The following is a 71,516-nucleotide window of genomic DNA, read 5'->3' as shown; positions in this document are numbered from 1 at the left end:
CTGGTTTTGTGTGTACGTGCCTACCAAAGTAGTATGAGACAAAAAATGATCATAATCCATTTATGGTGGCGAAAAAACAGATATGGTGTGGGGGAGACTTGCCCGTTGTCCTGCTTTGGGCATTTTATTTCTTGGAGTTCCCAATCTTGGATTTGCACGCTTGAGCTTGCATAGTACCTCTCCTAGTTTGCTTTTATCCCCTCAATGATTTCGTTTGCAGTAGAAAGGAAAAACTTGTCTTTCAGCGTCCTTGATGAGTCTAAAACCTTGAATCGCTTGTCCCTGATGTTTAGCACCAACAGCTAGTAGTGCCCCGACTCCTTTGGATTTGCCTTGTCAAGAATCTCGAGTGTTGGGAACGAAATTTGGTCATGCATGAGAGAGTTTCATGAGATGTACATAAAAAGAAATGACAGAGAGCAACCCACCAGGAAAAAATCGTAGCAAAAAAAGGAATTTGGGAATAAAAACCAAAAAAATGGTGTTTTGAACTTACCAATTCACAGCGACTCAGCCTCCATGTCGTGTTGTCGAAGTGTTTGTCTATCTCAATCCTGGTGAAATTGTTGTTATGGAAGAATGTCTGAGTCCGCATGGTGAAAAAAAAGGAAGATAAGTACTTATATATATTTTTTAGTTGTGTTTTTTTGTGTCTATAATAAAAACAAGAAAAAGGGGATTAGTAAGAAAAGAATTGCTTACAGTTATTTGCAGTAGCATTATTCTGTTCTTTAGCCTGAGCCCTGGTTTCCTCAGTGCAATTATTGCAAGCTCAGCCACTATGCTATCCATCTTCCGTCCAGGCACCATAGAGTTTGCAAGTTCGGTGCAGCTGATGAAGAACTCGTTGTAGTGTATGATGGGTTTGCTGCTTTTCAGATAGGCTGGAGGGACAAAAGGTGAAAATGTTAGTTCGATGATGAGAAAAGAGGCAAGAACGAAGAGCTTGATTTGTGTTAGTTCTTGCCTGGTGTCAGTTTTTTACTGCCTTCCTCCTAGTTGTTGGGGCACCAGCATTACCGATCTGACACACAGTTGTTGGAAATATGCCCTAGAGGCAATAATAAAGTGGTTATTATTATATTTCCTAGTTCATGATAATTGTCTATTATTCGTGCTATAATTGTATTAATTGGAAACCGTAATACATGTGTGAATATATAGATCATAATGTGTCCCTAGTGAGCCTCTAGTTGGCTAGCTCGTTGATCAATAGATGATCATGGTTTCTTGATCATGGACATTCGATGTCATTGATAACGGGATCACATAATTGGGGAATGATGTGATGGACAAGACCTAATCCTAAGCATAGCACTAGATCATGTTGTTCGTCTTCTAAAGTTTTTATAATGTCAAGTATCATTTCCTTAGACCATGAGATTGTGCAACTCCCAGATACCGTAGGAGTGCTTTGGGTGTATCAAACGTCACAACGTAACTGGGTGATTATAAAGGTGCACTACAGGTATCTCCGAAAGTGTCTGTTGGGTTGTATGAATCGAGACTGAGATTTGTCACTCCGTGTGACGGAGAGCTATCTATGGGCCCACTCGATAATTCATCATCATATTGAGCTAGTGTGACAAAGGAGTTAGCCACGGGATGATGTGTTGTGGAACGAGTAACGAGATTGAATAAGGTATGGGAATACCGACGATCGAATCTCGGGCAAGTATCATATCGGCAGTCAAAGGGAATTGTATACGAGATTGATTGAATTCTTGACATCGTGGTTCATCCAATGAGATCACCGTGGAACATGTGGGAACCAACATGGATATCCAACCCCATTGCTGGTTATTGACCGAAGAGATGTCTCGGTCATGTCTGCATGTCTCTCGAACCCGTAGGGTCTACACAGTTAAGGTTCAATGACGCTAGGGTTATCGGGAAATAGTGTATGTGGTTATCGAAGGTTGTTCGGATACCCGGATGAGATCCCGAAAGTCACGAGGAGTTCCGGAATGGTCCGGAGGGAATGATTGATATATATGAAGTGAAGATTTGGTCACCTTAAGTGTTTCGGGCGACACCAGTAATGTACCGGGACCACCGAAAGGGTTCCGGGGGTCCACCGGCAAGGGCCACCAGCCCCAAGTTGCTACATGGGCTAAGAGTGGGTGGGAACCAGCCCATATGTGGGTTGGTGCGCCTCCACAACCAGCCCAAGGCGCAGCAAGGGGTGGAGGGGGCAAACCCTATGCGTGGGAGGCCACTTTGGGCCTCAAGGCCTAACCCTAGGGCGCCTCCACCACCTTGGCTGCCCACCCCAAGGGCCTCTAGGGCTGTCGTACCCTTTAGGGTGGGAAATCCTAAAGGTGGGCACCCTCCTCCCTCTCCTCCTATATATAGTGGTGGTTTGGGGCAGATTTGAGACAACAATTGCCTCTCTCTTGGCGCAGCCCTACACCTCCTCCTCGTCGTCCTCTGTACTGCTTAGCGAAGCCCTGTCGGAGTTACCATGCATCTCCACCGTCACCACGCCGTCGTGCTGCCAGAGCTCTCCATCAACCTCTCCTCCCTCCTTGCTGGATCAAGGTGTTGGAGACGTCATCGAGCTAGACGTGTGTTGAACGCGGAGGCACCGTCGTTCGATGCATAGCCAGAATCCACCACGATCTAAATCGCTGCGAGTATGACTCCATCAACCGTGTTCTAGAAACGCTTCTGCTTAGCGATCTTCTAAGGTATGAAGATGCTCTACCCCTTTGCTCGTTGTTGGTTTCTTCATAGATAGATCCTTGCATGACGTAGGAATTTTTTTGAAATTACTACGGTCCCGAACAACAACGTCTTATATATCGCACACTTCCTTGGGGCAGTAGAACGGATTTGCGTTTTCAGGATCTACTATATCTATACCTAATAATAAAGCGGCTATTGTTCCCGTCGGAAAACCCACCACGTCATTTTTATAAAAAAGCCCCTATAATTTTTGTTATTCAACCCGCAATTCAAAACCATTTTGTTCATAAACGACACAAGCGCACCCGACCCAAGTGCACCTAATAATCTTATCTTATCTTTTACCCTAATAATAAAGCGCGGAGCGCTTCTGTCGTCCGTCGCAGGCGTTTTTGCAAAAACACCCCTCCGTTTCTTTGAAATCAACCCGCGGTCCCTGTGTAAGTGCATCTGAAAAAACGTTTTCAGCGACCGCATCTTCAGCTCGCGATGCGGACGGCCGGGCCGACACTGGGCGGCGCGGGAGGCTGGGCCGACACTGGGAGGCGCGGGAGGCTAGCGGGCAGGGGCGGCGCGGCGACGGGGATGGCCGGGCCGGAGCACGGCGAGGCCGGGGTCCCACTTGCGACCAATCCTTTTTGCCCCTGTCTCTCCCCGCCTCGCCGTCCCGTATCTTTTCTTAGGAAGGCGGCGAGATCTGGCCGCGTCCTCGCGCAGGTGAGACGTCGGACCGCCGGTGGCCACGCCGAGTCCTCCTGCAAGAAAACTCAACCACTCAGTCGGCCTCTTGGATCTAATCAAAGCAGAGGAAGCAACATGAAGCAGAGCAAAGCCAGCAATCCGTCGGAATCGATCCACCGCCACCGGAGAAAAAGACGAAAAAGAGCACGTAGAAGAAGATGAAAATAGCATACTACATACATGAGGTCTTTGCGCCGACATGTCCGAGGAAGGCACACAACTCCATCATCTGCATGTCGATGCCGCCGGGGGTGCAGAAGCCCTGGTTCTTGAAGAGAGAGGCGGCGGTGATGAAGGCCTAGTAGTCCCAGAAGTCGACGGCCTTGGCGACGGGGAAGTTGCGCTTGGCGAAGAGGTTCTCGAACTGGTACACCTTAAAGAAGTCGGTGATGGTCTGGTTGCGGCAGTACTTGGTCCCGGAGCACTCCCACCCCTGCTACATGCCTCGATGGTGGTGTTTCTCTCGAAGTTTGACGTCATGGATCTCCACATCTCCAATTTGAGCAAGCAGATTGAGTCGACGCAGAAGGATGACATCCACCACAGGCACCGGCTGGTTCCACTGACAAGAACAACATCACCAGCTCGTCAAGATCCGCGATTTGCCAACAAGTTTCCTCCCATACTGAAGACACCGGAGGTGGTGCCAACAAGTTTCCTCCCATGCTGAAGACACCGAAGGATCACCCAGTGGCGCACACATACGTCATGGAGCCCATCTCATCGGTGGAGCCACGGGACCGTGACCAGGAACCCGAGCAGGAACAAGTTCAGGAGCAAACCCGAGCAGGAACAACAGGCTGCAATTCAGTGCAGGTTAGTGGATGATTTTGGTCTTGATCGACAGTTAAGAGATTTTGTCATGGCAATGGCTGTGTTTTCATTGCAGAGATAAGTATAGCAAGGAGCATCAATGTAAGAAGTTGATGCAGTCATTCACAATCCAGGTGTGCGGATATTGTGAAGTGTTAACTGAAGATTCCGTGCAGGCTCTTGAATTATTAACCGAAACTGTTGCAGCAGAGTGCTTTCCGTCGTCCTTGTATGCAGTGTCTTGTGCTGAATCTGGTGAAACAATCATACTGAAACATTAGTGGGGGGTCAGATCATGCTCACACTAATCGACTCCGGTAGTAGTCAATTCGAGACGATGTTCCAGTAACTTTGAAGGGCATTTGTGTGGCTGAACAAGTGGCACTTCTGGTCATGGAACAGCTGAACCAGGTATTAAAGGGCAATACATGGGGCCAATGGCCATTGTCAATTTCATTACATCGCCAACAACGTCTCCAATTACCATTCTAGAACTGACTCAACGTCTGACATAGTTCCGTGACATAATTCCAGAGCTTGAAGTGGCAGCACCACCAGTCTCCTCTCCCACCGGTGACGAACACGAAAAGACAGACTTACGAGAGGGAGGTCAATAGAGCATTACCTATGAAACCAGGGCCCTATGTCCAAAAAACAAGGCCGACCGGGGGCCTCATGTGCGCGGTGCGTGACAATTTTCACGCCAACCACTGTCACGGGTGTGGCGTGTGACGGCAAAACATAGAAAACCAAGCGGCTGGCCGGTTCTTATGGCCTATGTGACCTAACTGCAGCCGCGACGCAAGTTTTGTAATGGGTTATTTGAAAAACATATTTTAAGATTTATCTACTTTTTTAATGGCACATATTTTTAAAAAGTGTGAATAATATTTTTGCATTTTCATGATTTTTTAAAATTGGTAAACTTGTTAAGCATGGGAACACTTTTAATATTTAATGCACATTTATCTCAATGGTCTGAATATTTTTCTAAATTGTGCGAACAAAGTTTTGTTACTCCATGCCCCCATCACAGTAGTTCGTTGCACACCTTCTCCTGCGACTCCTTGAGCTTCACCTTCCACGTCCCCGCCGTCAGGATCAGCGCCAGCGTGCCACCTATCAGCACCGCCGCCGCCCCCAGCAGCAGCACCGTCACCACGATCTTGTTCCCCGTCTACCGCTTCATCTTCTTTCCCTTCTTCTTCTTCCTCTTCTTCTCCTCCGGTAGTCAGAGCAGCTCAGCTCAGCTCAGCTCCGGCGGTCAGAGAGGCTCAGCTCAGCTCAGCTCGATCTGGATCTTGCTTCTTCTCGGGAGCTCGGGTGCTCGATCTAGATTGCTTCGGTGGTTCGGCGTGATCTGGATCTTTGGGGAATGCGGTAGCTCGTGGCGGGGATCTGGTGAGGAGATAAAAACTGAGAGTGGGGATGAAAGCGAAGTTGCAACCACGCGGCGCCGACCGGGGGAGGGAGGAGTGGTGTCGGACTGTCGGTGGCGGGAGGGCCGTCAAGCAAGAGGGAGGGAGGAAGACGGGAAGAGCTGCAATACAGCTGGTCCGGTAGGTAAGACATCCGGAAGCATATTTGAGCCTGAGGTCAGCCTATACTTATAATTTATGTACATGCACCTTTTCGTCCAGGAATCTGGACATGTTCTTCTTCCTTTCTCATGTTATGTTTCAGCTGTGTGTGCCTACTGACTTTTGTTTGATGTCACAGGGTGGTCAAGCTCCAGAGGTTACTGGATCACCAACTGAAAAGGCTATACTCTCTTGGGGGTTGCAGGTATGGCTTCTCGTAGTAGCGTCAGCCTATATTCTTTGTGTCTCCTGCTTGGTAACCATGATCTGTATATTCAACAGCTTGGTATGAAATTCAGTGAAACAATATCGAAATCCTCCATTCTTCAAGTCTTCCCATTCAATTCAGAGAAAAAGCGAGGCGGAGTTGTTGTGCAAGTGGTAATTCATTTTTATCTGCAGTAGTGACAATTAAGTCCTTCTATTCCTTCGAAATCAACCCGCAGTCCTATAATAAGTGGCAAAAAATGTTTCGTCATCTGGGTCGTGGCGTCCTTCCTCGCTCCTCCACCTCCCCCGCCAGAGTCCGCGTCCCCGCTCGCCGCGCCCGCAGAGGTGGACGGAGAGGTGGCCTATGTGGACGGGGAGGGGATCGCGGGGTCCGGATCTAATCCTAACTCAGGTCCATGCGCCCGCACTTCTTGGCTTCTTCCTCCTCTCTCCCTCACCTCTCTTCCTTCTTTCTCGCAGGTGGTTGCCATGGTCGACCTCAGCCCGGAGCTCTCCGTGGATGGAACCGCCGGCCCCGTCTTCGACCAGATCCGGGCAGGGTGAAATAAGGTAAAACTATATCAAATTTGTCACCGGAGTAAAGTTTGAAAGAAAACAAGCTAGATATATGCTAGAACACTTTGGGCATGATTACCAATCTATTCCTTCTTGTGCAATATAAAGTCAGAAATATTGTTCGAACAAACTAAAGGCTGAAGGTTTAGCTTTTTGTTGTAATTGCACAAAATGGATGACAATGCTCAATTAGTCATCGTAGAGGACTTTGATAACCGACCTTTAAATAAAAACTCTTACAAAGAAAGCAACCAACTATCTACAAAAAAAAAGTTTTAAAATGTTCATAGTTTTACATATGTATGTTCAAACTATTTTTGTTTCAAAAATGTCTGTTTGTAATTTCTAAAATAAAATAAAATTCCCAAAAGTATTTTTTTAAGAAACATCTGTTCAAAAAATGTTCTTTTACGAAGAAATGTTTCAATTTTCATAAAAACGTGACATGTTTAAAAAGTGTTCCAGTTCTTATCAAAATGTAGATTTTTATTAAAAATAATGAAATATCCATGTTTTCGCCCGGTGCAACCCACGGGCATTTGTATTAGTAGACATGAATAGGACAGATGTCATGAAAACTTTGCTAAAAAAACCCAAAAAGAATATTAACAATAAGTTCTTAAGAGTTCTTATAGATAACCAAAACAGAAACCATCAACCACCGACCCCGTCGTGACGCTCGTCAGAAGAAGCGGATCTCCAACATCTCATGATCCAAGCCAACACCATAGCCAGAAAGGCGTTGCGAGTCGATGACCGGACCTGCAAAACAGGCGCTTGTCGATGTAGCATGTCAACTGAGGAAGTTCCCCACGTCGTACTGGATCCGAATCCGTTGCTTCCCTCCGTCCATGACGGAGGAGAACACCAGAGCCATTGCCAACGGTCCTCCAACCGTGCTTCATGAATACCATCTTCCTGGTTTGTTTGTGACACAAATACAAACATCTAGCAAACACAAGGGATCTAAATAGGCTCCTCCAACGCTCTTCGACGTCGTCATGGAGAACGTCGCCCTGGTGAGAGAGATGTCGAAGCCATCTTATTCGAAGCAGCGCTATTCTTACCAAATTGGCGCTCCTAGACGAAGGCGGACCTCTACTTATATAATCCAGAAGAATAGTAGGAGCCCATCCCTTCCACCCGCTGCCGGAGCAGCAGACAGAGAGGGATAGGAGCCGTTCAGAAAACCGCCGCTGCGTCGCCTGGCAAGAGCGGAACCGCTCAGCGACTTCGTGACAAAGTACAGAAGCGGGGCGGGGTCCCAATGGTCACCAGTGTCCTCGCAAGTTTCAGTTCGACCACGAGTCCATATAACTCGCTTCAATCCCGGTCAGGATCCAACTATTCTATCCTATTTATTCGCTGTACCCCTGTACCCAATCAACTTTTGTAGATCCTAATCAAGCAGCAGCATACATAGATGGCATCGCCGTCACCGTGGCCTGAAAACCTCCTCGCTCCCATCGTCGCCGGCCTCCGCGCGACGTGCAGTTCATGGCGCGCCGTCCCCTCGCTGCCGCCGCCGTGGTCTGACCTCCCACAGGACCTCCTAGGCCTCATCATCGGCGGACTCCCAGACCCGGCCGACCGCGCTCGCTTCAGCTCCGTGTGCCGTTCCTGGCGCTCGGCCCCCCACCCCTACGCACGGCAGCTACCGTGGGTCGACGCTGTCTGCCGTTCCTGGTACACCGTTTCGTCTCTTGGAACGCAGCTAGCTTTCGTCAGCACCAGGCGCCGTTTCTCGAAACCGTGTCCCCCGACCTCCCAACGCCTGCCACCATGGCGCCGTATCTTTCGCTCGGCCATCTTTCCATGGCGGCAGCAGCCGTGGATCGTGCTCCCGGGCGGCTTCTTCCTCGACGACATCCCTTCGGAGCTATCCGATCACGGGCCGGAAGCACCCACGTCCTTCCCCGAGAACCTGCAATGCGTCGGCTCCACCGACAGCTGGCTCGCCCTCGACTGCACGGACGGCGAGGTGAGGCATGCCTACTTCTTGCACAATCCTTTCTCACGGGCAACCGTGCCGCTCCCGGAGCTGGACGCCGTCATCGGCGATGTCTCCAAGCTATTCACCATCCACAAGGTGCTCATGCGATCGACCCCCGATGACCTCATCGTCGTTATGACCAACAACTGTGATCTTCCTGTGTTTTCAATCCAGCGAGGGAAGGGTGCGCTTTTACCACAACCGCAAATAACAAACTTTCGCACCATCATTGATATTGCATTTTTTGGAGACAAACTCTGGGGAATCACCAAGGCCAAGGAACTTTTCATCCTCCCCATCACCTTTGAAGATGTTCCCGGCATACCCATGGCTACTAGTATTGAGCAGGTTATTTGGAGGAACATTGATGACGCGGATGCAACACACGATGATGAGGACGGAAACAACAAAGGCTATGTGGGTGACGAGCAAAACAACGGTGAAGCTGAGAAAGATAATGATGAGCTTCTTTTCAGCGAAGAGTACAAAGCCAAACGTCGTAATCACAGCAAACTGATGTTAAAAGCCAGGGATGGCATGATAGGCACCGGCATACAATTTGAACCTGAATTTATGATCTTTCGGTACTTGGTCGAGTCATGTGGAAAGCTTCTCATGGTGATTCGAGAAGCAGATAGCAGTAGATTCACGTACAAAGTGGAAGTTTTCGTTCTCGATGTCAATGCACCTGCATGGGTTCCGATCTCCAGCTGTGGGCTAGGTGGCCAGACTCTTTTCATTAGCAAACCATTCAGCAAGTCTATTTTAGCTCGTGGGGAGGTAGAACCAGATGCTATTTATTTTATCGATTTTGGGGAAGTCTTCAGTATGAAATCCTCCAAGGCAATATTCATCGGTCATTTTCGGGAGGAGAAATTTCTTGACTACAGTACCACAACGTGGGTATTTCCTCCGCAATACAATTAGTTGTCCATTTCATCAGGGTTTTTTTCTTCTCTTGAAATATATATTTGCCTTGCTATGTGTACATGTAGATGACATGGATTTTCTTTTGGGTTCACCGCCAATTCAACTGTGTGTCTTCTGTCTAGGAGTACATTTCCGCTTCGGTACAACCCCCCTAAACATATCAATGGATGAGATCTATCCATACCCCTTTATATAAAAGGGTAGGATGATCATTTTAAAAAATACGTCAAACACACCGTCCATGTACGTCATGATGGGCCGGCCCATTGACGAATGCATGTACGACCTTGTCTAGTACTAAAATAAAAAATAAAAATATATATTGCTAGGCAAGGATTCGAACACAAGACCTCCTACTATAGGAGAAATTGATAGCCACTAGGCCTAAAAAACACTTATGATTAATTACGCAGCACAACATATTAGAGAGGCTCGTAGCAGCGCGAGATCCTGAAAACAAAAGTGAATCATTATTTTTGAAAAAGTGAATATTCTTTAAAATGAGGATATTTTGCAAAAGTTGTGAATTTTCGAAATTTCAAACTTCTTTTCGAATTTTAAACATTTTTGGAACATGAACATCTTTGAAAAACAAACAATTTTTCAAGAATAGGAGGCAACGTAGAAAACATTTATGTAAAACATCAAATATTTTTTAAACATTTAACAAAAACGCAAACATTTTTAAAAAAATATGAACGAATATTTAAAACCAGCGGATACTCTATCTAACAATTTTTTTTGAACGAACATTTTTATTTTACTATCAGTTTTAGGAAATATGAATGATTTATAAAACACAAATATTTTTCGAATAAGAAACCAAAACCAGCGAAAATATATTCATAACAAACTGGATACTGTAGCATATGCGTTTATCATATAATTGGGCTGGCCCATCGTGTTTCTTAGATCGCTCGCCTTTGTGCTAATGAGCCACATTTTGTCGCAAAGAGTAATAAAATTAGATTTTCGTCGTATTTTGTGTTTTCATCCTTCTATAAAAAAATTAAATCCTTTTTGGCTAGAAACTTGTTTTTGCAAAAAAATTTAACTTTTTAAAATCCGTGATTTTTTCCAATTTGTTTGCAACATTTGCAATTGTTTACATAGGTAGAATTTTGTTCCAAAATGATTCACAAATTTGAGAAAAAAATGACTACTAGGTAGATTAATTTGTACAAAATTTTACAAAAACAAAGATGAATTTTTCAAAATCCGCAAATGCTTGGGTCGGCCTAATATGCACATGTTCAAATTTTTTGAAATATTTTTTTAAATACCATAAAATATTCTGATCTTTAAATAATATTAAAAAACTAAAAAAATCTGTTTTCGAATTTAAGAAATGTTTGAACTTCAGAAAACATTGATATCGTTTTTACGAATGTACACGGTTTGAAATTTGTCTTCAACATAAATTGTTGGGAACTTCTTAACAACTTTGGAAAATGTGTTGAAGTTTTTGTAAAAATTCTTACATAATTGAAATTCTAAAATTGTGAATAAACTAGAATTGGGACCGTTTTATGAATCGGAGTAACATGATCGCATTATAACACTCCTCCGTCCTTACCCACACCCGTAGGTTTCACATGATGTACATGCAAACATTCATCAAATCTACCCAACTTTTGCTAGCAAGTTAGAATAAACATACAAATTAAACATGCAAAATTTAACGGAATTGAACACCAAACACACGTTACGTCACATCCGATAACTGTTTTTCCGTGTTGTTGCGTGAAAAATCAAAGAAAATGCACGGAACGCCAGAAAATAAAAAAAAATTGGCATGTCTACTTGTGATGATCATTACGGTGTCTGAAAAAAAATTAGGTCCGTTTCATGAGTCGAAGAAACATCATCACATTATAAAATCCCTTCCGTTCTTACCGACACCCGTAGATTGCACATGATGTAAATGCATACATTCATTGAATCTACCCGATTTTGCCAGCAAATGAGCATGAACATACAAATGACACACGCAAAATTTGAACAAAATTGGACACCAGACACACATTGCATCACGTCCGACAATTGTTTTTCCGTATTTTCGCATAAAAAATCATAGAAAATGAACGAAATGTCATAAATTTAAAAAAATTGGCGTGCCGCCTTGTGATGATCACTAGGGCGTTTGTAAAAATATTGGGTCCGTTTCATGAGTTGGAGTAACATTATCGCATTATAATACCCCTTTCATCCTAACCAACACCCGTGTGTTCCACGCGATGTACAAGGATACGTTCATTAGATCTATCTAACTTTTGCCCATAAGTGAGAATGGACATACATTTACCCACGCAACATTTGAACGAAATGGGACACCTAAAGCACGTTGTGTCACGTCCGACAACAGTTTTTTCATGTTTTCGCATGAAAAATCATAAAAAATGCAAGGATTGTCAGAAACTAAATAAATTTGCATGTGTCCTTGTGATGATAATTAGGGCACGTCAAAAAATTGGGTTCATTTCATGAGTTGAATAAACATCATCACATTATAACACCTTTCCTCGCTTACCAACACCCGTGGGTTTCACATGATGTACATACATACGTTCATTAAATCTATTTAAATTTTGTGAGCAGGTGAGAATGAACATACAAATGACTCATGCAAAAATTTAACGAAATCGGACATTAAACACACATTGCGTGACGTCAGGCAAAAAAATCTATGTTTTCGCATGAAAAAACATAAAAAATACACTGAATGTCAGAAATAAAACCATTTGGCGTGCCTCCTTGTGATGATCATTAGGTCGTGTGAAAAAAATGGATCCGTTTAATGAGTCAAAAAACATCATCGCATTATAAACCCCTTCCGCCCTTATTCACACTGTGGGTTTCAAATGATGTACGTCATGCGTTCATCAAATCAATCCAAATTTTGTCGGCATATGAGAATGAACATATAAATGATCGACACAAAGAACGAAGTTGGACACCAAACGCACGTTGCGTCACGTCCATCAATTGTTTTTTCATGTTTTTGCATAGAATCAGAAACTAAAAAATATTGGTGTGCCTTCTTGTGATAATCATTAGGGCGTGTGAAAGCAAATTGAGTCCGTTTCATGAGGCGAAGAAACATCATCACATTATAATAGCCCTTCCACCCTTGCCGGCATCCGTGGATTGCAGATGATGTACAATCATACGTTCATTAAATCTACCCAAATTATGTCAGCAAAAGAGAATGAACATACGAATGATCCATACAAAATTTAAATGAAATCGGATACCAAACGCACGTTGCATCACGTGAGGCAACTGTTTTTTCGTGTTTTCGCATGAAAAAACATATCAAATGCACAGAATATCAGAAATTAAAAACATTTGGTGTGCCTCCTTGTGGTGATCATTACGGCGTGTGAAAAAATGGATTTGTTTCATGAGTCGAAGAAACATCATCACATTATAAGCTCCTTCTGCTCTTACCGACATCCGTGAGTTTCACATGATGTACATGCATACGTTCATCAGTAGATCCAATTTTTGCTTGCAAGTGATAATGAACATATTAAAACGCGGATATTATGCAAAAGTTGTGGATTTTAAAACGCGAATATTTTGCAAAAGTGATAATGAACATATTAAAACGCGAATATTTTTCACATGATGTACACGCGAATTTTAAACATCTTTTAAACACAGGTGTTTTCTGAAACACAAAGAAGTTTTCAAGAATAGGGGGCACCGTACACATCTTTAAAAAACTATTTAGGAATTAAAAAATATATTCAGCACATAAATTTGAAAAGATGTTCAAGTTTTCAAAAAATTGATCTAAATAGCTAAAATAAATTGTTTTCATATTTTTACAGAAATTGCAAAAAATGTACGGGAATTAAAGAAAATATACTTGTTGTCCAAAATATGTTCAAATCTTAAAATTGTTCCTGTTTTTTTTCTCAAAAATAAATCTTGTTTTGGAATATTAAAAAATGTTCTTGCTTTCGAATAATTGTGCAGAATTTCGAAGATGTAATCATTAATATGTTTTGTTGTCTAAATAAATAATGTTCGTGTTCTTAAGAAAATGTTTGGGATTTTCAAAAAATATTTCTGTCAAAGAGGCACGTTTAGAAAAAAAAATGAATTTTCAAATTCCGTTTTTTCTGTTGAAAGAATTGCCGGATTTTCTAACATTACTGGTTTTAAAACAACCCTTCACAATTTCTAAAATAATTCCTGATTCTACGTTGTACCTAGTTCTTAAAAAAGACACGCTCAATATTAATCACCAACACTTCTTTGGTTAGGTGGTTGGCAGTTGTTCTTTCTAAGCTACGCGTCTTGAGTTCAAAACCTATTGTGCTCAATATTTTCTTTTTTTTTCCAAGAAATTAGACAGCAGGCAGTAGCGGTGTGATTGCTGCTGCAGCCATCTTCATGGGCCGGCCCGGACGCCCAGTCAAGGTACATACGGGGCATACATACAAATGTATACAAATCTCTACTATTAAAGGAGAATCTGCCGTCATCGTGATGGTTTAACCTCTCCCCCGATACGATTTCTCTCCCACCGAAAAAACCCATCCCACCTTCCTTGCGAGCGAAAAACCCAAAAGTACCGGCACACCATCACAAATATCAGATTTCTCTATCTTCCTACCCCAAACCAACCGGCCGCCCCATCTCCCACGACCACCACGTCGCCCCTTCTCCATCTCTCCTTTCTACTAGCTTCGCTAAGGACGCTCCAGTCATCCTCCACCGCCTCCCGGACGGTCGCCCCTTCTCCATCTCTCCTTTCTACTAGCTTCGCTAAGACGCTCCAGTCATCCTCCACCGCCTCCCGGACCAGCCGTTCCCCCAAACTACAGTTCCGCTGCCGAGCCATCTCACCTCCCGCCGCCGTCCCCAAGCCCAAGCAGGCAAGCTGCAGTCTCATCCCCTTGCCATGATGCGGCCGTACGGACGCGCCGCCGCTGCCGAACCATCTCATCTCGCGCCTTCATCCCCAAGCCGTTGTCTCACCTCGCTCCTTGGTCCTTGCCTTGCTGCGACCATCTCGGAAGCGCTGCCTCCGCTACCAAGCCATCTCACCTGCCCCGCCGTCCCCAAGCAGGCAGCCGCCATCTCACCTCATTGCCTTGTTGCACACATCCTAGACGCGTTGCCGCCCTTCTACCCCCGTGCCGAGTTGCCCACTCCCCAACGCCCTGCTGCTCAGCCTCCCTCTAATGCCTCCCTAGCTTGATCTGTAATAGACTTCTTTAGAGTTTTGACAAATGGGTTTGCAAATTCTAGCTTATCTTTACAGTTCTCTCATATTTCAGTTGCTGATGCGCAGGATGATGTTAATTTGAAGTGCATTCTACAGATGTTTGTCCAATTGATCTTCCTCTCCGGTTCCTCAAGCTCGGGCAGTGTATGCCTCCAGATCCAAATAGGGGTCTAGCCTGGCGTGGGAACCAGGGTGGAGGTCCAAACGGCTGCAACAACAAGCGGAGCTATGAAGGAGAAGTTGCTTGCTATTGGGGAGGAGTCCGCTCACGCCGACTTTTGTGCTCGGCCCCTCCACCACCACCTGGATAATTTTCAACGCATTTGTCATGTGTTTGTTATGGTGCTCCACACAAAGATAAATTATTTTCTATGAGGTTCCTTCTCGTTTTATCTATGGTGAAAAAATACTTATCAATGCGTCAGATTTATTTGCAGATAGAATGATTGAGGCAAGCCTTGGCAGGAAGAAATAGTTGGAGAGATATCAACTCAAATCAAATGGTGCAAAGTCCAATTGGTGGGTGACCCTATTTTGTTATTCGTTTGATGTTAGTTCCTTATAATTTTCCTTCAATTTTGCTCCCACGAAACCTGTCATGTTTGTATAGTACCTGATCTGAACTTCATACATTGGTCCTTTCATAAGTTAGTGTCATTCTTGCATTATTGAGAAACGAGAATACCTAGCTATGAAAGAGATTGGTAATGCTATGGCACTGATTTATAATTAGTGTACATATTGTTATACAAAATTAGATGCTGCCATGCCAAAACTTCAAATATGACTAGCTAACAACCATGGCATACCCAATATAGACATCACCCACTTCTTCCAGTCCTATTGCTATTACTACGTTTGGACCCTCACACTTGGCTCTAGCGAAACTATTGTGAAGTTGCAGGCTAGACCAATGAAACCGAGGCTTGTCACTCGATGATGTTCATTGTTTATAAGTTTTTGAGATGATGTTTTGTCTCCTTCTATGGGTTATAGTTATAACGGATTCAACTACTTACCTAAGGGAATATGAGACTTGCATCGGATTGTTGGTCGAAAAGAGAATCACTTCCTCCAAAAATTGCAGCTGGGATGAAGTTCAACGCGATGGGCACAACTTGGAATTAGTTTTCTATAAAAATTTACACACAAATCTTTCTTAGATCCAAACCACAAGCTCATTAAATCATTGTTTTGCAGGTGTGAGACACACATCAGATTACATTTGCAATGAATAAATGATCAATAAAGTTATTTACTCCATGTTCAGACTAACTGCTAAAAGGGTCAGTCTACAAGCTTATCATATATTCATTTCATTCTGTTTCCCTATTTTTAACTATGTCAATGTATTCTATTAACGATCATTTTGTTGTACTTCGAAAAGAAAAGCAATTTTGCGCTAAAAAGGCATTCAAATTTGCTAGCCAAATTATCATATCATTATCATCTTTTTGCAGAAATATTTTTCTCCTCGACTTGATGAGCCTTTGTTTTCCGTGCCATTCTTTGTCCCTTGCGCTGGTCATGGAGGGGAGGGAAAAAGGAGGACGGAGAGCAGAGAGGAGTGTGGCGGTCACATAGGAAGAGGCGGTTGTGGTGCTAGGCTGCTAGCTGGTGAGATGTGGTCTCTATGCTAGGCAGTACAGAGTACAACAACACTGTTCTGATGACCCCTCCTACGGACACTGAGATCACCGATCTCCTCGCCTCATGTGCTATCTCTTTGCTGTCTGATGAGTGTCATCACTACACGTCGATGCTCACACACTTGTCGGAACCACATTGAGTCACTCATATGTGAGTATTACTTTTCCCTCCACTGATGGTATTAGATTTTTTGATTGAATTCATCATATTAAATGCCTTGTGAATTTGTTGCTTCCATGAGTTCTAGGTACGCAGGTGGAAACCATAGTGTTAATTGTCAATGTCGATCATGAAAACCCTGTTTTTTATGCGTCTATTTGGTAATTTTCTGCAGATTGGTACCATCTTTCTGTGGACTCGCGTGTATAATGTCATCCATGCATATTTGAATACCACTAAAGGAGATAGAAACTCTCCAATAACTCAAAGGTCTTGATTTCAGGACCGGCATACAGTGAAGTACATGGAGGTGGAAGACGAGGCACAGAGGACTACCACAGCAGCGGGTACCACCCCATCTACCCCAGTGACTCATTCAAGCAGGTCATCTATGTCGATCGTGGAGCCTGTGGTCGAATGGGGGCCTCCCTCTCCACTATCTGACTGAATAACTCACCTGGGAGATAAGCCACTTTGTACGTGGTAACCCCTTGTCTCGAATTCTCGCGCTAAATCGTTCTACTGATTCTATGATTGGTGTTGATATGTAGGAAAATATAATAATCTGGATGTAACAGTTTTGGTTCCCACCAAATGTTTGTTATTTTGCCTTAGAGCATAAGAAAAATGTAATTTCACCTATCATAATCATTGTTTGATCCGTCAATACTATCATCATGCACGAGATATTTTTTTACCATTATTGCCGAGAGGTTCAGCTACCTTTGTCCAGTGTTTATGAATATGTTAGTTGTATACATGCAGAGGTATGTGCTTGTGAAGCTGAGAAAGTTCCAAGACAAAGCAAAAAAGATCGGGCCTCATCAGGCAACACACAATATGGAGCCAGCCATGTTGGATCCGCTTGACGCCGAACCAATCATGGCCATGTCCCCGAGTTGTGCCTTAGCGACCGCCGTTCACTGACAAAACTGCTAATGGGGTTTGGGCGTTGGAGGTTCTACCCAAGCTGCTCGTGGAGGAGCAACATGGGTGTCATCCTCAATGAGAGCATGTGTGCGTGATATTTGAGTTTCTTTGTGATATCTTGCTCACCATGGTGAAATACATGACTATCATGTGATTCCGCTTCCAATGGTCAAGGAGATATGTCTCCATGTGCTCATTGGCCTTCACTATCTCCACAGCTAGCTTTCCAGTATCCACAGTGACCTAACACCTAAGAATATAACTAAAAAATATTCGATTGCTTAAATTACACGTTGACGAACATATATATCCGAAAATATTTTGTTGATGGTTACAAACCGTAAACATACAAAAGTGAAATTTAATATAAATCTAACTGTGTCAGTTTCATGTGATATAAAATACACATTATTTCACTAATTATAGGTTAAAGCATGAATTTTCACAGTCAAATTACATCTTATATTTTAGAATAGAGGTAGTATTTTATTTCATTGCTTTTTTTGTTAAAAAATGTTTTGTTTTGTTGTGGTCCAATAACACAAATATTGACATAGCACTATGTGCACCTTTTATTGTTTGTAATATAAAATTTTATACTCGACATGTCCCATGGTCAGTGAGAGCCAGTTCATTTGTAAACCAAACATAACTGACGTAATGTTAGAGCAAAAGGTGGCTCACTATGGTAAGATGAGACGTCAGTTTTTTTAAACTACGCGTCTAACTTTTGAATTGACAATAATTCTTCACCAAAAGAGGCTTAAGAGAATGACTACTAATTAAATGATCAAATAAGAATCATGTGAATACTGAACCAACTCGTTACTAACAAGATCATAAGGATCCTCCAAATCATGAAAAAGATAATTTATGGAAGTGCAAATTTTCAAAAGATGGCCTAGACACAATGCGAGAGAATGAAGATGGAAGACATGATCGTTAACTAGCCACGACAACTCCCGAGGAAGAAAGGAGTGCGAGAAAGAACTAGCTCGTATGGTGAAAACGTCCTATCATGTTTATCATACGTTTCTAATTTGCTTTCCTTAGAGCACGTTTCTAAATTGTTTGATTACTGTGATTTTTGATTATTCCGTGACAACACACGAGCATCCAGCTAGTGTGAGTAAAGGCCATATTATCCTTTATACGTATTGTGAGGAGGTTGTATCGAAGCGGGACTCATGAAAAAATTGTTAATTCTAACATTCTCAACGAGTCTGGCTGAGAGATGCTTTGTGATCCGTACGGTGCGGATCAAAAGTGAACGCAAGTAAGCAAATAATTTGTTTTATTTCCACGCAAACTTGGTTGGCCTATATAAGATGCCCTGTATATATATGATGTTGCATGGATTGGTTATCGTGACATGTACGGATGTTGTTGGTAGACTGATGCTTCTGGAAATGTACTTGGGTAAGGTTACGTGTGTGTGTGCGCACTGGACATGTGGATGCCTGCCGCCGGCCCTGTGCATCATCGAGAGATGAGTACGCGTACGTATCGCCTTGCAGTTTTTGTTGTGCACGTCTGTCTTCCCTGCGACTTTACATGGATCTGTCCAATTATTGCAATCCCTCTTGGTGAGATGATGAGATGGTTTAGTCGACCGAATCAAATCAGACCTTTCTTCGGTCGGTCCACTTGTTCTTATCCGGCACCGACCCTCTGGTTGGCCATGTGCAACGTGCTACTTGCTTAGAGTGTTTGATTACTACCGAGTGAGTGTGTGATAATCATGCCAGCTACTTCCTTTGTAAACAAATACTCCCTCCGTTTTTAAATATAAATTCTTTTAAAGATTTCAGTAGATGATTACATACAAAACAAAATGAATGAATACATACTTTAGAATATGTCTATATACATCTTTTAGTGAAACCTTTAAAAAAACTTATATTTAGAAACGGAGAAAGTACTTCCTCAATTTAGTATAAAGTTATATTAGGCTTCAGTTCAAATTCGAAGGGAGTAGTACCACCTAGTATGATTTACACAAAAGGTTAGACTGGCTCAAGTATCTTATCTTAACAATCAATCTCCGGTCAAGGGAAAAAGGTGTGTACTTTTAAGAAGCAAGGTGAGCCGTTATTTGTCCCGTCCTGCCTGCCTGGGCGCGTGAAAGAAAGGGACGGGCGAGCAAGAGGAGAGAAGGGGACAGACGCGATCCCGCTGTGTTGGACTGGCCGTTCCCGCGAGGTGGCTGCCAGCTCGGGACAACGAGGCCACCAGCTAAAAATATTCCGAGATCATATCCTAATCAGGCTCGCCGCATGAGTTTGGCCGCGGTGGAGGGGAATCTCCGTGCGCGGTTAACATCGTTTCTACTTTGCACGCCAAGGATTCTGCTTCCTGTTCAAATTGAACCACCTTTTTCGGCATAAATGGTCATGGTTATAGCCACGGTGGAGTACTAACAATGTTTCCCCTTCGAGTGATATTCGTTTTCACAAGAATGGAGATATCAAATTCCTTGGGATTGTGTCTGTATTGGTCCATTTTAAGAAAAATATCATTAGGTGAGACCTCGTGGAAAATCTAAGGTCTCTTTGATTTGCATGATAGTAAAAACGCAAGAATGTTAAAGGTTGCGGCTAGGCCTTTTAAGTCCCGTTCAAGTGACCAAACATGTAAAATTAAAAAAATGGAAAAAATGCATGGATCTGAATATAAGATCTTTGAATATAGCTTCGACTTATACATAATCAAAGTCTTAGCCGACTAAGATTTAGCAAGACTGATATAAAAACCATGAGATTGAAATGTCATACCAAGAGATTTAGCTGAATGTTTGATGGATTTTTTTTTATGAGAATTCAATCCTACGAATCCAAATGGAAAACATAGGGGGAATTGCTAACATCCTTCAAAAGTTCTTGAAGGATCGAATGAGTCTTCAAGGATTCCCGGCCGATTTGGTCCTTTTCCACTCCTTCGACACTCTGGATGAAAATCTTCGTATGCTTTGGCAGATGCGGCGGTGAAGGAGCATGTTTACCTTCTTGGTGGCGTCGTCGATGTGTGTGGTGGCTATCAGTCCTCGCGGCGAATCTGATGCACTTCTCCTCGACGACACTCTAGCGGTGTTTTTGCGTCATTTGTGTGTTTTGTCGTGTTCTTTTATTTTATCAACTTTTGAGGGAAAAAAATCAACACCACATATCCTTGTTCATCCAATTTGCTTTATAATTTAAAGCGGGTGTGATGCTGTTTCGTGATGTCACCACAAATTTTATGCAAAGAAAAAATAGAAGTCATCAAAACTGAGCTCGAGTTCATGTGAGCTGGGATGAACATTAAAATCAAAATAAAAAAAGAAAATTTGAAAATTCTGTTTTTTATTGTGAAAATTAAAAAATGTTGTACATGCATGCAATGTTTCATCATGAAATAAAATTAATGAAAAAGTTGAATAATTCTGCACATCTTTCATTAATGTCATTTCGTGATGAAACTTTGCAGGCAATGAACACATTAATGTTCGGCACTCCTCATGATTCATACAGTATTATTTATAGCTAGTTTTGTATAAAGTTGTACTCCCTTTATATCTAAATAATTGTAATTAAAGAGAACTAGGCTTTAAAACAGGTAGAGAAGGAGTAAAAAATAGTCAACTCACATTGTCGAGCTCAGAAACGCATTTTTTTATGGTCGGGGGGCAAGGCCCTCCACATGAATTGTATTCAATTTTGTCTATAAGGCTTTGCAACCTTGTAAAATAGGTTCAAGCGAACCACAAGTACAGGGAACACAAAAAAGAAGAGATAAACAAAGAAATGCACACCAACAACACACATAACATGAAAACGAGAAAAGAAAATACAATAAAGAGCACAATAGGAGAAGGCAAAACACCATTGGCCAGCCAGACCAAACCGCGACACTGCATCGTCGACGTAATCCAACGGCACCTCACAAAACAAGACTGCACAACGCTGGGGCACATGACCTGTATCGCGGGGCACACTCAAAGGCCACACAAGGCCGAGATGATGCCACGACATATGTGTGACATCGGCATAGTCGGAGGGCATCGCCTAGCAAACCAAGTAGTAGCACTACATCGTCGACGCAATCCAACGACATCTCACAAATCAAAGATTGCACGCCGCCGCAAGACCACCTGTGTCGGGGGTGCATTCTAACGACAATGCGAGGCCGAGACGACGCCACGACACATGTGTGCCAATAGCGTACCACACGGACCGTCAAGCAAAGATGCGCTAGAAGCACTCGAGCACGACACACACCACCGTCAACCCCAGACCGACCGCACCACCACCTGTTGGGGAACGTAGTAAATTCCAAATTTTCCTACGCCATACAAGGATCTATCTATGGAGAGATCGGCAACAAGAAAGAGGGAAGAGCATCTTCATACCTTTGAAGATCGCTAAGCGGAAGCGTTACTGTGAACGCGATTTATGGAGTCGTACTCGTAGCGATTCAGATCGCGGTGGACTCCGATCTATGTGCCGAACCACGGCACCTCCGCATTCAACACACGTGCAGCCCGGTGACGTCTCCAACACCTTGAACCAGCAAGGAGGAAGGAGAGGTTGAGGAAGAGAGCTCTGGCAGCACGACGGCGTGGTGACGGTGGAGCTACATGGAACTCCGACAAGGCTTCGCCAAGCACCACGGAGGACGAGGAAGGAGAGAGGTAGGGCTGCGCCGAGAGAGAGAGGTTTGTCCGTCTCAAAACAGCCCCAAACCTCAACTATATATAGGGGGAGAGGGAGGGGCGCAACCCTTAGGGTTCCCACCCCCAAGGGGTGTGGCATCCCCATCTGCGCCAGGAGGTGGCGGCCAGGAGGGGAGGAGGGGTGCGGCGCACCCCTGGTGGGCCTTAGGCCCACCTCGCTTAGGGTTTGCCTCCCTTCCCCTCCCCTACGCCTTGGGCCCCTGGTGGGAGGCGCACCAGCCCACTCTAGGCTGGTTCCCTTCCACCTTTTGGCCCATGTCACCTTTTGGGGCTAGTGGCCCCTCTCGGTGGACCTCCTGAACCCTTTCCGGTGGTCCCAATACGCTACCGTTGACGCCTGAAACATTTCCGGTGTCCAAATCCTTTCATCCTATATATCAATCTTTATCTCCGGACCATTCCAAAACTCCTCGTGATGTACAAGATCTCATCCGGGACTCCAAACAACCTTCGGAAACCACATACACTATTTCCCTATAACCCTAGCGTCATCGAACCTTAAGTGTGTAGACCCTACGGGTTCGGGAGGCATGCAGACATGACCGAGACACCTCTCCGGCCAATAACCAACAACGGGGTCTGGATATCCATGTTGGCTCCCACACGTTCCACGATGATCTCATCGGATGAACCACGATGTCAAGGATTCAATCAATCCCGTATGCAATTCCCTTTGTCTATCGGTATGATCCTTGCCCGAGATTCGATCGTCGGTATCCCTATACCTTGTTCAATCTCGTTACCGGCAAGTCTCTTTACTCGTTCCATAGCACATCATCCCGTGACTAACTCCTTAGTCACATTGAGCTCATTATGATGATGTTATACCGAGTGGGCCCAGAGATACCTCTCCGTCACATGGAGTGACAAATCCCGGTCCCGATTCGTACCAACTCAACAAACACTTTTGGAGATACCCGTAGTGCATCTTTATAGTCACCCAATTACGTTGTGACGTTTGATACACCCAAAGCACTTCTACGGTATTCGGGAGTTGCACAATCTCACGGTCCAAGGAAATGATATTTGACATTAGAAAAGCTTTAGCACACGAACAACACGATCTAGTGCTATGCTTAGGATTGGGTCTTGTCCGTCACATCATTCTCCTAATGATGTGATCCCGTTATCAACGACATCCAATGTCCATGATCAGGAAACCATGATCATTCATTGATCAACGAGCTAGCCAACTAGAGGCTTACTAGGGACATGTTGTGATCTATATATTCACACATGTATTACTGTTTCCGGTTAATACAATTATAGCATGAACAATAGACAATTATCATTAACAAGGAAATATAATAATAACTACTTTATTATTGCCTCTAGGGCATATTTCCAACAGTCTCCCACTTGCACTAGAGTCAATATTCTAGTTACATTGTGATGAATCGAACACCCATAGCATTCTGGTGTTGATCATGTTTTGCTCGTGGAAGAGGTTTAGTCAACGGGTCTGCAATATTCAGATCCGTATGTACTTTACAAATATCTATTTCTCCCTTCTGGACGTAGTCCTGGACAGATCCGTATGTACTTTACAAATATCTATTTCTCCCTTCTGGACGTAGTCCTGGATGGATTTATATTGGCGTTTGATGTGCTTGGTCTTCCTGTGAAATGTGGGCTCCTTGGCTATGGCAATAGCTCCAGTGTTGTCACAGAAGAGTGTCATCGGGCCTGATGCACTTGGAATTACTCCAAGTCGGTGATGAACTCCTTCATCCAGATCCCTTCTTGATGAGCTGCTTCCGAAGCAGCTATGTACTCCGCTTCACATGTAGATGCTGCCACGACGTCTTGCTTGCAGCTGCACTAGCTAACTGCCCCACCATTCAAAACATACACGTATCCGGTTTGTGACTTGAAGTCATCCGGATCTGTGTCGAAGCTAGCATCGACGTAACCCTTTACGACGAGCTCTTCGTCATCTCCATAAACGAGAAACATCTCCTTAGTCCTTTTCAGGTACTTAAGGACATTTTTGACCGCTGTCCAGTGTTCCATACCGGGATCACTTTGGTACCCCCCTACCAAAGTTATGGCAAGGTTCACATCAGGTCTGGTACACAGCATGGCATACATAAGAGAACCTACGGCTAAAGCGTGGGGGATGGTACTCATCTTCTATTTTTCTTCTGTCGTGGTCGGGCATTGAGTCTTACTCAATTTCATACCTTGCAATACAGGAAAGAACCCCTTCTTTGACTTATCCATATTGAACTTCTTCAATATCTTGTCAAGGTATGTACTTTGTGAAAGACCTATGAGGCGTTTTGATCTATCTCTATAGATCTTGATGCCTAATATGTATGCAACTTCTCCAAGGTCCTTTATTGAAAAACTTTTTTTCAAGTAGGCCTTTATGCTCTCCAATAACCCTATATGATTTCCCATCAACAATATGTGATCCACATATAGTACGAGAAACGCTACAGAGCTCCCACTCACTTTCTTGAAAATACAGGCTTCTCCATAAACCTGTATAAACCCAAACGCTTTAATCACCTCATTAAAGAGAATGTTCCAACTCTGAGATGCTTGCACCAACCAATAGATGGAGCGCTGGAGCTTGCATACTTTGTTAGCTCCCTTAGGATCGACAAAACCTTCCGGTTGCATCATATACAACTCTTCCTTAAGATATCCATTAAGGAATGTTGTTTTGACGTCCATTTGCCAAATTTCATAATCATGAAATGCGGCAATTGCTAACATGATTCGAACTGACTTCAGCTTCGCTACGGGAGAGAAAGTCTCATTGTAGTCAATTCCTTGAATTTGTCGAAAACCCTTTGCGACAAGTCGAGCTTTGTAGACGGTCACATTACCGTCCGCGTCAGTCTTCTTCTTAAAGATCCATTTATTTTCTATGGCTCGCCGATCATCGGGCAAGTCCACCAAAGTCCATACTTTGTTCTCATACATGGATCCTATCTCGGATTTCATGGCCTCAAGCCATTTTTTGGAATCCAGGCCCGCCATCGCTTCTTCATAGTTCGAAGGTTCACTGTTGTCTAACAACATGATTTCCATGACAGGGTTGCCGTACTACTCTGGTGCGGAGCGTACCCTTGTCGACCTTCGAGGTTCAATAACAACTTGACCCGAAGTATCATGATCATCATCATTAACTTCATCTCTAGCCGGTGCAGGCGCCTCAGGAACATTTTCTTGCGCTGCGCTACTCTCCGGTTCGAGAGGAGGTACGATTACCTCATCAAGTTCTATTTTCCTCCCACTTACTTCTTTCGAGAGAAACTCTTTCTCTGGAAAGGATCCGTTCTTAGCAACAAAGACTTTGCCTTCGGATCAAAGGTAGAAGGTATACCCAATAGTTTCCTTGGAGTATCCTATTAAGACGCATTTCTCCGCTTTGGGTTCGAGCTTTTGTAGTTGAAGTTTCTTCACATAAGCATCGCAGCCCCAAACTTTCAGAAACGATAGCTTAGGTTTCTTTCCAAACCGTAATTCATACGGTGTCGTCTCAACGGATTTAGCGGTGCCCTATTTAATGTGAATGCTGCAGTTTCCAATGCATATCCCCAAAATGATATCGGTAAATCGGTAAGAGACATCATAGATCGTACCATATCCAATAAAGTGCGATTACGACGTTTAGACACACCGTTATGCTGCGGTGTGCCAGGCAGCGTGAGTTGTGAAACAATTCCACATTTTCGTAAGTGTGTGCCAAACTCATGACTCAAATATTCTCCTCCACGATCAGATCGTAGAAACTTTATTTTCTTGTCGCGTTGATTCTCCACCTCACTCTCAAATTCCTTGAACTTTTCAAAGGTTTCAGACTTGTGCTTCATTAAGTAGACATATCCATATCTACTTAAATCATCGGTGAGGGTGAGAACATAATGATAGCCACGGCGAGCTTCAACGCTCATTGGACCGCATACATCGGTATGTATTATTTCCAACAAGTTGGTTGATTGCTCTATTATTCCAGAGAATGGAGTCTTGGTCATCTTGCCCACGAGGCACGGTTCACATGTGTCAAATGATTCAAAATCAAGTGACTCCAAAAGTCCATCAGTATGGAGTTTCTTCATGCGCTTTACGTCGATATGACCAAGGCGGCAGTGCCACAAGTATGTGGGACTATCATTATCAACCTTGCATCTTTTGGTACTCACACTATGAATATGTGTAACATCATGATCGAGATTCATCAAGAATAAACCATTGACCAGCGGGGCATGACCATAGAACATATCACTCATATAAATAGAACAACCATTATTCTCTGACTTAAACGAGTAGCCATCTCACATCAAGCAGGATCCCGATACAATGTTCATGCTCAAAGCTGGTACTAAATAACAATTATTAAGGTTTAAAACTAATCCCGAAGGTAGATGTAGAGGTAGCATGCTTACGGCGATCACATCGACCTTGGAACCATTCCTGACGCGCATCGTCACCTCGTCCTTAGCCAGCCTTCGTTTATTCCGCAGTTCCTGCTTTGAGTTGCAAATGTGAGCAACAAAACTGGTATCAAATACCCAGGAGCTACTACAAGCGCTGGTAAGGTACACATCAATAACATGTATATCATATATACCTTTGACGTTGTCGGCCTTCTTATCCGCTAAGTATTTGGGGAAGTTCCGCTTCCAGTGACCGGTTCCCTTGCAATAGTAGCACTCAGTCTCACGCTTGGATCCATTCTTTTTCGTCTTCCCGGCAACTGGCTTACCGGGCGCGACAACAACTTTGTCGTCTTTCTTGAAGTTCTTCTTACCCTTGCCTTTCTTGAAACTGGTGGTCTTATTGACCATCAACACCTGATGTTCTTTCTTGATTTCTACCTGTGCAGATTTTAGCATCGAGTACAACTCGGGAATGGTCTTCTCCATCCCTTGCATGTTGTAGTTCATCACAAAGCTTTTATAGCTAGGTGGAAGCGACTGGAGGATTCTGTCAATGACAGCATCATCCGAAAGTTCGACTCCAAGCTGAGTCAGACGACCGTGCAACCTAGACATTCTGAGTATATGCTCACTGATAGAACTGTTCTCCTCCATCTTATAGCTAAAGAACTCGTCGGAGACTTCTTATCTCTCGATCCGGGCATGACACTGAAAAACTAGTTTCAGCTCCTGGAACATCTCAGATGCTCCGTGTTGCTAAAAACGCCTTTGGAGACCAGGTTCTAAACTGTATAGCATGCCGCACTGAACCAGAGAGTAGTCATCAATCCGCGACTGCCAGGCGTTCTGAACGTCCTGGGCTGCCGGGGCAGCGGGACGATCACCTAGCGCCGCATCAAGGACATAAGCCTTCTTGTCCGCAATAAAGATGAGCTTTAAGTTATGGACCCAATCCGCATAGTTGCTAACATCATCTTTCAACTTTGTTTTCTCTAGGAACGCGTTGAAATTCAGGTTGACAGGTGCGTTGGCCATTGGATCTACAATATTTGTAAAGACAATTTTTAGACTAAGTTTATGATAATCAAGTTCATCTAATCAAATTATGTAATGAACTCCCACTTAAATTGACATCCCTCTAGTCATCTAAGTGTTACATGATCCATGTCGACTAACCCGTGTCCGATCATCACGTGAGATGGACTAGTCATCAATGGTGAGCATCTTCATGCTGATCGTATCAACCATATGACTCATGTTCGACCTTTCGGTCTCTCGTATTCGAGGCCATGTCTGTACATGCTAGGCTCGTCGAGTCGACCTAAGTGTTTTGCGTGTGTAAACTGGCTTACACCCGTTGTATGTGAACGTTATAATCTATCACACCCGGTCATCACGTGGTGCTTCGAGACAACGATCCTTCACAACGGTGCACACTTAGGGAAACACTTTCTCGAAATTTTATAAGGGATCATCTTATTAAGCTACCGCAGTTCTAAGCAATAAGATGAAAAACATGATAAACATCACATGCAATCATATAGTGACATGATATGGCCATTATCATCTTTGCTCCTTTTGATCTCTATCTTCGGGGCATCGCATGATCATCATTGTCACCGGCGTGACACCATGATCTCCATCATCATGATCTCCATCACTGTGTCTTCGTGAAGTTGTCACGCCAACTATTACTTCTACTACTATAGCTAACCGTTAGCAATGAAGTAAAGTAATAAACACATGGCACTGCATCTCATACAATAAATTAAGACAACTCCTATGGCTCTTGCCGGTTGTCGTACTCATCGACATGCAAGTCGTGAATCCTATTACAAGAACATGATCAATCTCATACATCACACATGTAACATCACATCCTTTGGCCATATCACATCACATAGCAAACCGTGCAAAAACAAGTTAGACGTCCTCTAATTGTTGTTGCAAGTTTTACGTGGCTGATTTGGGTTTCTAGCAAGAATGTCTTCTTACCTACGTGACACCCACAACGTTGATTTGCCAAAGCTATTTACCCTTCATAAGGACCCTTTTCATCAAATCCAATCTGACTAGAGTGGAAGAGACAGACACCCGCTAGCCACCTTATGCACCATGTGCATGTCTGCGGTGGAACCAGTCTCACGTAAGGGTACGTGTAAAGTTGGTCCAGGCCGCTTCATCCCACAATACCGCCGGAAAAGATAAGACTAGTAACGGCAAGCAGTTGACAAAATCAGCGCCCACAACATTTGTGTTCTACTAGCGCATAGAAGCTACAAACAGAACCTTGGCTCGGATGCCACTGTTGGGGAACGTAGTAAATTCAAAATTTTCCTACGCCATACATGGATCTATCTATGGAGAGACCAGCAACGAGCAAGAGGGAAGAGCATCTTCATACCTTTGGAGATCGCTAAGCGGAAGCATTACTAAGAACGCGGTTGATGGAGTCGTACTCATAGCGATTCAGATCGCGATGGACTCTGATCTATGTGCCGAACCACGGCACCTCCGCGTTCAACACACGTGTAGCCCGGTGACATCTCCAACGCCTTGAACCAGCAAGGAGGAAGGAGAGGTTGAGGAAGAGAGCTCCGGCAGCACGACGGCGTGGTGACGATGGAGCTACGTGGAACTCTGACAAGGCTTCGCCAAGCACCGCGGAGGACGAGGAAGGAGAGAGGTAGGGCTGCGCCGAGAGAGAGAGAGGTTTGTCCGTCTCAAAACAGCCCCAAACCTCAACTATATATAGGGGTAAAGGGAGAGGGCGCAGCCCTTAGGGTTCCCACCCAAGGGGTGCGGCAGCCCTCATATGCACCAGGAGGTGGCGGCGAGGAGGGGAGGAGGGGTGTGGCGCACCCCTGGTGGGCCTTAAGCCCACCTCGCTTAGGGTTTGCCCCCCTACCCTCTCCCCTGCGCCTTGGGCCCGTGGTGAGAGGCGCACCAGCCCACTCTGGGATGGTTCCCTTCCACCTTTTGGCCCATGTCACCTTTTGGGGCTGGTGGCCCCTCCCGGTGGACCTCCGGGACCCTTTCCGGTGGTCCCGGTGGTCCCGGTACGCTACCGGTGACGCCCGAAACATTTCCGGTGTCCAAAACCTTTCATCCTATATATCAATCTTTACCTCCGGACCATTCCGGAACTCCTCGTGATGTCCAGGATCTCATCCGAGACTCCGAACAACCTTCGGAAACCACATACACCATTTCCCTATAACCCTAGCGTCATCGAACCTTAAGTGTGTAAACCCTACGGGTTCGGGAGGCATGCAAACATGACCGAGACACCTCTCCGGCCAATAACCAACAGCGGGGTCTGGATATCCATGTTGGATCCCACACGTTCCACGATGATATCATCGGATGAACCGCGATGTCAAGGATTCAATCAATCCTGTATGCAATTCCCTTTGTCTATCGGTATGATCCTTATCCGAGATTCGATCGTCGGTATCCTTATACCTTGTTCAATCTCGTTACCGGCAAGTCTCTTTACTCGTTCCGTAGCACATCATCCCGTGTCTAACTCCTTAGTCACATTTAGCTCATTATGATGATGTTCTACCGAGTGGGCCCAGAGATACCTCTCCGTCACACGGAGTGACAAATCCCGGTCTCGATTCGTACCAACTCAACAGACACTTTCGGAGATACTCGTAGTGTATCTTTATAGTCACCCAGTTATGTTGTGACGTTTGATACACCCAAAGCACTTCTACGGTATCCGAAAGTTACACAATCTCACGGTCCAAGGAAATGATACTTGACATTAGAAAAGCTTTAGCAGACGAACAACACGATCTAGTGCTATGCTTAGGATTGGGTCTTGTCCATCACATCATTCTCCTAATGATGTGATCCCGTTATCTACGACATCCAATGTCCATGATGAGGAAACCATGATCATCCGTTGATCAACGAGCTAGCCAACTAGAGGCTTACTAGGGACATATTTGTGATCTATATATTCACACATGTATTACTGTTTCCGGTTAATACAATTATAGCATGAACAATAGACAATTATCATGAACAAGGAAATATAATAATAACTACTTTATTATTACCTCTAGGTCATATTTCCAACACCACCACCGACCACCCACCTCCAACCAGCCAAACACCACCCCAAACCTCAGGCAAACAACATCTCTTAAGAAAGGCGCCACCAAGGTGGTAAACGACGGCAAGGACGTCGTCGCAATCCATCTGCTGGATCTAAGGCTTTCGCCTAGAGAATGAACAGAGCACGCGTGGAAACGATGCCACACACAACGACACCTTCAGGTAGGGATCCGACGCCAAAGAACGCCGTTGCCACCGGTATCGACCGAGGTCAACATAGGGCTTTCACCCGTAGCATCACCCGCGCCATCCCATTTCTGAGCCACATCACTTTTGAGGCTGGAGCCACCGCCGCCATCTAGTGGCCAGACCGGACTGGAGCAAGGGAAGATCCCTGCCATAGGCTAGACCGCCGCCTAGCGGAGTCGCGAGGAACAAACCAGGCCGGTCAGAGACGGACGACCTCAACCAGCATCCCGGCACCGCGTCCGAGGCACCCCGCCCAATTTGGATCAGGGCCTTCGATATGCACCCGCAGCACACCCCACCACCTCCATCCAAGCACCAGGAGGCAGGGCTACGACCTTCAGCCCACCGCCACCAGCAGCTGTCGGTCCCGCTCCGCCCGCAGCCCACGACCGCCGACCGATGCCAGACCTGGAACCCGACCAAGCACCAAGGGTGCCCAACCGAACCAGGCCGCAAGCGCCCATCCCCACGGCGTTCCTGCTCCGCCACAGCGCAGCCGTCGCAGCCTCGGGCACCTCCGCACACCGGCCGTCGCCGCCACACCCCGCGCCAAGCACAACGTCCCCTTTGCGGGACATGCCCCGCGTCGTAACCAATAGTTAGAGGAGGAGAGAGATCCCCGCCGCCACCGACGCCAGCCGGGCTTTGCCCGTTGATGCCTCCCGACGACGACGGAGTGGAGGGGCTGAGATGAGTGACCTGGGGTGGGGTGGTGGCTAGGGTTCGTCCGGCCTCTCATGGAAGAGGCACGAGACAAACAAGGGTAGGCAGAGTTTCAGAGTCACCAACACTTCCACTCAAAAAAAGTCACCAACACTTCATAGAACTAACCAAAAAAGCCTACGTATATAAAGATTAAAATATGCTCCCGGATGAACAGTATCATAAAAAAAGTGGTAAAATGTTTTTAAAATAACTATTTTTTTTATGGATGTTCGTGTTAGTGTGACAAGCATGCTAGACAATTTTCGTACAAAACGGAGTACTATTGTCGATGAAAATAACAAATTTGGGATGACATTTCGGGGTAATATTTGATGTTTAAATTTGTTATTTTTGCATCGGCCAAAATATTTAGCCTTTTTTGCCTAAAAATGTTCAGGTAGCCTTAGAATGTGACTATAAATGCATACAATTGTTATTGGAATATTTCTGACATTTCAAAAAATATTTTTGACAAGCAGAAGCAAATGCTTCCGGGAGTCAAATTGGATTTCCCACTAAAATATGTACGGTAGTTTGGTTGCTGGATTAGTCGATTATCACGACACGTAACCCACAAGCCACAAGGGCTTTCCCCATCACGTAATCCCACACTTACTTTAGAAAACGTTATAAAGAGGTTCCTTTCTCCCTCATCCGCGATACTCCCCACAGATTCACATCGCAAAACCAGAAGAAAAAAATAAATAGAAAGCAGCAATGGAGTCGCTGACTCTGCGCGCCTCGCCGTCGACCGCCTCGCCGCTGCTCCGGCTGCCGGGCCGGAGGCGTGCGGCGTCCGTCCGCGTCTCCGCCTCCGCCTCCTCCGGCGCCGGCGAGCCGGACCTCTCCGTGACCGTGAACGGGCTGAAGATGCCCAACCCGTTCGTGATCGGCTCAGGCCCCCCCGGCACCAACTACACCGTCATGAAGCGCGCCTTCGACGAGGGCTGGGGCGGCGTCATCGCCAAGACCGTAATCCCCCTCACCACCTCGCCGCTGCTCATTACTAGCTCCCATGAATCGTTATGCGGCTGCCATCTTCAGAGCTAATTTCGCTGCGCACACGGATAGGATAGGATCTGTGAGCTGTGGTTCAGGGGATTTTGCCTTAGATCACCTCGGATGCTTAGCGCCATTGTGTCTTTGGCCGCGTGGTTCCGATTTGGGTCCGATATGGAGTGGGGGCCAGTTCAATCCACTGGAGAAGCAGTAGGAGTAGATCCTGACCTCATAAGCTGGGTGATGACCACCGGAAACCTTGTGCTCGGTCCACACTAGATTCATTGGTTGGGGAATGGGGATGGATCTTAATTATGGTAGTGCCGGCGTGAGAACTATAAGACAGTATTATGGCTGATTAAAAAATGTTTGTTTGTTGCGACCACATTAGACTGTTGTAGATCACATTTTTTGTACGGGCTAGGCCTGCTTTCTTACCTGACAAACCGCCTGTAAGGTGTTCTAACCTTTGCCGATGAACATTTCATTCCCACTACTAATCATTAGAAGGAAGCTTTAACTCTCACCGGTCCCATTCTGTCACAATCATCACTTTCACATTACTGATACCACTCTGCATTGGACCCACACAGTCATCAGTGATCAGTTTCACCAATGACATTTAATGGTCTGTCTTTTCTCATGTAACATTATGGCTAACTGTTGGTTTAAATTATTGGATGCTGGAAAAGTTAATTCTGCAGTGCGCGCGGATAGGATAGGATCTATGTGCTGCAGTTCAGAGAATCGCGCTAGATCACCCCAGATGTGAAGTGCTTGCTTAACGCCATTGCGTTTTGGCCGTATGATTCCGATTTGGGTTGGATATGGGGTGAAGGCAAGTTCAATCTACTAGAGAAGCAGTAGATCCTAACTCCATAAGTTGATGCCAGACCAGGGGGGTGGTGACCACCAGAAACTGTGTGTTTGGTCCAACATTAGATTCATTGGGTTGGGGATGGATCTTAATTATGTAGTCCTGGAATGTGAATTAAGACAGTAATATGGCTGGTTAATTTTTTTTGCTGCAGATCATAGGAGAATTTGTTTGTTGCGACCAAATTAGTCATTAGACTCATGTAGATCACATTTTTGTATGGATTAGGCTCTGCTTTTTATTTTTCCTGACAAACCACTTGTTTGAAACCATGTCCATCTGCTTTTGGAGTAAGGAGTCCCAACTTTTTTCCGATGAACATTTATTCCCAGTACTAAACATTAGAAAGAAGCTTTAACTAGTCACTGGTCCCATTCTACATTAGACGGTCACAGTCATCACTTCCACATTGCTGATACCACTCTGCATTGAACTTACTCAGTCATCAGTTCAACCAATGGCATGCAATGGTCTCTCTTTTTTATCGTAACATTATGGCTAATGTTGGTTAAATTTATGACTGGTAGGTGTCCTTGGATGCTGGAAAAGTTATCAATGTAACTCCTCGCTATGCTCGGCTCAGGGCGGATCCTAATGGATCTACCAAGAGTCCTATCATTGGATGGCAAAACATTGAACTTATCAGTGATCGACCTCTCGAGACAATGCTTAACGAGTTCAAGCAACTGAAGAAGGAATACCCTGATAGGATACTCATTGGCTCAATAATGGAGGAATACAACAAAGCTGCATGGCATGAGCTTATTGAACGTGTTGAGGAATCCGGAGTGGTAACAAACATTTTCATATCTGTGTTTTGGTGCATACTTTTTCAGAGTTATGATAATGAAGTACTACTGATTTGTTTTATTTTATCATTCAATAGGACGCTCTTGAGATAAATTTCTCATGCCCACATGGCATGCCTGAGCGAAAAATGGGTGCCGCTGTTGGACAGGATTGTGCCTTGTTAGAGGAGGTTTCTGGTTGGATAAATGAGAAGGCCACTGTGCCTGTTTGGTCTAAGATGACTCCTAACATTACAGATATTACACAGGTTACTTCCGCATATAATACATCTATCGAGTACTTAGCGGTCACATATCTACCGTGGTTTACTTGTTATGGTTTAACAAATGATGAGTCCTAAAGTAGATTCTATTCTATCCTTGCCTACTTTTCACGTATTTAGTTTGTACCTTCCAAGAAAAACATACTTAGTTTGCTCTCTGCATTGATCTTAGTAGTTTGGTTCTCAGGTCGTACATTCGTTGATCTGCTCGCAGAAGCTAGCTGTTAGAAAATAGTAATGAAACTATTCGTGTAAGATAGTTTTTGTCTTGTTCTACATATCTCGGATGTTTGGTAACAACTGGGAAAGGGTGGGAGATTTTGCTGGATCAGGGATATGAATTGTGGTTTTAGTCTCAGGTCCACGTTTAGCAAGACTGACAGAAATTGTGAGTGTCTGATTTGTATCTTCAAAGATACTGTAGGATGGGTCATCATGAAATGTTGAGGTAAATCAAACTTTCTAAAATGTTGGGAGTTCGACCCTCAAACTCCTAATCCTCATTCCATTTAAATTCTCATAGCCCCCCCCCCCCCTCCCCTCTGAATTACCATTCCCTGCAACCAGACACACCCATGGGTTTCCAATTTTCTGTTCTGTTCATTTTGCATTGTCAACATCAGATATGTAGTGCATAATTGATGATAATCTTTCACAGAGTCCAACATTGCTGCAAAGTCTAGCATCTTAACTTGTACTGATCACTGAAACATCAATTGTACGTTGGCATCGGATAGATGACATTATTGCCATCACTTGTGCTGCACATGACTCTCCATGATACTTCTTTTTGTACATTAGCGCTAAGAATATTTGCTAATTTCGCCCATATTTATTTGTTCATGTTTTTTTTTTGTCTTAACACCATGCAGCCTTCAAGGATTGCTCTTAAGTCAGGGTCTGAAGGAATTGCCGCTATCAACACAATTATGAGTGTGATGGGAATTGATCTCAAAACTTTGCGCCCAGAACCTTGTGTGGAGGGGTTAGATTCAGTTCCCTGGGTTGTTTTTTGGAGCATGTCCATTTATCGCTAGCAATTTGAAATAACACTCTGTTGTACAGGTACTCTACACCTGGGGGATATTCTGCGAGAGCTGTGCACCCTATAGCACTTGCGAAAGTCATGCAGATAGCAAGACTGATCAAAGAGGAATTTCCTGAAGGTCGGTCTCTCTCCGCCATTGGCGGTGTTGAAACCGGCAATGATGCTGCTGAGTTTATTCTACTTGGCGCAGATACCGTACAGGTGAGCTCTTGGACTTAGTACGCAACATATATTCCAATCAAGGGGGGCTGATGTGGCTCTATGCTGTGTGCATCCTTATGTGAACTGCCAGTGCATATTTTTTAGACGTGCTGGTACACGTGTCATGCTTAATTATACTGTAGGTAGTACTTCTGAGACATCATTTTCGATCGAGTCACTAATGAAGTAATGATTATTCATCACAGGTATGTACAGGTGTAATGATGCATGGTTATGGCCTTGTGAAGAAGCTCTGTACAGAGTTGCAGGATTTTATGAGAATGCACGACTTTTCATCAATTGAAGATTTCCGAGGGTATGCCCCCTTCACCTTTTTTTCTTTGTGGTTGAATTGGTGTTGGAAACCATCTGGACGAACTACCTTTCTTTTCGGTACATATCAGGATATCATGTACCTGACTGTTGTGCTACCTCTAAACGTTCACTTCTTTGCGCTAAGCTTGTAAGCACCATTTTGTTACTGAAATCGAACAGATGAGCTTTGAAATGTAGTAAATCATCACCGACATGGGAGCCCAGGAAGTTCCAATTGCTATATTTTTCTGTTCCTCATGTTACCAAATACAAGGCAGGATTACCGAAGGTGCATGCCCCTTGTTAAAACTGGAAAAGAATCACTTAAAAAAAGCTGGAAAATAAAATCCCTTGTTAAAACTGGAGAAGAACAACTTTCCATGAAAAACGGGAAAGTAAAAGGTTTTGGGTAAATGGGGTGAAAGTAAAGATAATCATCAAGAGGGAAGACTTGGGAAGTGCGGGCAATAATCATGGTTAGCTATTGCCTTCAACCTTAATCATGCCTCCTATAGCCTGATTAGCACGCCTAGCCCCACCATGTATGAACGGCACTAGTCGAAAGCCTTGTGCACCGTGCAATGATCATAACTCCCTGTCAAGTTGGCCTTGTTTTACTCTGTCTCGAAGAGGTTTCTCTGAAGCATCATCAGTAGTACTAGTTGAGTGCTAAATGTGTACGTACATATTTTCTGCCCCGCTCCTGTGACGACGTGGTCGATTTATTTTTTCTCGCCTTCTGGAACAAGATCGCTGACACTTCGTCATCGCAGGGCGTCTCTCCCCTACTTCACGACGCACACGGACCTGGTGCAGCGGCAGAAGGAGGCGATCAAGCAGCGCAAGGCCATCAGGATGGGCCTGCAGTCGGACAAGGACTGGACCGGCGACGGGTTCGTCAAGGAGACGGAGAGCATGGTCTCCAACTGAATGCCGCAGCCCTGTCTCCGATCCGATCCCCCTCGCGGCGCCCTTCCTTTCCGCCATACTTCCTTCCACTTGTGATTACGCCCGGACCTTAGAAACGAACAGTGGGAACCTTTGCTGCACCTCATTCAATAAATCATGATGATAGTACGAAATTCCTTTTTTTCCTTCTCACCGTGTCGTTCAAGGAGGGGCGACGAGCGAGCCAGTGCGACGACGGTCCCGGTCTGGCCCTGGACCTGGACCGAGTCATGAGTTCACTCACTAGTCGGCAGTTGATAATTATCTTCTCCTTTGCGACCGCCGGTCTCCTCCAGACACATTATGTTCTTTCATTGTTCTGACCCTTTTGACATAGGATCTGATCCCGTTTGTAAAAAAAATAAAAAAAATCATACCCTTCTCCTACCGTCATCTGTATGCATATACACCCTACCGTCATTTTCTTTTTATTTAAAACGGAGACAAAAGCTTTGCCTCATCTTATTAATTACCAAAAAGAGAATTGTTCGATTGATTGACGGAAAACCGAACGAAAATCGTTATAACACAATGGACCTTGTTGATATGGATAAGTGGCGTAGGATGTGGTTTTCTACCGTCATAACATGTGGCGGTAGGGTGTTCAGACAGTTAATTTTCTTGTGATGGAATTATCTGTCTGAACACCCCACCGCCACTCCCTGTGACGATAGTAGCCACATCAACGGGTCAAACCGCGTTGTATATGTTGATTAGAACCTTATTTCCACAGCGAATGGTGATCGGATGTGTATGCCTACCATTACAATAGATGATGATAGAAAAAAGAGATAGATCGGACTAAACTATGCTAAAAGGGTTAAAACAGGAAAATCGTCCTCCGTGTCATGTGAACGTGATCGGCGGCGGGGATACCCCGGACTTGACCTGGTGGTGACTTGAAGTCCAGCGCGGGCGCGGGGTCTCTGGAGTGAAGCGTGAGGAAATGATGGCATCAGCCCCGGTCGGGTTCAGGTGTGCGGGGTTCTTGGCCGAATCTCTCTTCCACACCTGCTGCCGTTTGGTGCAGCGTGTTACCGGCTTTGTCGCGTTCATGGTACTTCCTCTCTCCCTCCTGAATCTTTGATGCAGTTTCGACTGACGCCACGTACAGTACAGCCACACGTATTCTGTCGAGAGCGACTTCGGCTTATCGGCGAGAAGACGTGATTGCGAGTCCCGAAAAGGCTGCTTCACACCCGAGACAGGGACGGGGATGCACGGGGCATCCTCACGGTGAATCCGCAAACCTCCTATGACTAATGCGATTCTGTATCGGTCTGTGCCGTTGTTCGGATATGACTTCTTTAGCAAATCAAAGATAAATGAAAGAAGGATATGATTTCTTTAGCAAATCAAATATGATTTCTTTAGCAAATCAAAGATAAATAAAAGAAAGATTTACGAAAGTCCCGACACGAGAAACATCGCTACCTATCCCATGGCCCTTCCAAAAGGAAGGCGAAGCCAGCACTTTTGTAGCATGAAGCATTGCTTCCGCGTCGAAACCCCTCACCTCTTTTCTTTCATTCCCCATCGTTCTTCGTCCACATTTCGTTCTTTTCTTTTCTCCCACCCTCTCCTTCCTTCCGCCGCATACGCATGGAGCCGTTAGAGAACCTGTCGAAGATGGAGCCGATGAAGGTGTCAGGGGATCCGTGCATCGCACTCGCTCGAAAGATCAACTCTGCGACGCGACAAGATCATCGCGGCAAAGCGAAGGCCGCAAAGGAGAAGAAGCTCAAGAAGCGGTTGACCACCGGTGGGCCTCCTGGTGGCGATGGCCCGGGAGGTCATGGCGGTTGGTGCGGCCGTGGTGAACGCCGCAAGACAGACGGGCGCACATCACAGATGGTGTCATGGCCGGAGCCTTACAAGCATCCGTACTACTACATTGCCAAGTAGCTCGGCACCCCCATCCAGTATTGTGTCTTACATCATCGACGTCGGCACGACGTCGCTCTTCTTTGAGTATTCTTCACCGCAGCTCGTCCGGGCATGGTCTGCGGTTGAGGAGCGGATGGGTGCCCTCATGCTGTTTGTTCCAATGCCTAGAGCGAGGGAGCAGGCGTACGACGTGGACAGGAAGATGCTCGACATCATTGACGACGGAGGTGAGGGAGGGGGAGGGGGCAGGTGGAAGACTCGGATCCCACCGAGTCCAGCAACTACCAGCAGCAGTCCTACACCCAAACGGCTACGCAGCAGGCGTACACCCAGACTGACGATGGCACAAAGAAACAACAACATTGGGCCGCCGGAGAACACCAACCTGACGGGGAGGAGAAGGAGTAGGAGGGTGACGACGACGATCCAGATGATATAGTCGGTAATCCGAAGAAGGGAAGAGAAGAAAGTTTCAACATGCGGGAGGACGAGCTGTTGTTCGATGCATGGTTCGCCACTAGCCTCGATCCGTTCCTTGGCATGAAGCAAAAAGACATAACATTTTGGAGGAACATTCACATATGGTTCCATAAACACAAGCATTTCGTGTCCTACTCCGACGCGGTCATCCGCAACCGTGAATGGAAGCCCCTGAACCATCGATGGTACACTACCCAAGAGGCCGCGTTGAAGTATTGCGGGCACTTGAAGCATCTCATCGCACGGTGACCTAGCAGTGAAGAAATCACGGGATAAGTAAGTTGATCGGTAGTCGGATATGTTTTAGTTTTTTTTATCACCAATCCCATGATCCGAACACTATCCCACATTATGTGGTTTTTGCTCAATAAAGTTTTGTTTCACCCCTCAAAAAAAAAAAAAAAACAATCACACCGAAGCTTGCCTAAAGAAAACAATTACACTGAAGCTGTTGTTTTGCGTAATGAGCTCCCAACAGTCCACCGCCAGTCCCGGTCAACCTTTACCCCCGTCTTGAACCTTGAAACCCCAACAGAAAAAACCTTGTTAGTTCCAACTAGCACTGTGGTGGTGTACACACAAGTCGTCATTCCATTTCTCTTTCCACATATACAGCAACAGCTTCCGACTCTTGGTTCAAAACCTAGAAACCCCAAGTAAAATAAGCCGGAGAATCATTCTCATTTGATTGGAGAGAGAAAGCGACATATCCTAGTTTCGTTCACACCAAGACCAGCCGAACCTGGACATCTACGATCAAACACCTCAAACCCGTCTCAAATGTCCGATCAATCAGTTCAATCACCGAACTGTCATAAAAAATCGATTCTGACGAATTCCGCATATTTATCTCAAACGTCCGGATTGACCGACATCTCTCATATCCATCTCAAGTATGAGAACGATATGAGGGTCCGCAGACGCGTCCGGACACGTCTCGTAAATCCGTCACATAAGACGCGACCTTACACTGGACCACTTTTTTTTTCTTTCTTCATTCTTTTTTTCTGTTTTTTCTTTTTCATCAATCACGTGCAAATGACCGGACATGTGAAAGAAAAAATATGAAAGATGCGACTATACAGATAAAGAAAAGGTAGGAGTTTAAAACAAACACGTCCGGGCACTAACCGGTCATGTCTGCGGACACGTCCGGTCACTAACTGGTCATATCTGTGGACATTTGAGAGACCGGATTTGTAAGAGCAACTCCAACGGAGCGATCCATTTTGTCCGCTGCCGTCCGTTTGAGGCAGCGCGGACAAAAGTGATGGTCCAGCGCGCCGACCAATTTCCAAAACGCGTCCGCGCCGATCCGTTTCTGACCCAAATTTGGGATTGAAATGCATCGACGCGGACGCAAAGCGGATGCGCGCGCCCTCTCGGTGTCCGTCCCAACCATCACGGTCAACATAGTTTATGACGGCCACCCTCCTCGGGCCTTTTTAAATCCGAGCGTGCGGAGGGGGTTCGGCCTCGTCTGCTTTCAGACCCCGTACTTATCTCGCCACCCTTCTGTTTCCTCGTCGGCGACCCTAGCCAGCAGCCATGACCAACAACGGCAACACCCCCGTCGTCTATGCCCACACGCTGCTCCCGGAGGAGGTCGCCTACCTCCATGCTAAGAGGGCTCTGGCGGAGGCGCGCGCCCGTGCTGCGCCCGGCTCCGTCCAAAAAAATGGCAACACCCCCGTCGTCTATGCCGGCGCGCTGCTCCCGGAGGAGGTCGCCTACCTCCATTCTAAGAGGGCGATGCGCCTAGCGCACGAGCGCGCTCGTGCTACGCCACCGCAGGCACTAGCACTGCACGCGCCGGCGCAGCCCGACCTCACCACCGACGACGAGGACGCCTAGGGTTATTTTTTTCAATGTTTAATGTTTGCTTATTATTGTTGGAAATGCTTTATTTATTTATTTTGACACGTCGACAAAAAATGGATCGGATTTGTATTGGACGCATGCGTCGATCCAAACATCAAAATCGGACGTTGGTATCCGTCAGATCGATCCAAACAAATAAAAAACAGACAAAATCACATGCCATTTGAATAGGCCGGTTGGAGTTGCTCTAAGTTCCGGCACAATCAGCTACCGAACCAGCTGCGCCCCTTCAGACTCCAGTTTCTGGACAACTTCCTGGCGCAAGCAATGCCATATATATAGTCAACTTGCTGCCCAGCTAGCCGGCCAGCAACAAGTCATGGCCGGGAGCGTAGCGGAGCAGCGGCCATAGGAGCCGGGAGCGCGAGGACCTGCCGACCGACCTACCGACCGATGGCCGTGGCGGCGGCGGAGAAGGCGGTGCGGTGCCTGGGGCTCGGGTTCGACATGACGTGCGACCTCAGGCTCAAGTTCTGCAAGGACTCCGCCGGCTGCGTGGTCGCCAGGAGCCCCGGCGAGACGGCCCCCGCCGCCGTGCCGGGCATCGGCGTGGTCCGCGACATGCCCGCCGACGTCAAGTGCGGCAAGGGCGACCGCGTCCGCTTCAAGTCCGACGCGCTCGAGTTCAACAAGGTCAGCACGCCGCACACTCTAGCATAACATAAGCATTCGTTCTGCATGACCAGAAAGAGTTTCCGATCACCCGATCGCTTCTTCTGTTTGGGCTTCCTTTAATCCTGCTTCTCAAGATTTGCACATACGTGCACGTTGCTAGTAAGTTACTACTAGAAGAAATCGGAGCAAAACGAGACGCAATGGAGTGAAAGTTAAGCCATTTCTTCTCAACATAATCAGTTGGGGTTCTGGAACTAAGTTCCCTGAAACTTGAGCTAAGTTAATCAAGTGTTGCTGATGAGATTAAGCGCAAGAAACTGGAGCAAGATGAAACACAATGAAACTGAAGAAGTAGCACTCGTACTAAATCAGCGACAATTAATATGGTTCGAAGGGAGTAGTATATAAGATTCAGGCTGTTTATCCTTCTGATAATGCTCCGGAAGTACCATGTGACTTCTGCTAGATTTTTTTATTTCTTTTTGCATAGTAGAAATTGAGAAAGCATCATCAAAAGCAAGCAACTGGTTCCAGAATTAGACGCCAGATTAATTAGTTTATAACTCAACCGAGTAGGGAAAGCAACACAAGTAGTAGTACGGTTGGTGTGAATGGTGGCTGCTATTTTAATTCCATTTGTTATTTTGCAAATGTGAATGGTGGCTGCTTGCAGCAGAGCTTTCCCTCATTAAACATCGATTTTTGGGTGCTGACCACGCCTGTGCGGTCCTACGTGATTCTCACGAACTGCACCAATCATCCACCTCTTCCTAATCCTAACAAAAACAAACAACCGTCGACCGTTCTCAACATTTTCTAGAGTTTTTTTTTTCTTTCTTTGACAAAGGGGGTGATTTTATTGGCTTGGCATTTTCCGGGAGTATAAGCGATTCCCTGCACTGTCGGCGTCAGATGCTCCGCGTTCCATTGGATCAAAACCAACCATCCAAAATCAAGATCAGATAGTAAGTAGGAGTAGATCTGGTTGGCCATAGCGCGTGGTCCTGTTGTCCTCATTACATTATCCACCATGCTAACTTCTTTTGTAAATTCAAGTCAAATTTGGCTCCACAATTATGGTCACCCCTTGTATAAAAAAACATCACCTCCAATCGTGACAGTGCACTAGCAGCTGTTTGACTTTCACCACAAAGATCCGTAAGACGTACATCAACGAACCTGAAAAAAAAAACACTTACAAAAATATAGTACAAAACAATTACTTCATAGCTAGACGGTGCACTAGCAGATGTTAGCACTTCTGAAGAAGGATAGCAATAGCTAGCGCATGTTCACTGTGAGGGATGACATTTGTGAATGATTTTGCTGACAATATCTTCATATTCGCATGACATTTTCTTCACAGTAAGACATTTTTTCCTTCTAAAACTGCCACCGTTTGATCTCGCGTCGCAACTAAAACAGTCAAGAAAAACGCGTTCGCATTGTTGCCATGCCCATTAGGGACCGACCGTTCGCCAGTTAGTAGTATCGTCGAACAGAAAGGACACGTATAAACTTGTACGGAAAGAGCGTGCGTATGCTAGGTGAAAGAGAAATGCGGCTGATTAGAAAGCTGATTTGGTGGCGGTGCAGATGTCGGAGGTGTTGAACCAGCGGAGCGGGGTGGAGGGGAAGATCCCGTCGGGGCAGTTCAACGCGTGCTTCGACCTGGACAGCGGGTCGTGGGCGCAGGACGCGTCGTCCACCAAGTGCCTCGCCATGGACGGCTACTTCATCTCCCTCTGCGACCTCCGCCTCGACCGCCGCCCGCTCGCCCTCGCCGCCCACGTCCTCCGCGACGTCCCCGCCGCCTGGGACCCCGCCGCCATCGCAAGGTCAGCTCCCTTCCCTCCCCTCCTCCCTTTTCCTCACCACCACCACCAGCAGTACGAAGACGGTGGCAGTGCAGTCCATGACCTTGACCGGCTCCACGGCCGCACGCAAAGCAGAGCAGTTCAGACGTCCATACCGAAACTTCTGACCGCAAACAGAAAGATAACGTGGTTCAGAGCATTATTAATCTAGTGCCGGGAAGATGCTACGACGCCCGTTTTTCTCCTCCTCTGCCCGTCTTTGTTGAACGTGCTACAAGTAGAGCATGTGGCGCCCTGGGCTCCGAACGTGTCGCCATTGACAAACCGGGGCGCGACACGACACATGCCGCCGGCCGGTTTGGTTTGTTCTTATCAGGCAGACGCGTACGAGTACTTCTCATCAGACAGTGAACTGACACTGACAGTCTCGTCGACACGAACACGACACCTTGTATGAACCATTGCACCCTTCGGATATGAACGTCAGTCACTGACGGAGCGGTTTGCGTGCGGGCATGCAGCTTCATCGACAAGTACGGGACACACGTGGTGGTGGGGCTGAGCATGGGCGGGCAGGACGTGGTGTACGTGAGGCAGCACGCGTCGTCGCCGCTGTCGCCGTCGGAGGTCAGGGGCCATCTCGACCGGCTCGGCGACCAGCTCTTCTCCGGCGCCTGCGCCGTGCCGCCTCCCCACGCCAAGTCCAGGTCCAAGCTCACCAAGACGCCGGAGGCCTTCAACGTGTTCGACGCGCAGGTGGCGCAGCAGCGGCTGCAGGGGGTCACCACCCTCGTCTCATCCAAGGAGGTACTTACAGTTATCTGGCAAGCTGCGACAAGTAGTAATATGGATCGGAGGGAATAACAAATTTACTCAGTTCAGTCGTGCCTTCTTCCTCGCGTGCGTGCAGGGAGTGACGGTGATATACTCGAAGCGGGGAGGGAACACGACGGTGAGCAGCCACGCCGAGTGGCTGCCGACGGTGCCGGCGGCGCCCGACGTGATCAACGCCAAGCTCGTGCCCATCACCTCGCTGCTCAGGGGCGTCGCCGGCACCGGCTTCCTCTCCCACGCCATCAACCTCTACCTCAGATGTGAGCGCACCTTACTTACATCTACATGCCATGCCCATGTCGATGTCACGCTCCTTTGCTTAATGCTGAGCCTAATTGAACCCAGCGTACCGTACAATGATGCAGCCGAGTAGAAGATTTTCTTTCGAGAGTTAACACTGCAAGCAAGTGCTCGTCCGTGCTTAATAGTAGTACGTGTAACAGTACATTCAAAAGTGACACGTGACCTGCCAAATGACTGTTACAGATAAGCCGCCGTTGGCTGACCTGAGGTACTTCCTGGATTTCCAGCATCACAGAATGTGGGCCCCGGTGCTCGGCGAGCTGCCCCTCGGCCCATGCTCCAACCGCCAGGGCTCCGGCCCGGCCATGCATTTCAGCCTGCTCGGCTCTAAGCTCTACGTCAGCTCCAGTCAGGTAGGAGTATTTTCAATCAGAGACCCCCCCCTCATCGTCTTCTCTCGGATTGTTCCAAGATTTTCACTGAAAGACCAAAGGATTTTCGATAATTGATGCATGATCATATGACATGACGAAAAATATATGTAATATATTAACGCAGGTGGTCGTGTCCAATTTGCCGGTCACAGGGATGAGGCTGCACCTCGAGGGCAAGAAGAACAACCGGTATATAATCAAGCCTGCCCTGCATGCTCGTGGCAATCACCCATGAATTTTGATGCAACGCGTGGCTAACCCAGTGACAACTTCGTGTATGCATCAGGCTAGGCATCCACCTGCAGCACCTGTCGGCCACCCCGACGTTCATCGCCGCCGTGCAGGCGCAGGCCGACATGGCGCCGGCGTGGCGGGGCTCCGAGTCGGTCACCGACGACCACCGCTACTACGAGCCGGTGCAGTGGCGGACGTACGCGCACGTCTGCACCGCGCCGGTCAAGTACGACCCGCGGTGGCACCGCTCCGGCGACGACGGGAGCCGCGCCGCCTACGTCGTGACCGGCGCGCAGCTGCACGTCATGGCGCACGACTCAACCACCGTGCTGCACCTCCGGCTGCTCTACTCGGAGCTCCCCGGCTACGCCGTCGTGCAGTCCAGGTGGGGGCGCGGTACGGCGAGGAGGGCGTCGGGGAAGTGGTCGTCGTCGAGCTTCCTGTCCATGCCCTTCTCGGGGTCCTCCTCGTCGTCGTCGTCCGGCGGCGGGCAGAAGCGGGGGCCGCCGCTGGTGGTGGCCAACATCAACTCCGGCGTGTTCGCGGGCGGCCCGCCCGTGCCCGTGGGCGCGCAGAAGCTGCTCAAGTTCGTGGACACCTCGCAGGTGACCATGGGCCCGCACGACAGCCCCGGGTACTGGCTCGCCACCGGCGCCAGGCTCGACGTCGACAAGGGCAAGATCTCGCTGCACGTCAAGTTCTCCCTGCTCGCCCCGTCTCCTTCCTGACAGTTCCAGAGTCTGTACAGTTCTCCTGATGCCAAATGCTAACTGACCCCTGTGATTAAGACCTGCTCCTTTTGGATTTTGGATTTGTTTGGAACCTGTAAATGCCGCTGTGCAACGAGTGTAAATTCATACTGTAAAACCAGAGGAACTATTTTGATAGTACTAGTAAGGAAAAAAGATTCATTGATACTCGTCGTACAAGCAAGCTGATAGTTGGGTCTTCCATACATTTCTGAACATGCAGTACGCATATTACCAAAAAGGCAGGGGAAAACTAGGTACGCCACAGATCATAGCACAGAAATACATTCGACGACTGCATCCAAAGACCCCCAAGGTTCGTGCTTCGTCGCCACATGTACGTCAACACATCTGAGTTAACAATCACAATCGCACTTGGGCGATCATTCTAGCACAAGAATCGACATGTTCAAATATATGTACAAGACCAACAACGACCTGATGGTCGCACTCAGCCCAATATTGTGTTCCGTCTCATTCTGTTCTGGAGATCGAGCATCTTCCTGGCAATGTTCTTCTTCTGCTTGATGAGAATCAGCTTGTCATAGACACACCATGGAAAACTGATGAGGTGTGGCCGGTGATCATATCCTTCATTGTAACAACCCCAGTACTGTGGGTGATAGGTAACATGATACCAAGCGGATGCCTTGGCGACCAAGGCCTTGTGGCCATCTCCGCTCTCATCTGAACCCATCTCACTGAACCATGACCTTGCTTCCTTCCGCAAAGATTTCACCGCCAGTCTGATAGCATCGGCGTCACTCTTCTTGGTAAAATTCTTTGCCATCTTAAGGATGCATCCACTTATTATCTCAGCCTCGCTATTTATTCCGTAGTGCTCCATCAGATTACCCAACTTGAAGTCATACTCTTCCTTGAACCACACAGCTTCGGTAATGTAGTCTTGGTAGCCATCAACTATTAAATCAGTGTCATAAGACAGCGTTGCCACATCCTTTGTGAAGTGTCTAATGTGAGGGTTCTGCTTCTTAATTTCCCGGTAGAGCTTCCCTATTACTCCCTCGGATACATAGGTAGCCCTGTCGAGCTTCTCCATAAAATCTGGATACTCCTTCACATGTAGTTCATGCGGAATTTGAGCCGGCACTCCTGTCTTTGGGTAATCAACAGCAATGGAGAAGAGCTCTGCCAGCTTAATGCATTGTGTACTTTCAGCCTTCAAGCTTTGCCTATCCGCAAAGACTACGTGTGCATTGGCAATGATTCCCAGACTCTCATTAACTATGTAATTTGTGAAATACTCATGTACTTCCTGCACAATATTAGAGTGGTTCCAAAGCAGGGTGTCAGATTTGCTTTACAAGATGCTTCGAATTTCGTTCTAGTAATGGACAATGAGAAGAAACAGATTTATCTTCCTACTTCCTCCGATCCAAAACTTAGGTCCTTTTAGTCTTTTCAACTCCATTCAAAATGTAGGTCTTTCTACACACGCAATACACTTCTTCTCATGTGTTCAATCTAGCCCCACATTAGTTGCATCAAGAATTGAGCCTATAACTGTAGCACATACTGTATTGGGAGGAAGACAAAGTAATTGAAACGAATGAAGGGGTACCATTGGCATGTTACCACCACCCTTAGTTCATGTGCTCAACTCTAAAAAGACCTACATTTTGGACCGGCTGAAGTACGAATAAACAATGTAGGTCTTTCTACACACGCAATACACTTCTTCTCATGTGTTCAATCTAGCCCCACATTAGTTGCATCAAGAATTGAGCCTATAACTGTAGCACATACTGTATTGGGAGGAAGACAAAGTAATTGAAACGAATGAAGGGGTACCATTGGCATGTTACCACCACCCTTAGTTCATGTGCTCAACTCTAAAAAGACCTACATTTTGGACCGGCTGAAGTACGAATAAACAATGTAGGTCTTTCTACACACGCAATACACTTCTTCTCATGTGTTCAATCTAGCCCCACATTAGTTGCATCAAGAATCGAGCCTATAACTGTAGCACATACTGTATTGGGAGGAAGACAAAGTAATTGAAACGAATGAAGGGGTACCATTGGCATGTTACCACCACCCTTAGTTCATGTGCTCAACTCTAAAAAGACCTACATTTTGGACCGGCTGAAGTACGAATAAACAAATTAAAACCCTTCAGGACTAAGAAAATAGGTTTAAGTAGTCAACCCTTCAGAAAGGCATGAACCAGAATCAAAAGGAAATTCACAATCAGAAGCACGACTAAATGACAGTTCATGCCAACAGCCAACAGGTGTACAGACGTTATGTGAATAGCATGAAAAATGAACAATCTGGGCGACAAACATAAAATACCTCAATCATAACATCATGATCTAATGTTTCTGTTGGTGCTGGAGTATAGTCCATAGGCGCCACCATACGAGTTGGAATGAGATCTGGGTCCCATGAAACAAAATAGATGTCCCCATCAAGATCACTCCCTGAACATTCATTAGGATGAGGCCTGCATGAACAAAATTCAACAATGATTTCAATAACAAAGGACAAACAAAACAAGAGTAGTACATCCAAGAAATAATAATGGATCACATGACATCCATGAGGAGCGCCTAAACTTCACTTCACTAGCAAAAGGTTCTTCGATTTAAATGTACAAAGTTGTTTCACTTTCAACTGATGCTTTCTACCGAATCAGAAAAAAACATTATTCCAGAAATGAGATTGTACTAAACAAAAGTAACTGGAAAACATAGAAGAATGCATTACTAAATACTTGCCTTGGCCCCAGCTGTGGAAAGACAACACAGTTAACCATGTGGCCCAGAAGAGGACTATGAACAGCCTGGAGAATACGGATATCACCAGGGTGGATGCAAGGGTTTTTGGCAACGATAACTTTTCCAGTTACGACAGACTTTCCACGGTCATCTGCACTATTAGAAGCTTGAATGAATACCTGTCCGTACTTCAGTGTGCGGGTTTCATCCAGGCATCCCATCATTGCTCGTCCTTTTGGGACAAATATCCTTGACCTCGTTTTCAATTCTAGCAGCTTGGATGCTCTAAAGGTTTGTAGAAGCATAGAAACATATGGTTCAACATCAGGCCGGTAGCCACATAACAACAACTCTTTAACAATGTTGGTAATTTCTCCCATGGGCATAAGCTCAATTGCATCAATAGCAGCTTGTGGTTCAGCTACCATTCTGTTCAACTGCTGCACAGCTTCTTGTTGTTTCAGTTCAAATATGCTATCTATGACTCCGAGTGTCGAAAGAAGAGTGATTAACTGCCGGTTCAGGAAACATGGCTGGTATTTGCTGTATGCAAGGACATCTAGGGTGATGTTATCTGACTGAAACTTTGACATACTTTTTCTTAAAGATAATTTCCACTGTGATGTTGGATCAATAGCAACAACACCTTTGTAACCTCCATATCTTATTTGGAAAGCGGAGGGAGTAAAGCGGGTCAAGTTGCACTTCTTAGACACTTCATCTGCAAAATCTGCTGAAATGGTTCCAATTCCATCCGAGAATACATACTCTGTACCATTTGTTACATCTGGAGCTTCTTTCACCTCATACTTATGCACTTTCAAAGTCTCTGTTGAGGAACTAAATGACTGACCAAGCCTGGCAGCATACTTTGCCACATTTCTAATATTACGGAAGTTCCCCATCCACTCCCTGATGTCACTGGCAGATAACCCTGGCCGAGAAGCAAACATCCATGCAGAGTTATCTCGGAGCTGGCTTGAAGAAAATGCCAGAAAGTCAAAGTGCTTGTCACCGATAGTGATGCCATTTGAAAGGACCGAAAGAACTCTGTTATAAAGAGCAGTCCTCCTTGTATTATTTCCTGGAGCAGAGCGTTGTGATAAATCAGTTGAACGGAGCTTCTCACAGTCCTCATCAACAAACGAAATCCGAAGGAAGTTATCCAAATCAGCAGCATAATTCCGCACAACACGATTCGAGACGTTAATCTCAGGACCATAAAAGTACACTTTTGCAGGGGTAATTTGCACTCTGTAAACATATACCAACCCATCATCATCCAGAGTTATGTTTGGTGATGTTAACACGCGTGATCTCCGCATTTTTTTGTATTGTTCAGATAACCAATTTGTTGGATTCAAACAAGTCTTTTTTAGGTACGACATCTTTTCAAGTGCACGCTTTATACGGTCAATACGTTCATATCCTGGGCTGACCAGACGGTAGAAGTTGTCATCAAGTGTTGGCCCACTAAGTGTCCCATTCTGAACCAAGTGGTTGATCTTAAAGAGTATCTCATAGGGGACATCAGTGAAATAATGAGATTTCACAACTGGAACAAAGCAAGTATTGCTAGAATATGAATATCCAGGCTGGAGATTGAAGATGTCATTGTGTACTTCATAGTAAACAAAGTACTCTCGGATGTTCGGGAGATAACAAATATGTGGTAGCTCCAGACATAGGATATATGATTGCCCAATGCTGGCTGACGGAGTAAAATCAGTTGTTCTGGTCCACTGGTCATCTGTATCATCCCTAAAATAGTTGAATAAAGGATCATCGTACATAGAACCAGAGAGGCGTATATTTTGTTCATAAATTTTCGGAGCAGCCTGAACCTGAGAAACGGATACATTTCTCCAACTGAGGTTATCCGAAATCTCTGAGTTTGCAACAAACAGAAACAAACTGGATGTAACTAAAAAATGGTTACAGATTTTGATCGGAATTATTGTTGTACACTTAACAACACACAAACATTTTCCCAGTATATATAACAGAAGAATCGAGAAAGAACAAACACTACCAACAACGCTGAAGTCTACAAAATTCAAGTGCACCTCCAGCATTCCAAACACAGCAAAATTTAATGACCAAAAAGCAACAAAATGAAATATAGCAATTATATTGTTTCTGGCACAAATTGACAGGCAGAAGAAAAAACATGTGTATGAACTATTTTAATATTTACAAAAACATAATTACATCTGTCATGCAGAAGCTTTAATATGAAGACGATAGTTACACTTGGAACAATGTGAACTTAGTAATGTACGTACACTGTACTCTACGATTCGCAGCAGCAGAAAAGGATATGCAAGTAAAAATACTATGAATTCATGAAAAGCATGTCCAGCATACATATACATGTGTCGTACAACTAACATACCTGAATCAGAAGGAACTTTTTTTGCAACCCAGGTGGACGATGAAGCTGGATCTCCCATATGCTCTCGTAGGAGAGTTCAAGTTTGTATTTCTTCGAGTTGTAGATCAGGCAAAAGTCAATCCTCTTCATAGCAAATCCAAACTCAACGGAAACATCTGTTCCGCTCCACAGAACAGATAGAACTCTTTCCTTCAGAAGACAGCCAAAATGCAGTTTTGCACCCTGTAGATTAAAAATCGTAGTTCTTGGTCTCGGAACAATGTCACGCTCTGCATATCGGGCCTTCAGATAATGACTTCCGCTCCTAAGTGCATTCCGTTGGGCCGCATTCAACACCAGCGAAGCATGTGCCTCAGACTGGAACTGAACAATGGCAAAAGATCTTGAGTTTGCAGAGATGTTCTTGGGAGGCCTGAGCTTGACCGCAAAGACGTTGCCAGTGCCAACAATTTGTTCCAACAAATCCTTGACATGGTCAGCATTGACAGTTGAAGGAAACCCTGACACCTGAATAGTCTTGCCGCCCATGGTGACGGGGCATATCAAAACTACAGCAGTGCATAATCATGATTAGAAAAACAGTCAGTCACTGGAAAGCATAGACAGATCTGCATATATATGTCAGGTCTTCTACGTGTTCAGGACTTCTTTTTTTCTATTTTTCTATCCTATGTCCAGCTTTTATTGTAGTCTTTCCCGGAAGAAATCCATGTTGCAGTTTTACATATGAGTTCTTTTATTTTGATCTCGAAACTAATAAAGAAGTAAGGAATCTAAGGAATGTCAAACACTGGTACTAGTATAGTATATTACTTATATACTTAAAACTAAGTACTAGTAGATCCGTACGTCCGTATACAGCGGTTTCACCCAAAACTGGAAACTGCAGTATCACAAATCCCATCACAATGCAGTAGCATAAACATGCCGCCAAAAGAAGAGGCATCCCACTTCATCAGGCACTAGCAAACAGTCAGCTCGGGTAAAGCAAGAAACCAAGAACCGCTCAAAAGGTCAACGGCAAAGAATAGGCGATCCCCAAAGATTTGTCGATAAAAACAACCAGGGACGTGCATTTCCCCCGTCCTCTACACCCGCTACGCTTCTTCACCTGGCCTGTTTATTCGTTCCGAGAAGAAATGCAACAACCTCCTCTGTTACTGGCAAAGCAGGGGCGGGCCGAGCGTGGGGGTTTGGGTGGGGGGTTTAGTCGGATCCCCCAAAATTCAGGAAAACAAGCCGCGCCCGAGCCTGGGCACCAAATCCCATCGCAGAAACTGTGATCGATCTAACCTAGACAAAGAAAACTCTGATCGATCTCGCGCGCTGCGGAGGAAGAACGAGAACCTAACGGAGCCGCGGACGAAGCGAGCAAACTGCGAACGATCCGGGCCCCGGCTGCTCAATGCCACAGCAGAGCAAAGAGAAAGGATGGAACCCCCAACGGCGCAACGCACTCGCGGGGACGATCCGTCCGACCGAGCTAGGGTTCCTTACCAGCGGCAGAAGGATAGGAGGGGGTGAAGCCGGCCCCACCCCAGCCCAGGACCGGCGGCTGGAATGGCTTTTTGTCTGCCGCTCGCTCCCGTCGCCCCCGGCGCAGCAGGTTGCGAGGCGGAGAGCGGAGAGCGGCGAGCGGCGGCGGGGGTCCGGTGGATCTGGCGGGGAGGGAACCCGGGAAGATGGATGGGCGAGGGGCGGAGGCGACGACTGCCCGATGGTTTTGTCGCCGAGGCGGAGGCGAGGAGGAGAGACTGACTGGAGGAGTGTCGGTCAATGTGCACGTAGCATTTAAAGCGACTGGGTTCGTGGGGCCGGGGGATGCGGGTTGGAAAGGAATGGAATGGGACCGGATATGTCCAAGGCTCGTTAATTGCGCTCCGAAATCTTCATATTGGCAGGCAATCTAGTACTCCCTCCGTCTCGGTGTATAAGAGCAAGGTTAATAGCACAGCCGGCTGCTGGCTATAACCCGTTGCCACATCACCTAAAGCCTTCATTCATACAATAGAATGGCTTTTTGGTTGGCTGTAAGGCTGGCTGTAATCTATACCTAATAATAAAGCGGCTATTGCTTCCGTCGGAAAACCCACCGTAATATTTTTATAAAAAAACCCTGTAATTTTTGTTATTCAACCCGCGCTTCATCATTTATCTGCAACGCAAAAGAAAAAACGATTCGCTGCAAAAATTATATCCGTACGCAAAACAAACGGTGAAGATTTATTACTTTAGGTTATGTTTTTTGAACGGCCTAGATTTAACTGCCCACATAACAAAATTATTTTTTGACTCCCACGTGCTAGACTCAATCCTGCCTAAATAACCTGATCGTACAAGCTTTTTTTGGAACAGAACCGATCATACAAGTCTGTTACGTGTATTGTATAACCAAGATGATCAACGTGAGTCCTTAAAGGACACGCTGAAAAAGGGGAAAATAAGGGCACCAAGCCAACAAAACCACGTACGCTCCTAGAAACTTAAATGAAAAGCACCTAGGTACATGTAGGTTTCGAGAAAAGCACCTACAAACTTCCGTGAAGGATCCAAATTTGTAAGAGGGCAACACTTGTACGTAGAAAAAAAGCAAATACGTGCATGCATGTAGAAAACTTTTTTCTGCATTCACGCTTTAAAATATCCATGGATGGCTACAGGGACACATGGCATGTATTAGAGAAACTGATTGAACATGTTCGTCTACATCTATATCTATATCTATACCTAATAATAAATCGGCTATTGCTTTCGTCGGAAAACCCATCACGATATTTTTATAAAAAGACCCTGTAATTTTTGTTTTTCAACTCGCGCTTCATCATTTATCTGCAACGCAAAAGGAAAAACGATTCGCTGCAAAAATTATACCCGTACGTATCGCCTCCTCCCGTCGATCCTGGGCCACCCTGGCCTGTGTCCAGGCTGCCGCCACACCACTCGCCGCCGCGGCCGACCTCAACCGCCACCGCTGCCGATCTCAACCCACCCGCATCCGCGGCTGTACCTCTCCCCGCTCACTGCCCCCATTGCGGCGCTCGAGCGCATCGCGTCGATCCTGGTCCACCCTGGCATGTGCCCAGGCCGCTGCCACACCACTCGCCGCCGCGGCCGACCTCAACCACAACTGTTGTCGATCTCAACCCACCCGCCTCCGCGGTCGTACCTCTGCGCGCTTGCTGCTCCCGTTTCGACGCTCGAGCACAGCTTCTGGATCAAATCAACGCGACAGCTACAACGACTTGGGATGATGCGTCTGCTCGCTGCAGAACGGCGGCGGCGCGCGGATAAGGCGCGGCGGAGCGAGGTACTTGCAGGTGGAGACGGGCCTCCATGGCTCACACGGGGAACTCTAAGGTTATGGCGCGGCAACGGCGACTCCTTATGACCAGATAGAGGCGCCTAACCCTTGCTCCCCTCATCGTATCCCGTCCTCCCACAGGAACTCATCATCAGGTGAGATCCCTCCCCATGCCTCCAACCGTGTGCCAAGCACCGGCAAGAAATTTTGTTTTGTGGGAATTTGTTTGCTGATGAATGAATGTATTGAATGTAAGATTGCATTGTTGTAGAGAGAGAGAATGGAACACCACCTTCAGTTTGTCATCTGATCCCACATTCTCTACCCCATAAGTGAAATAAGATAACAGTCCATTGATCAATTCACGTAGCCTCTTTGTTTTGCTTTGCTTGTCCCGCTCAATTTCTCATCATGGTAGAATTAACAATGAACGGGTTGATTTCTCAACAAAATAGGATAGGACTGACTACATTAGTTAGTTAACTTATTATTTTAATAAATCAAAATGATTATAAAAAGATTAAAAGCGTGTGGTATTTTTTTCTCCCGTTGCAAAGCACGGACCCTTTTTGCTAGTAAATACTTAAACACTTAATAATTACCTGTGCATATGATCTATTGTGATCCAACGCAAGCTGCATCGTTGTGGCCATATATCATATAGAATCACCCAGCTCCATATTAACAAGAGATGCATAAGCATAGGTCATATGAATATTCAGAGTTGAGATAAGAAAATAGCAGGCTAGCATACATATGAAGCATAATCATCTTAACAAGAGATGCATCAGCCAGGGAGAACAGACACATAGCTTGTGGATTGGAGTTGTCAACATTGCTGTCAATTTGATGAAGTCATCACTGTCCGCAGGCGCTGCCTACAAGCCTTGAGGTCCAGCAATCCAAGGTGCACAGGCTATGGGGATCCAGACCCCTTGTCCGTGAGTAGAAGAGGAGGGGAGGCGCACGGGATCAGAAGCGCCACCGTTAGCGCTCGACATGGGCTGTAAGCGGGCGTAAATTTCTCGTGTCTTGTGTTGTAGCCCGGCGACCGACGAAGCGCCCGCTGCCTTCTCTCTGATGCGTTTATTCTCCTCGAGCTCAGATTTTTGTTGATGTGGGATAGCTTACAGCCTGCTGAGTAGGATTATTGTACCTGCTCTAAGAGCAAGTACAATAGTATAGTCATTGTCATGTTATCTATAGCTCATCTTATAGCCAACATATACAATAGTTCATTGCAAACATGTACTACTTTTTTATTATATGACCCACTTTTCATACTCACAAAATGCCTAGGAGCACGTGCTAGAGCTGACTCTTAGCTAAGAGCCCGCTTACCTTCTCTCTCCTCTTCTCTTTCTTCTAACTAAACAAAAATATATTAGTTTAGTCCTTATAGCCAGCTGACTCAGCTTTATTGTATTTTCTCTAAGTCATCTTAGGTTGTGCACCGTGATCAAGACGGAGAGAAAAACGAGAGAAATAAATGTTAATTTGCTAATTAATATCATTGCATGCATGTTGTGCTAGTTAGTCTCAAGGCATTAGAAACATACATGTTTCATGTTTCTTATTGGTTGATTCATTTATTCATGACAAAAAACAAAAAAACTAGGTGAAAGTTAATGCACGACGCCTAAGTGTTTTGGGATTATTTGATTTTCGTAAGATGACTTATACACCGAGACGGAGGAAGTAGTAGTACTGTACTTGTTTTTTTTAAATAGATAAAAAAAATATTGTGTTGGCTTTATTTTTCATCTTAAACAGAGAAACATGGTTTTTTTAGCAGAGCACAATCGAAATCGTTCACATACACCCACCCTACATATAGAAAAATGTAAGCACCAACGTCAAATCCGGGACTTACTCTGATGGGCAGGGGATACCACAGTCCTTCTAACCATCTAACCACAAATTGGTTTGCAATATAGAAACATGGTCAACAATCAATACTACAAGGATCGATTGAGGTGGCTTATCCATCCACAATGACGAGGATGAACCCTAGCCATGCTCGTTAGCTCATGTGCAACACTGCACGCATAGAAATGATCGATAATACTCTTCTCAAACCCTATACATACTTTAAAACAATATTCAATGATTGGTATGAGCAGGTGCGCTCCCATGTTCATAAATTTCACCACCTGTGCACAATCAGACTGCACGACGAGGTACCAACTCCAATATTCGAAGCAAGCTTCGGGCCTCTCTTAAGCGACATGTCCTCCTCGGTTCGAGCATCAATGTTTGATCCAAGGTGCAGGTTTTGTGTTGAAATCCTCTTTGGGAAGATGCAACCAAGCACCGCTGCGCTTCTTCGTCCGCTGTGGGCCACGACGCGTGATAGAAGGATCCAATACAAAGGGGGCTGGTTCAAGGTGCCCAAGCGGACCCTAAGGCCTTGTTTGGTTAAGGGGGATTGGGGAGGTTTTGAGAGGGAGGGATTTTACTGGATTGAGTGAATCCCTTTGTTTCACCCAATCCTCTCAAATCCCCGGGGTTTTGCTTCCACTAGTCCCCCGAGGAGGGTTTTGAAACACATGGATAGGAAGAGATTGAAGGGGAACGGAGGAGATTGGGCTAAGCAAACCCCTCCTACCAAATGGGCGCCCGAGGATCTGTGGGGTTTCTGGCCCTTTCGGGGATTTTCCTCTCAAAACCTCCCCAATCCCCCTTAACCAAACGAGGCCTAAAGAGGCAAGCAGCGGCGGCGGCGACAGAGTGGCCGATGGTTGGGGCGGCGATTCAACGACTTCCTTTGGGTCTTGTTCGGTTCCTTCAGATTTGAAGGGGTTTGGAGGGGATTGAGATGGATTAAATCCCTTACAAGTCAAATTCCACCTAAATCCCCTCCAATCCTCTTCACCCCCTCCTGGGAGGGATTAACCGAACAAGGCCTTGCTGATTTCTCTTCCTGGTCTTTGATGGTAGGGAGGGGTGATTGGCGTGGCTAGATGCAGGGCAACTCGAGCGGAGGTCGTGGATCCTCGCGCAGAGACTTGGGTTCACTACTAGGAGAAAGCCTAGTAGTAGCGTTTGTTTTATCAATACCAGTAGCGCTGGTGGCAGCGCTACTGCTAAGGCGCTACAATTAAGTTTTAGCAATAGCGCTGGAAAACCATCGCTACTCATAAGTAAGGTAGTTGTAGCGCTGGTAGACAGAAAGCGCTGCTGCTAATATTCCTACCAACGCTACTGATAATATTCCTGTTTTCAAGAAGTTAATTCCCCTCTATGTATTTATGCCCCCTACGTATTTGTGCATGCTCTATACATTAGTTTTATCATATCTTAATAAACATACATTATTCTCATCATATCATACACATAAAGTAGTCTTGTCATATATACCATCGTCATCATCATCATTATCCAACGCAAATATCATCACATCTCAAAAATAGCGATACACAAGTCATGTCTCAAATAAATGCAATTGCATGGTCATGGCACACCCACAAATTTCACCATCTCTATCTAAACCATGATGCAGAAGAGAAGAGCGATCAGCATGAGCAAAAGCACGACCATGTAGTACTTCTTGAGGCACCGGTTTCGCTCCCTCTCTTGCCATAGCATCCACCTCAAGTAACTATTTTTCGCTTCGGCTCTGCTGTCGAACCCTTTGTGGCTAGCGCCCGGGTACTTGTCCACCTGGGCGTGAGCGTCTGTCCAGTGGTCGTACACTCCTCGAACCCTTCCAATGAATATGACGTAGCAGTCCTTCGCCATCTCCGATCTATGTACCTACATCGTAAGTCGATGAATTCAACGATAATATGCAATATAATGTACTTGAGAAACACAAAGAGGCATAGTTAGCAAAATAAAAGCAACCTATTGTAAACATAAATAACGAAGTTCCTCATAGACAAACTAATTAACTAGAACAATGTACGCTAGTTCAAATATATTAGTACTAATTATAAACACACATTGTCATCGTCGATCACTCCTCCATGTCGGCGCCTCAATCTTCATAGTCAGGGATGAATGACCCGTGCTTCTTGAAAGTATTCAGGTCCAGACGCTGAGCGAGTAGCAGTTCTCGGACATTCTCCCGCCTCCTTGGCCCATGGAAGAACATCCTTGTTTGTTTGATCACCTCCTTAGTGATCACTTGGGCAAGTTCACACTGTATGGGATAAAACTTAGCTCGGATTCGATGATCCGGTGTCCATCCTATGCTTGTGGCCCACTTGGCAATCTCGGCAAAGCCGGAAGTAGCTGACATGTGAAGGCGTTGTTTATCCCTTCCGTACTCGATCATGTGATGCATGAGGTAGAATCCATCATGTTGGAAATATGCCCTAGAGGCAACAATAAATTGGTTATTATTATATTTCCTTGTTCATGATAATCTTTTATTATCCATGCTATAATTGTATTAATTAGAAACTCAAATACATGTGTGGATACATAGACAAAACACTGTCCCTAGTAGGCCTCTAGTTGACTAGCTCGTTGATCAAATATGGTTAAGGTTTCCTAGCCATAGACAAGTGTTGTCACTTGATAACGGGATCACATCATTAGGAGAATGATGTGATGGACAAGACCCAAACTATAAGCGTAGCATATGATCGTGTCATTTTGTTGCTATTGTTTTCTGCATGTCAAGTATACATTCCTATGACCATGAGATCATGTAACTCACTGACACCGGAGGAATGCCTTGTGTGTATCAAACGTCGCAACTTAACTGGGTGACTATAAAGGTGCTCTACATGTATCTCCAAAGGTGCCCATTGAGTTAGCATGGATCAAGACTGGGATTTGTCACTCCGTGTGACGGAGAGGTATCTCGGGGCCCACTCGGTAATACTACTTCACAAACAAGCCTTGCAAGTGATGACGAGATGATGTATATACTTCTCTCTTCTCGTTGGTTACCCCAAGTGGAAGGTTGAGATGTAGTCAGCAACAAGTTTTCCCTTATTCGGAGACTATAAGGTTATCGAACCAGTAGGACTCCTAGGATCAACAAGTAGGTGTCTCCCACCCTGGCGCTAGCAGAAGACGTGGACCTGCATACACACAAATAACTTTGCTCCCAACGAGTACAGAGAGGTTGTAAATCTCTCCGGCCTTGTAGTTTGCAAAGGATCAAAACACAAGCGGGAATAGTAATAATGATTGCAACGGAAAAGTAAATGAAAGCGGTAAATGATGGAGGTATAAACAATGGTGGTGATATGGACCGGAGTCACATGATATTCACTAGTGATGTATCTCTCCCAAAAGAGGATAAACAACTATGCTTGGGTAAACAAATTACAATTGGGCAATTGACAGAATTATGAATGCACCGCAATGCTAATTATGCTACTTGATAGTTAGAGGTTCAATAGTAATGGGCGGTACGCCAAGACAAGTAGACCGTTTATTCATCAGCATCTACTTACTAATCATCCACCTTGAGATATCTATCCAGAACATCTCGCTGTTATTAAGTTGCGAGCCCCACCCAAAGTGTAAACTCAAAGCAATGGACAACTGCATTAACAAACTATGTGTAAGGTAAACAATCCTTGCAACCGTGGTCACAAGCACCATTGTTTTCTCCCTGGTGGCAACAACACATCCCCTAGTCTCATGTTTCTATCACTCAAGCTAGACATCGAGGGGCATGAACCCACAATCATGCATAACGCTCCCTCTTGGAGTTACAATCTACTACTCGACCAAAGCAATAAATAGCAACGGAGAACATGCATGAATCACTAAGGAACATAATATAAAAGGATAATCAAATATATAACTCATAACAATCTTAACATAATCTCATAATCCATCGGATCCCGACAAACCGAGCATAACAATAGCAAGAGAATTACATAGATGATTTGATCATCTAGGGTAGCTCACAAGGACTAACCACTGAAGCACAAGATTGGAGAGAAGACATCACTTAGCTACTGGTCATGGACCCATGGTCCAAGGAGGACTACTCACAGCAGGTCCAGGAAGCGTCCATGGCGATGAAGATGCTCCCGGAGGTCAATCCTCCCTCCGGCAGGGTGCCGGGAAGAGGTCTCCTGACGCTCCCGATCTCGGAAGCGCTGTAGCGGCGGAACGTTGGAGAAATTCGCGATTCTGGATGTTGTATAGGGTTTTCCTCGTCGAGGGGTAAATATAGGCGAAAGGAGGGCACCATAGGGCGTGGGCCCCACCCAGGCGGCCTCTTGTTGCGGCCTAGGGGTGGGTCGTGCCCACAGGTCGCCTGGGCGGCCCCTGGCACCCCGTCGGTGATTTGGAAGCTTCCGGTACGCTGATTTTTATATATTTTTCTTGGGATTTTTTGGGCTTCGGAAAATTGGGTAAAAGCCCGTGCAAAAAATACATCAGCTGACAGAAACTGGCACTGGGTGCACTGAGTTAGTAGGTTAGTTCAAATATGTGTAAAATGATATAAAAATGTAGCAAAACATATAACAATGTCACCCAAAAGATCATGGAACAAGTAGAAATTATAGATACGTTTGGGACGTATCAACATCCCCAAGCTTAATTTCTGCTCGTCCTCGAGTAGATAAATGATAACACAAATAATTTCTATGGTGACATGCTAACACACATATAAGAACTTCAAAGTAAAGCAAGTAAGATATGCAATTCAAGTCAAGATAATAACAAGCAAGAGTCTATATTTAGTATTGAAATTAGCAAAGTAAGAACATAAAGGTGCAAGAGCTCTTGCTGTCCGTGACTCGAATGTCTCCAAATGGTGTTTGCGTGCAAGAAGTGGGAGATGGATTTAGAGAATAAAATATTTTTTAAATTGAGAACTCAATCTACTAAACCTCACACTTGGTCTCCTTCGAAATCTTGTTTTGACTCATTCCCAGACCACTAGGCAGACACAAGTCAAAATGATCCTCTCCCTTTCGACTTTGAGCACTCATGCAATGGATGAGCGTAAGCAATATATGTTGGCACTTAGGATGACAAATAGAATAATGATGGGGAAGGAAGACAAAAAGATGTGAAAGGCTCACATCAATGAGGACAATCATAGGCGAGAGAAAGCCAAACGGTAGATATGATGTGAGGAGTAGGGATTGCCATGTAACGGATGCACATATGAGCTAAGGTAATCTCTCCAATGGAACTAGTGGGGGTGCATCCAAATTGTTTGCTCATGAAGACCTAGAGCTCATTTGAGGAGGGCTCATCATTGGAATATGCAAACCAAGTTCTATAGTGTAAGGGTCCCCACATAGTTATGCATGAATGATAATCTCTATGTAGTACAAATATAGCAATGGAGTACGAGTGTGCCTCTTTCAAAGGAATAGTAGTGTTGCCCCCTTCTTTTTTCCCATTTTTTTAATTTTTTGTGGCCTCTTTGGCTCTTTCTATTTATCTCTCATTTTTCCTCTTTGGGATCTTTTATTTTGTGCTCTTTGGGATCTTTCCCTCACTTAAGGGCAACACTCTATGTTTTACATGAATAAAAAGAAGATCATCACACTTTATAAGAAGTACTCAATATAAAGACAAGTGAAAACTATCATGATGTATGCAAATGTATGCCTTTGCCAGTGTAGCAGGATATGCAATGATACTAGCGCGTCATGTAGCAATAATATGGGCAAGGCCCAACTATCACGCGGCTCTACGATCAAGCAAAAGCATGTATGTCATGAACATCAAGTCATGAGATGATGGATGTTGCATGGCAATGTATCTCGGAAAGGCTATGGAAATGCCTTAATAGGTAGGTATGGTGGCTGTTTTGAGGAAAGATATAATGAGGCTTATGTACGACAGAGCATATCATGTCATGGGTTTGGATGCACCGGTGAAGTTTGCGCCAACTCTCAAGATGAGAAAGGGTAATGCACGGTACCGAATAGGCTAGCAAAATATGGATGGTTGAAGTGCCAACAATTGAATACTTACATTAGTCCGAAGAACTCATACACTTATTATCGGTACCTCTCTATCTAGTTAGGAAATTCACAAAGAGACAAGTACCCCAAGGAGGAGTGTTTGGGGGTTTGGTTATCCTTGCGCATCCTCGACTTATGGTAACGTGATGGTACTCTATATATTCCAACCCCTCCAGAGGTTAGTGGTCAATTTAGTAGCTAGAGTTCTCAACTAATTTTTAGTTTTTGAAAAACACATGGATTTCCCAAAATACGATACCTATCACTAATAGGCTCAAGCTCTTGGCACCAATAGTAAAAATTTTACTCAAAACAATACCTCAAAACTATTGCAAGTTACTACTATACTTAAATAGCAATCTTAATTACCTACTCATGCAAGACAAACAACTCAGTGCAACATCCAACTCTCTAAACAAGATAAGCATGATAACTCGAGAGAGTTCCAAAATCAACCTAAATAAAAGCTCTTAAAAAGATATAGCATGAAAACTAAGAGCTAAGCATGAGAGAAGCTATTAAAAGATAAAGAACACACAGAAAAGATAAGCATGAAAACCTATGTTGTGTTCTAGAGTGGAATGGAGCGTGTTTCTCTCCCAAACAAGGTAGGCTAGGTTCCGACTTGTTATGAACAACAAGTAAAACTAAAACAAACTAAAAAGTAAAGAGCGGGACGCTCCAAGCATAGCACATAACATATGAAGTGATAAAAATATAGCATGGAGATGGACGAACTGATGATTGTTGATAGAGAAGGGAATGCACAGGGGCATCCCCAAGCTTAGATGCTTAAGTCTCCTTGAATATTTCTTGGGGTGCATGGGGCAATCCCCAAGCTTGAGCGCTTGGCACTCCTGTATCTTCTTTCATCATCTCCCATCGCATACTTGAAAACTCCCTTCATACGAAACTCATCATAAGCTGATTAGAGTGGTTAGTACCCTTAATAAAATAATTCATTACCTATTGGAAATAAATATTTTCATGAAAATATAATGTTTCTCATGATTGCCAATATGTTTTTGCAAATAAAAAGTAAGCTTAGGATTTGCAAAACAATGAAAACGCAAATCAGGGCAGAATCTATGAAAAACAGAACAACAGGCAGTAGATAATTTATTCGGGTCACTTCTTCAACCCAAATAAAAAACATAAGAACAGATGCCAGAAAGGCAACTATATAGAGCATGTTGTCAAAACAATTCAGATCAAAAATATGATCTGGTGATTTTTGGCAAATTTTTCCGTCAAGAAGACAGAATCTGTTTCTGGACAGCATGTCACAACTTTTAAACTTTCTTGCAATCAGAGGCTAAAACTTGGCACAAAGCTTTAAAATAAAGATAAAATGATGTTGCTACAGTAGTAACAAGCATCAAGACCACTAAATCTGAAAGTAAAAACAAATTGGGTTGCCTCCCAACAAGCGCTTTCTTTTATGCCTTTGAGCTAGGCATGATGCAAGAAGATCAAGTTTTATCAACTCTATTAGAATAACTTGCCCGAGTAACGGACTCATAAGGTAACTTAATCTTATTTTGAGGGAAGTGTTCCATTCCCTTTTTAAGGGAGAATTGGAATTTAATGACCCCCTATTTCATGTCAGTGATAGCACGAACGGTGCGGAAAAAAGGACGTCCCCAAATAATTGGACATGAGGGATCACACTCAATGTCCATAATAAGAAAATCAACGGGAACATAATTATCATTGACAATAATAAGCACATCATCAATTCTCCCTAAAGGTTTCTTTATGGAAGAATCAACAAGACGAACACCAAAAGAACATGGATCATAAGGTTTCCAATCAAGCATACCATACATTCTTTTGGGCATAACGGAGGCACTAGCTCCAACATCACATAATGCAAAGCAAGAAATATTATTCAATTTAATTTTGACCATAGGATCCCAACCATCTTATAGTTTTATAGGAATAGAAGTCTCTAGCTTGAGCTTCTCCTCCCTAGCTTTGATAAGAGCATTGATAATACTCTCGGTGAAGGCAATATTGAGTGTACTAGTGTGGGGGTCTTTAGCCATTCTTTGCAAAAAAGTGATAAACTCGGAAAGACTACAATTGTAAAAATCAATATCATTGCTATTAAGTAGAATTGCAGTGTCATCCTCTATGTTTGATTTGCTCTCTATTATAAGAGTTTGGACGTCTTCCCAAGTTTGGGGACGTTTAGGAGCAACTTTGAACCAAAGATCATGTGGCTTCCAGGTGCAACCATTCCAAGGGCATAATTCTCCATAATGACTAGTATAGTCAAAAGGTTTATTTTTAAAAAGACCCTTAGTGGTAAATGGAGCAATAGAAGAGAAGGTATAATCATTGTTGTTGTGACTAGTGAAGTCACACAACTTGGTGTTCTCAGTGGAACCCATAGCAGCAGTAACAACAAGCAAGAACAAAGTAACTAATTTTTTTGTGGTTTTTGGTATAAGACTCTAAAGAAAAAACTAGAAAGAAAACTAACAAGACTAAAAAGCAAAGGTAAAAGATAGCGTGCAACTCCCCTATCATGAAGACTGGAGTCCCCGGCAACGGCGCCAGAAAACTTTGCTTGATGACGAGATGATGTATATACTTCTCGCTCCTCGTTGGTTACCCCAAGTGGAAGGTTGAGATGTAGTTAGCAGCAAGTTATCCCTTACTCGAAGACTGTAAGGTTATCGAACCAGTAGGACTCCTAGGATCAACAAGTAGGTGTCTCCCACCTTGGCGCTAACAGAAGACGTGGACCTTCACACACACACACACAAATAACTTTGCTCCCAACGAGTATAGAGAGGTTGTCAATCACTCTAGCCTTGTAGTTTGCAAAGGAACAAAACACAAGCGGGAATAGTAATAGTGATTGCAACGGAAAAGTAAATGAAAGCGGTAAATGATGGAGGTGTAAACAATGGTGGTGATATGGATCGGAGTCACATGATGTTCACTAGTGATGCCTCTCTCCCAAAAGAGGATAAACAACTATGCTTGGGTAAACAAATTATAGTTAGGAAATTGACAGAATTATGAACGCACCGCAATGCTAATTATGCTACTTGATAGTTAGAGGTTCAATAGTAATGGGCAATACGCCAAGACAAGTAGAACGTTTATTCATCAGCATCTACTTACTAATCATCCACCTTGAGATATCTATCCAGAACATCTCGCTGGTATTAAGTTGCGAGCCCCACCCAAAGTGTAAACTCAAAGCAACAGACAACTGCATTAACGAACTATGTGTAAGGTAAACAATCCTTGCAACCGTGGTCACAAGCACCGTTGTTTTCTCCCTGGTGGCAACAACACGTCCCCTAGTCTCATGTTTCTATCACTCAAGCTAGACATCGAGGGGCATGAACCCACAATCATGCATAACGCTCCCTCTTGGAGTTACAATCTACTACTCGGCCAAAGCAATAAATAGCAACGGAGAACATGCATGAATCACTAAGGAACATAATATAAAAGGATAATCAAATATATAACTCATAACAATCTGAACAGAATCTCATAATCCATCGGATCCCAACAAACCGAGCATAGCAATAACAAGAGATTTACATAGATGCCTTGATCATGTAGGACAACTCACAAGGACTAACCATTGAAGCACAAGGTTGGAGAGAAGACATCACATAGCTACTAGTCATGGACCCAAGGTCCAAGAAGGACTACTCACGACAGGTCCGGAAGCGTCCATGGCGGTGGAGAAGATCCCGAAGGTCAATCCTCCCTCCGGCAGGGTGCCGGGATGAGGTCTCCTGACGCTACCGATCTCGGAAGCACTGCGGCGGCGGAACAATGGAGAAATACGCGATTCTAGATGTTGTATAGGGTTTTCCTCATCGAAGGGTAAATATAGGCGAAAGGAGAGCACCAGAGGGCGTGGGCCCCACCAAGTCGACCTCTTGGCGCGGTCTAGAGGTGGGTCGCGCCCACAGGTCGCCTGGGCGGCCCCTGGCACCCCTTTTCCCCCCTTGTGTGATCTGGAAGCTTCCGGTACGCTGATTTATATATATTTTTCTCGGGATTTTTCGGGCTTCGGAAAATTGGGTAAAAGCCCCTGCAAAAAAGACATCAACAGACAGAAACGGGCACTGGGTGCACTAAGTTAGTAGGTTAGTCCATATATGTTTAAAATGGTATAAAAGTGTAGCAAAACATATAACAATGTCACCCAAAAGATCATGGAACAAGCAAAAATTATATATACGTTTGGGACGTATCAGTGATAACCCACAAGTATAGGGGATCACAACAGTTTTCGAGGTAGAGTATTCAACCCAAATTTATTGATCCGACACAAGGGGAAGCCAAAGAATATTCTCAAGTATTAGCAGTTGAGTTGTCAATTCAACCACACCTAAAAGATTTAGTATCTGCAGCAAAGTATCAGTAGCAAGGTAGTATGATAGCAACAGTAGCAACAGTAACCAGTAGCAGCAAAGTGACACTAGTAGCAATAGAGTAACTGTAGCAGCAGTAAGAGCAGTAGCAGCAAAGTAACGTAGCAAGGACTAGTAGGAAGAACTCGTAGGCATTGGATCGGTGATGGATGATTACGTCGGATGCTATTCATCATGCAACAGTTATAACACGGAGAGATAAGTAACTAGCTCCAGTTTTTGAATGTAATGTAGGCATGTATTCGTATGTAGTCGTACGTGCCTAGGGAAAAGAACTTGCATGACATCTATTGTCCATCCCTCCCGTGGCAGCGGGGTCCTAATGGAAACTACGGGATATTAAGGTTCTCCTTTTAATTGTAACATCCCAATTTTCCCAATTGGGAATGTTTTACAATTGTAGCTAAGCATCTATGCACATTGAATGGCAATAAAGATTTGCATTTGAATTCTTTCAAATTTTTCTTTTGCATTTCTATTTGTTTTCTTCGTGCAAGAAGTGCCGGGAAATAATTTCTTGCAAGCAAGAAAGAGCGGAGGAAAATGACCCTCCAAAATGTGAGACACTTTTGAAAATATTTGAGCCAAGAAAAAAAAACCAAGTTTACGGGGAAAATATTTTGCCAAAAGAAAATATAGCATAAGGAGTTTTTCTGAAAAAAAACATTTTTTAAAAGTTTTTATTTTGGTTTTGGAAAAATGATAAACAATTAGGAAATATTTTTCTGATCAATTTGGTATATAATACCCTATATTAATTATTTTATTTTGTTTCCTTTTTATTCTTTTTTGTTTCTGTGTTATTAAAAAAAATCTAAAAACGGGGATCTTTTTTTAGAAGGAAACCCACCCTCGGCGTTTTCTTGGGCAAGAATCCCCCCCATCGCTGGGAAAGATCCCTGGCCAAACCGCCACGCAGCGCCCCCTCTTCTTTTTCTTTTTTTCTTCTTTTCCTTCTTTCCTTCCTTTCTTCTTCTTTCCTTCTTTCTTCCCCACGAGACCTTCCTTCCCAGCGCACCAGCCCCTTCCATGGCGTGACCCCCTGGATCGCCGGGATCCACCCGATTCTTCCTTCCCCTTCCTTCCCTCGGCCCTCCTGCCCCCTATATAAACCGCCACCTCCAGCCACCCCTCGGCCCCCTCCTCCCCGCCACGCCACCTCGCCCCACCCCGCAACCTCGCAGGCTCCAGTAGAAAAAACGCCACGCCACCTTGCGCCACCACTCGCCTCCCCGCCCCAACTAACGCCGCCACAAGCACCCCCGCCTCCACCGCACCCCATTTTTCCCCTCAGATCGCCCCCTCGCCGCCCTACGCCTCGGCCCCTTTCTCGCCGGAGTTCGGCCGGCACAGGAGCTTCCCAACCTCCCCGAGCTCTTCCCCGGCCACGAGAAGCTTCGCCGTCGCCGCCATCCGACGGAGGAGAACCGCCGCTGTCGTCTGGTGCCGCTCCCCACGCCGGAACTTCGCCGGAGCGACGCCCTAGACCACCGCCACTTCCCTGCTCGCCGGAAAACCTACTGCCACGGTGAGCCAGCTCCCTGTGAACCCCATCACCTCCTATAGCCGTTGGATCTAGTATAGACGCGCGAGATTAGATGTTAGATACCCCTTCGGTCTTTTAGATAAAACCGAACGGTTTTCCGTCACTTATTAGTTAGCCGGTGCTTTTGCTTACATACCGGTCGTTTGCTGGTTATCCCCGCAACACACACCCCCTTAGCGAATCAGGAGCTGCCACCTACCCTCCGCCGCCCCCGTTGACTAGTTAGTTTTGTGTTTATTCTGTTTTGTTCAAAAACAGAGGAAGTTCTAATTTTGTTTGGCTCATAACTTTTGATCTAGAGATCCAATCAGGCTGATTCTTTTTCCAGTAGATCACAATTTTTCTGTAGTTTTCAAAAAAAATATAATTTGTCTATGTTCGAAATTTTAAAATTTGAATTAGATCAGATTTAGTTTAAACCTTGTTTTTCCTATTCCAGGAGTTTAAAAAATCATTTGTATTTGATTCTTTTTGCTACTGTTTCCTAGTGATTATATCTTTCTGTAGTATAAGTTTCAATTTTTTTTAAATATTTTTATTTGGGGTTTTAACAGAAACAATTTCTGCCTTAGTTAGGTGAAGTGAATTCTTTCACTTTATGCCATAGCTACTTTATGCTTGTGATGTTATTTTACTTGTTGATGATTGTAGTGCTTATGGTGTGTATTTGTTTGTATCGGTAGATCACCCGGAGTGCGAAGCTTGTTAATTAGAAGCGCTCGATCAAGACAACTATCATCAAGGCAAGTCATTTTGATCATACTATCTCCTATGTTTTTCTATGCATGGCAGTTTCACCTTTCTTTGCCCAATTGCATGCTGAGTAGGTACTTGGAAATTATAGTTATAGGTTGTAGTATCATGTGGTAGGCACACAACAACCCCGATACTTGGCCCGGGACGACAAATTTCATATTGCTATGCTTGAGTAGACGGGATTCTGGTTGAGTGCATAACACGAGTGATGCGAGGATAATTAAATATCCAAGACCGGTTAAGTCAAGATTTTCAAGACCTCGTGAAGCAATGCAACTCTGGGTGAAGGACGGTTTGACGGGCTCCCTGGAGAAACAAGTGGACGACCCCGGGATGCCGGAGACGTGCCATGACATCTTGCGGAAAGCTTCACCCAGGCTCGAAGAGACGGACAGAGGCTTCAAGACCCAAGGCTTACCTGCACAGCCACAAGTCATTATGGGCTCTGGCTTGGTTGGACAACGCGGCGACTCTGGACAGGCGGTGCTAGTAGATGTAGAAGAACGGTAGGAATGGATGGGCACCGACAGGGATTCAGAGGGACCCGTTGAAAGACCATGTTTTGATCATCCGGTCTTCAAACACCCTGAAGTGCGAGGACATACTCGGAGGCAATCAAATCTTGTGGGGAACGTGTGCAAAACTCCGCAGAGTGCCCAAACCTAATCGATTAGCCGTGTCCACGGTCATGGACAACTTGAGCCGAAGGCATTGAAATTTTCCCTGAACTCTCGACACAACTTAATAATGATGTGGGAATTATCAACAACTCGGGTACGAGAATTGGTTGGCAGAACCATCTCGTTAACAACAAACAATGTAGTAATATTTTGCTTTCAGCCCTCTCTTGTTGTAGGAGAAAATTGGCTTTATGCTAAAACTTATAGCCCCACCTGCCAAATATGCATGTAGAGATAGTTGGTTATTATTTTTCCCCTCTCTTGGATGACTTGCCGGCATATTCCATATGCTGACTTACACGGATGCAACGTATCATGTTGCAGAGTACTTTTCTGACCAGGAGTGAGGCTACGATCTACGCTCAACGACATGCCCTGGAGTCGGATGGACTCGTCTACCTGATGCTTCCGCTAGTCTTCGTTAGATATCTCATGAGATGGCCTTCAGCCACTTTATTGTAATTCATTATTGTAATAAAGTACTCGATATGGGATTTCGATTAATAAAGCTGTGTGATTGAACTCTTGATATATACATTGATGTACTGAGTGTGTACCAGCATGATCTTGCGATGGTACGGAAACACCAGAGGCTTGACTCGTATTGAGTCGGGTCGCTACAGAAATGGTATTCAGAGCATACGCTGACCGTAGGACGTAACCTCTATGAATGGAAAAGCCTTAGGAAGAAAACTATTTTCTTATGTCTATAAATCCTCTATTTCCTCTTCTGATCATTTCCGAATTCTCTTCGATTTTCCAATGTTTTAGATGGCCACCTTCATCCCCGTTAAGTTCACGGAGTTTTGCCAGCCCGACGCCACTATGCCTTTCGGAAAGGAGCTGATACAGATCACCAAGGACTTGAGGATTGCTCTGCCGACTATCACAGGGAAGCCTACTTTGTCTTACCCAGAGGATTCATGCTATAGGATTGAGGTGCACGTTCCCGGAAGGACATTCGAGCCGCGCACTGAGCCTGTGGACTTCAAGTTCATCGCACCCAAATGGATTCTCGGAAGGGACATGGCGGTCCATTGTGCACTCGGACGTATCAAGGAAGTGTACAGAGGCTGCCCTATTTCACCGGACCTATTCACGGTATCCCGGAGAGGAGAAGATGGAGAAATCATCTCAAGCAAGACCAAGGACGCTCTCCTGTCCTATGCCCAGACCTTGGAGAAGCACAGCGGGACTTTGGAGCATCGTGTGATCAAGGACGCCAGGAAGATCAAGCAACTGTCGCTCCACGAACTCGAACTTGAAGAAGCAGCCCGGGAAGCCCACTATGAGCATGAATTGGAGGTGAAGGACTTCCTGGAGAGGATCGAGAAGCTGAAGACTCGTGTCGCATACCTGGAGGAGGAACTGGACATGGGCGAGAACCTTCACCCCGAAGGAGACGTAGCCCCCTTGATCAGCAATGAGGAGGACTATGAAGAAAGCTCCACCGAAGGACCCACCACCATGTTTTTCTGAGGAGGACACTTAGACTAGTCCAC

The 71,516-nt window shown here is 45.2% G+C and overlaps 4 protein-coding genes, 1 long non-coding RNA gene and 1 pseudogene across 6 annotated transcripts; 4 read left to right on the top strand and 2 right to left on the bottom strand.

Moving 5' to 3' along the window:
• Nucleotides 1-3,601: 3,601 nt before the first annotated feature.
• Nucleotides 3,602-5,431, bottom strand: LOC123405672 (annotated as a pseudogene).
• Nucleotides 5,432-5,807: 376 nt separating this feature from the next.
• Nucleotides 5,808-6,180, top strand: LOC123404725. The gene is made up of 3 exons (XR_006611901.1): nt 5,808-5,837; nt 5,962-6,027; nt 6,105-6,180. It is a non-coding gene; the product is annotated as an uncharacterized LOC123404725 (long non-coding RNA).
• Nucleotides 6,181-8,031: 1,851 nt separating this feature from the next.
• Nucleotides 8,032-9,528, top strand: LOC123405671. Its single transcript, XM_045099276.1, has one exon. The coding sequence runs from the start codon at nt 8,032-8,034 to the stop codon at nt 9,526-9,528; it is 1,497 nt and encodes a 498-aa protein (XP_044955211.1).
• A 22,772-nt stretch (nt 9,529-32,300) lies between these two features.
• Nucleotides 32,301-37,233, top strand: LOC123401718 (dihydropyrimidine dehydrogenase (NADP(+)), chloroplastic). The gene is made up of 7 exons (XM_045095572.1): nt 32,301-32,611; nt 34,043-34,306; nt 34,402-34,572; nt 35,460-35,572; nt 35,653-35,836; nt 36,043-36,152; nt 36,925-37,233. The coding sequence occupies exons 1-7, from the start codon at nt 32,357-32,359 to the stop codon at nt 37,079-37,081; spliced, it is 1,254 nt and encodes a 417-aa protein (XP_044951507.1). The 5' UTR covers nt 32,301-32,356; the 3' UTR covers nt 37,082-37,233.
• Nucleotides 37,234-41,566: 4,333 nt separating this feature from the next.
• LOC123401199 (MACPF domain-containing protein At1g14780-like) lies at nt 41,567-46,443 on the top strand. Its single transcript, XM_045094935.1, has 7 exons — nt 41,567-41,980; nt 43,559-43,800; nt 44,301-44,586; nt 44,690-44,873; nt 45,100-45,269; nt 45,415-45,479; nt 45,577-46,443. The coding sequence occupies exons 1-7, from the start codon at nt 41,741-41,743 to the stop codon at nt 46,250-46,252; spliced, it is 1,863 nt and encodes a 620-aa protein (XP_044950870.1). The 5' UTR covers nt 41,567-41,740; the 3' UTR covers nt 46,253-46,443.
• Nucleotides 46,419-53,170, bottom strand: LOC123401198 (probable RNA-dependent RNA polymerase 1). Of its 2 annotated transcripts, XM_045094933.1 has the most exons (5): nt 52,910-53,170; nt 51,413-51,960; nt 49,018-50,861; nt 48,593-48,743; nt 46,419-47,549 (listed from the first exon to the last, which is right to left on the bottom strand). In XM_045094933.1, exons 2-5 carry the CDS (start codon nt 51,938-51,940, stop codon nt 46,725-46,727), a joined length of 3,348 nt encoding a protein of 1,115 aa, XP_044950868.1. In that variant the 5' UTR covers nt 51,941-51,960; nt 52,910-53,170; the 3' UTR covers nt 46,419-46,724. The 2 variants fall into 2 exon arrangements, with proteins under 2 accessions (XP_044950868.1, XP_044950869.1); XM_045094934.1 differs by lacking the exon at nt 52,910-53,170 and having other exon boundaries at nt 49,018-50,905; nt 51,413-51,565.
• Nucleotides 53,171-71,516: the final 18,346 nt, after the last annotated feature.

The sequence above is a fragment of the Hordeum vulgare genome, chromosome 6H (genome assembly GCF_904849725.1).
Source record: "Hordeum vulgare subsp. vulgare chromosome 6H, MorexV3_pseudomolecules_assembly, whole genome shotgun sequence".
Lineage (NCBI taxonomy): Eukaryota > Viridiplantae > Streptophyta > Magnoliopsida > Poales > Poaceae > Hordeum > Hordeum vulgare.
This window is presented reverse-complemented; position numbering and strand designations above follow the sequence as displayed.

Bases quoted from the DNA above. Each gene is read 5' to 3' on its own strand.
- LOC123401198 (XM_045094933.1), bottom strand. From the start codon at position 51,940: ATGGGCGGCAAGACTATTCAGGTGTCAGGGTTTCCTTCAACTGTCAAT. The intron at 48,744-49,017 runs GCAAGTATTTAG...TTGTTCATGCAG, and splicing joins TTTCCACAGCTGGGGCCAAG to GCCTCATCCTAATGAATGTT. The intron at 47,550-48,592 runs GTATTTTATGTT...AATATTGTGCAG, and splicing joins ATCATGATGTTATGATTGAG to GAAGTACATGAGTATTTCAC.
- LOC123401718 (XM_045095572.1), top strand. From the start codon at position 32,357: ATGGAGTCGCTGACTCTGCGCGCCTCGCCGTCGACCGCCTCGCCGCTG. The intron at 34,307-34,401 runs GTAACAAACATT...ATCATTCAATAG, and splicing joins GTGTTGAGGAATCCGGAGTG to GACGCTCTTGAGATAAATTT. The intron at 36,153-36,924 runs GTATGCCCCCTT...TCGTCATCGCAG, and splicing joins TCAATTGAAGATTTCCGAGG to GGCGTCTCTCCCCTACTTCA.
- LOC123405671 (XM_045099276.1), top strand. From the start codon at position 8,032: ATGGCATCGCCGTCACCGTGGCCTGAAAACCTCCTCGCTCCCATCGTC.
- LOC123401199 (XM_045094935.1), top strand. From the start codon at position 41,741: ATGGCCGTGGCGGCGGCGGAGAAGGCGGTGCGGTGCCTGGGGCTCGGG. The intron at 45,270-45,414 runs GTAGGAGTATTT...ATATTAACGCAG, and splicing joins TCTACGTCAGCTCCAGTCAG to GTGGTCGTGTCCAATTTGCC. The intron at 45,480-45,576 runs GTATATAATCAA...TGTATGCATCAG, and splicing joins GAGGGCAAGAAGAACAACCG to GCTAGGCATCCACCTGCAGC.